The sequence below is a fragment of the Eleginops maclovinus genome, chromosome 20 (genome assembly GCF_036324505.1).
Source record: "Eleginops maclovinus isolate JMC-PN-2008 ecotype Puerto Natales chromosome 20, JC_Emac_rtc_rv5, whole genome shotgun sequence".
Taxonomy (NCBI): domain Eukaryota; kingdom Metazoa; phylum Chordata; class Actinopteri; order Perciformes; family Eleginopidae; genus Eleginops; species Eleginops maclovinus.
This window is the reverse complement of record NC_086368.1, coordinates 10,092,267-10,156,991: the sequence shown is the minus strand read 5'-3', so window position 1 is coordinate 10,156,991 and position 64,725 is coordinate 10,092,267. Positions and strand designations below refer to the sequence as shown.

At 41.3% G+C, this 64,725-nt stretch overlaps 2 protein-coding genes and 1 long non-coding RNA gene across 5 annotated transcripts in view; 1 reads left to right on the top strand and 2 right to left on the bottom strand.

Moving 5' to 3' along the window:
• The window catches only part of tspan2a (tetraspanin 2a), an 11,224-nt gene extending 1,001 nt beyond the window's left edge, over positions 1 to 10,223 (bottom strand). For 2 of the 3 annotated variants that reach the window (XM_063909770.1, XM_063909771.1), the window contains exons 1-7: positions 9,994 to 10,223; positions 7,013 to 7,115; positions 1,746 to 1,843; positions 1,270 to 1,344; positions 1,099 to 1,191; positions 940 to 1,008; positions 134 to 217 (exon numbers count right to left, since the gene is read on the bottom strand). In XM_063909770.1, coding sequence (XP_063765840.1) covers positions 134 to 217; positions 940 to 1,008; positions 1,099 to 1,191; positions 1,270 to 1,344; positions 1,746 to 1,843; positions 7,013 to 7,115; positions 9,994 to 10,062 — 591 coding nt within the window. In that variant the 5' untranslated portion in view covers positions 10,063 to 10,223. The remainder of the gene's footprint in view (positions 1 to 133; positions 218 to 939; positions 1,009 to 1,098; positions 1,192 to 1,269; positions 1,345 to 1,745; positions 1,844 to 7,012; positions 7,116 to 9,993) is intronic. The other variant, XM_063909772.1, reaches the window with a different exon arrangement.
• A 20,080-nt stretch (positions 10,224 to 30,303) lies between these two features.
• On the bottom strand, positions 30,304 to 63,700 carry ngfb (nerve growth factor b (beta polypeptide)). Its single transcript, XM_063911560.1, has 3 exons — positions 63,600 to 63,700; positions 34,917 to 35,066; positions 30,304 to 32,649 (listed from the first exon to the last, which is right to left on the bottom strand). Exon 3 carries the CDS (start codon positions 32,636 to 32,638, stop codon positions 32,051 to 32,053), a length of 588 nt encoding a protein of 195 aa, XP_063767630.1. The 5' UTR covers positions 32,639 to 32,649; positions 34,917 to 35,066; positions 63,600 to 63,700; the 3' UTR covers positions 30,304 to 32,050.
• Positions 32,073 to 33,938, top strand: LOC134883266 (uncharacterized). Its single transcript, XR_010168254.1, has 3 exons — positions 32,073 to 32,254; positions 32,352 to 32,691; positions 33,735 to 33,938. It is a non-coding gene; the product is annotated as an uncharacterized LOC134883266 (long non-coding RNA).
• Positions 63,701 to 64,725: the final 1,025 nt, after the last annotated feature.

Here is a 64,725-nt window from a genome sequence, read left to right as displayed (position 1 = left end):
AATTATGGATCTTCGTGTAAAGTTGCACAACCCAGTATAGCCATCAAATTGCCGGTGAGGGAAAATTGATAGAAGTTATTGTATACTGGGGAAATGATTGATAAAGTTATATTCAATGATTTGCAAGTCTCACCATTACTCCTGCTATCCCAATCCCAATGTATCCAATAATATGCAGCTTTTCATTGAAGAAGTCTGTTATTGCAGTGAGACAGTCCTAAAGATGGGAATAAACACATATTTTTACTTATAGGCAGTGGTGTAGAGTAACTAAGTAGATTTACTCAAGTACTGTACTTAAGTACAATTTTGAGGTACTTGTACTTGAGTATTTCAATTGTGTGCTAATCTGTACTTCTACTCCACTACAATTCAGAGGTAAATCGTGTACTTTTACTCCACTACATTTATTTGATACTTTTAGTTACTTTACAGATTTGGATTAATGATGCGAAATATAATCAACACTTAAATCAGACTTTAGTTTCACCTGGAGTAAATCCACAAGCTACTCTGCAGTATATAAAGTCATTACAACTAGCTGCACCTTTACCAGCTTTGATGACACTTTAATGCACCAATAATTATAATCAAAACATATCATATATATTATTCTGAAATCGACAATCGAAATCTGCACAATGAATATTTTTACTTTTTGCACTTTAAGTATATTTTGATGCTAACACTTTTGTACTTTTACTTGAATAACATTTTATTGCAGGACTTTTACTTGTAACAGAGTATTCCTACACTCTGGTACTCCTACTTTTACTCAATACAAGATCTGAGAACTTTTTCCACCTCTGCTTATAGGTACCAAACACAAGCCTGCTGTGGATCATTTTACATCTGTGATCCATGACTGCAGATGGTTTGATCTAAATCAGTGCTATACTGCCCCCCTGTGGGTCTAAAGTCTTATAGCAGGCGGGTTACCTGGGTGTTCTCGGCCTCTGCACACAATGCGATAGACGTGTCGGATGTGGAGCCTCCACAACAGTTTAGCTGTGAATAAAAAACAACATTTGAAAAAATGGTGACGCTGTTATGGTTTACTGACACTCAATCATATGAAGGAGGAGGGGTCTTACTCACAGTTTGGTGGTAAATTACTGCGATTGCGGTGTCATTTGGATTGGAGATGTCAGCAATTGAGCTGCTGTAAAACTTTTGGACTTCTTCAACAATCTAAAGAAAAGATCAGTTGTTACATTTTTAAAATATGCTACAATCGGATTATTATAATGAATCATTTAAGTGTTGTACCTGTTCCTTATTTATGAATCCAAACACACCAGCGGCGATCTCTGCTCCAAAGATTATCAGAAGGCAAGCGAAGAACTGTAGAGCAGAAGGCTCATTAATGTCTTATACTCATTTTGCATCACTTCATTTTATAGATCAATCTTTTCCCTGTGATTTCCTAGATAATTACAAGAAATTTAGTATGTTATTAGCAGACACATTTTCTATTGTTTTCACCTAATGTGCACTCATTTAAAAACTCTTGCTTACCCTGGCAATAATTAGGATGAATTAAACCAATCACCATGCAAATTAAAGTCTGTTTGGCCTATAATTGGAACCAAATTACACATAGATTTTTCCATGGAACTTCATAGAAATAACAAGGAAATGTAGTAATTAGAGACCATTATAAGTTACAAATTAGAGGGATTGATTCACATTGAGTTCATGTTTAATATACCAGAATAGGAACACTTTAAAGCACACAAACTCACCGATGCAAGATGACACTGAGACTCTCGTACAGCCCCAAAACAACCGAAGAACCCTACGATCATCATCAGGCCTCCTGCACCAAGAAGGATGTACACGGCTGAGGAGAGGAAAAGTAGATACAGTGGGGCAAAAAAGTATTTAGTCAGCCACCAATTGTGCAAGTTCTCCCATTTAAAAGGATGAGAGAGGCCTGTACTTTTTATCATAGGTATACCTCAACTATGAGAGACAAAATGAGAAAACAAAATCCAGAAAATCACATTGAAGGATTTTTAATGAATTTATTTTCAAATGATTGTGGAAAATAAGTATTTGGTCAATAACAAAAGTTCATCTCAATACTTTGTTATATACCCTTTGTTGGCAATGACAGAGGTCAAACGTTTTCTGTAAGTCTTCACAAAGTTTTCACACTGTTGCTGGTATTTTGGCCCATTCCTCCATGCAGATCTCCTCTAAAGCAGTGATGTTTTGGGGCTGTCGCTGGGCAACACGGACTTTCAACTCCCTCCAAAGATTTTCTATGGGGTTGAGATCTGGAGACTGGCTAGGCCACTCCAGGACCTTGAAATGCTTCTTACGAAGCCACTCCTTCGTTGCCCTGGCGGTGTGTTTGGGATCATGGTCATGCTGAAAGACCCAGCCACGCTTCATCTTCAGTGCCCTTGCTGATGGAAGGAGGTTTTCACTCAAAATCTCACGATACATGGCCCCATTCATTCTTTCCTTTACACGGATCAGTCGTCCTGGTCCCTTTGCAGAAAAACAGCCCCAAAGCATGATGTTTCCACCCCCATGCTTCACAGTAGGTATGGTGTTCTTTGGATGCAACTCTGCATTCTTTCTCCTCCAAACACGACGAGCTGAGTTTTTACCAAAAAGTTCTATTTTGGTTTCATCTGACCATATGACATTCTCCCAATCCTCTTCTGGATCATCCAAATACCCTCTAGCAAACTTCAGACGGGCCTGGACATGTACTGGCTTAAGCAGGGGGACACGTCTGGAACTGCAGGATTTAAGTCCCTGGCGGCGTAGTGTGTTACTGATGGTAGCCTCTGTTACTTTGGTCCCAGCTCTCTGCAGGTCATTCACTAGGTCCCCCCGTGTGGTTCTGGGATTTTTGCTCACCGTTCTTGTGATCATTTTGACCCCACGGGGTGAGATCTTGCGTGGAGCCCCAGATGGAGGGAGATTAGCAGTGGTCTTGTATGTCTTCCATTTTCTAATAATTGCTCCCACAGTTGATTTCTTCACACCAAGCTGCTTACCTATTGCAGATTCAGTTTTCCCAGTCTGGTGCAGGTCTACAATTTTGTCTCTGGTCTCCTTTGACAGCTCTTTGGTCTTGGCCATAGTGGAGTTTGGAGTATGACTGTTTGAGGTTGTGGACAGGTGTCTTTTATACTGATAACGAGTTCAAAAATGTGCCATTAATACAGGTAACGAGTGGAGGACAGAGGAGCCTCTTAAAGAAGAAGTTACAGGTCTGTGAGAGCCAGAAATCTTGCTTGTTTGTAGGTGACCAAATACTTATTTTACCGAGGAATTTACCAATTAATTCATTAAAAATCCTACAATGTGATTTTCTGGATTTTTTTTTCTCATTCTGTCTCTCATAGTTGAGGTATACCTATGATGAAAATTACAGGCCTCTCTCATCTTTTTAAATGGGAAAACTTGCACAATTGGTGGCTGACTAAATACTTTTTTGCCCCACTGTAGATTAGTCATTGAAATAAGGAGAAAATAGAAATGTTTATGATAGAGCAGTTTTATATCCTGAAGGACTCAAATCTTATCCCAGTGTGTTCTGTAGCACACTTGCAGTTTGCAGCTTCAACTGCAGTCGGCATCATGATACCAAGTCTTTGTTGTCACATGATTTATAAAAGGACTGTTTGACTTCCAGCAGAAAAGTGTAGGCGGAAACTCTTTGAGAAGCCTGAAAGCTCTGAACCACCTCCCACATTTCAGTGTGATTATGAGCCCACTCCTTCAGTCCAGATACTTGTAAATATTAAAGCTTTGAATCGAGATGAAAAAAGAATCTTTAACACAAACAGAACTAAAATAGTATTTCATTTTTCCTCCTCTGGGTGAATCATAAGTGAGAGATGAGTGCATGTCCTGATCATTGTGTCTAAAAATGAACATAAAAGCTCAACATTTTGGGGGTTTGAAGATGTATAAGAGCATATTGAGGCAGTCGAATAACTGAAAGCTCAGTCTGAAAATGAATACCATCTGCTGTCCCTCTGAGTGTGTTGAGCAAAACAAGACGCTGGACTCTGTGCTGCTTCAGGCGAGCTGCAAATATCTGAAATCGTCATCAATGTCTCAGAGGTGCAGCTAGACTCTCTGCAGTATCACCATTAGAATTAGAATTCAAGCTGATGCAGTCTACTGAGAAACAAAGCTTCTGGTTTTAGACTTTTGATGCTGTTATTTCTAATTACTCAGACATTGTGCATCCATGGTCCTGCAGGGTACAGCAGCACAACAGATGATATCTGTGTGGTAGATAATCTCATTTTTGTGTGTTTGATAGCTGCAGATTTAGACTACATCCCCCAGCCATCCCCGCTCCCCTCGAGCCTGAATGTCGTCACCTCCCGGTCTGGTCTGCTCCTCAGCTCCCAGCCCTCACTACGGAGCCCTTCACACTGTAACTATACACCAGCTCGGTCCCCAGGGTCCACGCTAAGGGTCTTCTCCGTGACATAGACAGCAACCATTGCAGCAATTTAATTAATCCACATGGGGGGGGGGGATTGCAAGCTGTTGTTTTCCTGTGGTTGAACAAAACAGGAGGTGAAAATGAGGTGGATAGCTGAAGGGGGCAGGAAACGAGGGATACACTGCTTTAAAGCGGAGGGTTAGCAATGGAAAATATAATGGGCCAAGCTTCTACTGTACAGTGTACACAGAGCAGACTGCTGCTTTAAACACTTGTAGAGAAACCAGCAGAACGCAGCCTCCTTGTTAAAGCTGGTCGCATGAAGCGAAACGTATTAGTGTTTATATCTCGCAGTCTCTATCTGATTAATGCACATAATGGCTGTTTACATGCAGGTCGCAGAGAGCAACAAGGTGACAGCATGGAAAATGATTCAGCCACAGGGAATGCTTCCACTTTCCCCTTGTTATGTCCCTCTGTTCAGTCTCAGTGCTGGAGGTTGATGTAGGCACCTCTGTTAGACGTATTCTGCAGGATCTCTCAGCAATATAGATAAAGGGATATCTCTGCTATCATCTGCTGCAGTCTACCATTAGAACAAGGGCAGTTCAACACAGACAGGAATTCGTATTCAGAAAAAATACTTTTAATATATATAAATGTAGTGTAGTGGCCGTTTTAATAAACATTTTCCCTAAATACGACTGTGTGCTTAATTGGCTCTTACATGGAGTTTTCCCCCTTTTAGTGTTTATTATACTGTACTGGATTATTATTATTGATGTAGTGATGAGTGAGCAGTTTTTAAAAGTTAACGCTGCGGAAACATTGACATTAATCTAACAGATTGATCAGCACATATTAAAAAGTGATGTTATCTGTGTATGTACAGTCCTATTTGCAAATACCTGTAACTTAAGTTGAGTAAATATTCAAGTATTTCCTGCTGAAATGTGCAAGGAAGATTACTGTTAAGGCACCGATTAAAAATGTGTGACCGCTCTGTGATATTTGCATGTCAAACTCTACCAAGCTGAACGAAAAGGATGTCACCCGCAGTACTTTGCATAAACTGATGAGCAACTGTGGGAACACAAGTGAGTTTTACTTCAGTAATTTCTCGAATAATATCTCGCATGACTGCATCTACGTCCAGTTTATATTGGGTGTTACATATTTACAGTAATATTATTAAGGCTGTATTTGACTCCGCCTTTCCCCTTTTACATTTCCACAGGAAACTTTGTTTTAGTTTTATTTCTTACCAAGTTGTCCTCTATGGTGCAGTATCATGGTCCTAAAGGAGATATCCTCCTGTCACCTGCCCCACCCAACATGCTGCTCCTCTCCTCAGGGAGGCAGCCAGCTCCATGAGAGCAGAGCAGAGCACTGATGAAGTGAAGTCACCATTTTAGGGCATGATCTAAACGGGAGTTACAAGAATAGGCTTCATTCTAATCATCCGCTCCTACGTAGAGGGAGAGAAAGAGAGAAGCCTATTGTGTGCAATACCACACACTGAAGGGTGTTTGTCCACTCTTTATCTTTTAATGTTTTTAGTTTCTTTTAGCTCAATCAAAAGTAACCTGAGTACAAAGTGCTGCATGGGGCTGTTCATTAATCAGTTTGAGGTTCAGGTCCATTTGTCGCTGCCTGAGCATCTCTGATTGATCATTTTGTATTTCTCCAGAGGGAGGAAAATCGAATCAATATCTGTAAAACATGAGCAATTCTCTCCATAACCCATAAAACAGAGCACTACCGCTAATGGTGCATGTCAATAACGGTTTGACATGTGCTCTTTCACTTCCTCTCAGCACCATTATATGTTAGTGAGTGGACACTTTGCAGTGGTGTGGCACATCCGATGATTTGGGCCTAATACGTGAGGATAGGAATGGTGACTTAACCACTTAGAATAGTGAGTTGGGTTGTGAGGAGGAAGTGTTGAAACATCACGATACATTACTGGTAGGATGTGCCTGTTAAGCGTTCATTACCGCTCAACAACACCTGCGGCTCCTGGAAGGTTCTCCAGTTAAAATGGTGGAGGGGAATCCCAGCGGGATGTTTGTGAAACCATTATTACATCATGAAATCTGACTCTGCCCTTTGTTCTCTGAAGCTTGTTCTTGTTCACCTGAATAGTGTTTATTTTATTCCTGAAAATGTGTGTTAATATCTAGGAAATTCTATTTTTGATCATGTTTTACCGACTTACATTTGATACTTTTTATATCAAGAAGTCAATCTATGTTCAATGGCTTGAAAAGGAAAATTATCAGCAACTTTGCGTTTCAATTTTTCAAGACACATCTTCAAATTTGAGTTAAATTGCGGCTAATAACATCCACAATGACTTTAAATTCCTCATAATATTACTTAGCTTCAGTAGCTGCAGCCCATACTTGCATTGTTGACATAAGAATTTGCGCTGCTGAGTTATTAAAATGTCTTCACTTGCTTAAGAAAATCAAGACAAAATAAACTCTTTACTACACTAAAATAAATAAACAACTTGAAGCATGTTATTTTGTTATCTGGCACCATGTGGCTGTAGATGTAGGGTGTGATTGGAGGACGTACCTATGAAGAAGGTGTCAGGGGCTCCGTCACCTGTCAGCAGCTTGACTGTGTTGGGGTCAAACCTGAGCCAGAGTCCCACCGCCAGCACCAGCAGGCCTGACAGCTGAGAAACCATATACAGGTCATAATTACTCACTGTAGCAGGATATTAATAAACAGTGTTTGAACCCCCTTGAAATGTGGACCCTGATTATTTTGCAGATTTAACTGACGTCTCTGGTTTGATGAGATGTTTCTCAGAAATCCCTTAACAGTTAAACATTGAGGCCCCTCTAGTTTTTATCTTTGGGTCTTCTGTTGATTAATATTCTGTATGGGCTGCTCTCATCTTTGTCTCCTCAGTTAAGTGGCTACTGGTGCCCACTGTCCCTTTTTTCTTCTGTTTATTCTGAACAAACTGCTGCCAAAAATGTTAATGCATCAGCTCTTTAGAGAGACTTTAAGACTTGTTTAGACTCTCAAACAGATAACAAGCTGCACGTAAAGCCAGGAAAACGTTTCTTTTGCTATGACATATCTTTAAAAACCTTGTTTATTAAGTTCAATTGAATGTAAATTAAGAAAAGAAATCATGTCTGAAGTTTTTCTCAACACTGCGACATCGTGCCTGAGTGAGTTTGATCAGAAATAAACCAAGCAGGAAAATCTTTACGTGTAAACTGCTAATGTTTCACATTTATACATATGAAGGGTTTTAATACCAAATGTGAATACATTTCTTGAATCCTATGAATAACATGAAAGCACTTTAGCTACAAAATGGGTGTATTGGTGGTTATTTTATATTATAAGTTTGCTTTACAACAATACAGTTGAGTTTTACAACATTATACACAATAAGTCCTGAACAAATCATTTAAATAACTAACAAACCTTAATGTTTCTTGAGCTTCTTCTTACAGAACAGATTAGATATCTGATAATAAATTATCACATCAATCTTTTTATTTTTAACCATGAATCTTATAAAAATAACATATTCTGGGAGGAAAACACACCAACTAGGTAAGAGCAACAATTATTGTAGAAGGAAGACAGCAGATGGACCATCATATTATCAGATCTTAACATCATAGCATCAATGGTCAATCTCCCATGATGCATTTCAGCCACCGGCTGTGCCAGCCTCACAGTGCCTGGTGATGTAACTCACACTGGCATCGGCTGCTTGCTTGGCTCTGCACCCCAAAATTACAGCGTAGTACTGTACGCCTCTTTTGGCCCGGGCCAAAACAGCTCTGCTCTCAGTCCCCAAACTCCGAGACAAAGAGGCCGCTGTGTGTCCGAGACACAAGAGATCGCTTTACAGAGAGTCAATGCAGCCGTCAAGATCCTATAAACTGTATCATTTAGCAGTAAAACCCAAGCATCTATCTACAACGACTGAGTCTGATATGAATATTAAGTCATTTTCAAGAAAAAATGCCAAACATTGCCTAGTTCCAGCATGTCACATGTGAGGATGTGCTGCTTTTATTTGTTGTGTGTGATGGTACAATTAATATGTTAGTTTTGGATACTTTTTTCATGCAAAACTAACAATTTAAATAAATCACCTTTGGCATTCAATACTGTGATGTCATTTGCTTCAGACATTTTCTTGACCAAAAGAATGTTGACTAAACAATTGTTAGTTGCAGCCTATTAATTTATTGGTTATCACTATTCTAATGGACATATTTTAACCCATTGCAAACTAATCTCATGCTCAATTTACACAAAGGAGTCTTTGAACATAATACATGTAGGCAGATCATGCAATCTGAGGTGGCATCATATACAAATAATGTGGCATTGATGTTGAGACTGCAAATAACAAATATTTTCTCGATGAATTGTTTGGTCTAGAAAAAAATTCCATCCCACGTTCCTAAAATCCAAGTTGATTTGTTCAAATGTTTTAGTTTTTTTTTGTCAGTCCAAAGCTACAATTATTCAGTTAAATATGATGTTTAAAAAGGACAATATGTCCATATTTGACAGGCTGAAAACTACTTTTACTGCCATTTGTATGTCATTCACATAATCGATGTGTCCATTAATGGTTGCAGATCCACTATATTGGTTTGCAACCTGGGGGTCAGGACCTCCAACGGGATACAGAACAATTCTGTGGCTGCCTACTTTAAAAAAAAAAACAACAGAAAACAAAGTAATAATCGTTCTTTCACTGTTTAGTGGAAGAGGTTTCATAGCTTCACAATGAATAGTAGTTTTAACTGTGGGAGGGTTGCAAGCTAAAGTTTACCAAGCATATATTCCCATCAGCTACACTGTTAAAAGGACGAACCAACACAATGTCAGATGATAAGTCACTGCACAAAAAATCGAAAGTGTCTCCACAGCAGCTGGAGCCAAAGGTAACCTTATCTGAGCACAATGTTTCATAACAGACACAAAACCTCCATGATGTTCCCAAAACAGATTAACCCTGTCTGCCAAACACTCCCAGCACCATGCCACTGTGTGTATTACAGTACAATACATAGTACATAACGCATGAGAGTTAAAAGGGTTTGTGGTTTACAGATTAATTATTAGAATATTTGAACAGATAGAGAGCACTTTAAGAGCTGTAATGGTTTATGTTTGATGGATTTAAATAAGAAGATGATGGATAGCACAATAAAGCAATTTTTTGAGTATTTAGGGAACCCGTCAGAGTGAGAGGAGTTCGCACAGAGCAGGTGAATGAACTTCCGCAGTTCTCCAGCGTAAAACGAAACCAAGTTAATTCAACAAACATATATAACAAAAGCAACACACAGTCTCATATTCTGCAGTGTTGAACAAGTAAACGCGACATTGAGATGGAGCACTAACAGGTTTTCTGCATGCAAACAAAGCTTAATAATTGTTTGTATCAAATCAAATATAAATCGAACAGAGAAAAATAATAAAAATAGCCACGATGTGCAAAACATTCGGATGAATTTAAAATAGCGATAACGTTGTTTTCATGCGAAGTGATTCGGACTTACCCAGAAGATGAAGTTGAAAATGAACAGCAGATATTTCACGCATTTCATCCCTCCCTGCACTTTGCTCATGATGCCTCCTGATTTGTCGATATTCCCGATTTCTGATCGCTGTTACTCTGTAGAGTCTCTTCCAGCTGGATATCAACCGTGCAATGATGAAGAGCTGCACAGCTACACCATCCTAACAGCAGATCATGCGCACAAAGCTGCACAACCATGCTTGCACCGCCCCTCCCTGTGCATGTGTGTGTGGTACCCAAGGTGGGATTCAGGGACGGGATGGGACCCCCGAGGGAGTCTCCGGGAGGTCCCCCAACACACATGAACAGCCTCGTTTCAGTCTGTAACATCACTGCTTCAGGTTTGGCAACATCAGAATTAAAAGGCATTGCTTTTCAAAATGTCAGTTACAGAAAAATAACTCCAACAAATGCAAGATCTCTTCACATCACATATGAGTGTGTGTGTGTGTGTGTGTGTGTGTGTGTGTGTGTGTGTGTGTGTGTGTGTGTGTGTGTGTGTGTGTGTGTGTGTGTGTGTGTATGTGTATGTGTATGTGTGTGTGTGTGTGTTGTAACATTAGTATTGTTATGTAGTGTTTGTTTCAACACGGACTTGTTAGAGTGTGACACCTATGAACGGTAGCTGGACAGAGTTTGTTATACTAGGTTGTGAACCAGTGACGGATTTAAATAAACAGTGTAAGCAAACTGGAATATGCTTTAATCGTCCATTCTGTGTCGGGTAGAGACAGGGCAGAATGAAACATGGTGGCAGCGGAAACTTAAAGAGGACGGAGCTGAAAAACGGACTTCTACGGTGCAGCTAACTACCTAACGTTAGCGGGCCGGCTAACAAGAAAATCGCGGGAGTTGAAGAGGACGCTCCAGTCAGTCGGCAGTGAAAAATGGAAGGTTTGAAACCTCCACCGACATTATGTTTGGACACCGGCAACATAGCGAAGGCTTGGAAATCATGGAAGGAGGAGTTTACACTATACATGGATCTTTCCATGTGAAACTGTTCTACTACCTGATCGGAGAGACCGGTAGGGAACTTTGTGAAACTTTGATGAGCGATGCACTGGCGTAACACAAGCACTTGGGGCCCCCCTGCAGGTACTTAGACTGGGGCCCCCCACCACCACCTGCCACGGCCTCCTTACTACTAGCCTACTCCTACTTCTCTCTCTTTATATATATATCCTAATATATATATAGGCCTGTGTGTGTGTGTTTTGATTGCATAAAATAGTGAAAAAGATGCTGCAACTCAGCCCCTGACATCCCATGCCCATTTAATCCATAGGCCTATATAGATGTTTTGTTAACCCATTAATATTCTGTACACAGAGTAGGCTATCCAATCCATTTATTACATATAATTCTAACAATGAAACAGTCAGCAACAACAGTCAGCAATAAAAGTAACATTAATGATGATAAACAGAGCATTTACATCTTTGGATACGAGTATATGTGGGCACTCCTCCTAGCGCACCTATGAGCGAAGTCTCTAACCACACCGTTTAAATCTAACTTGCGAGCGCGCCTGTTCTCTATAGAAATGATGGCTAGGCCCCGTAGCCTATCTTGCGACATAGTGCTTCGCAAGTATGTTTTTATCAATTTTAGTTTAGAAAACGACCTCTCTGCTGTTGCAACGGTTACGGGTATGGTCAAGAACAATTTTATAGCTGTGGCAACGTCAGGCAGACTGGACAATATGGAACTGTGTTTCACAAAGAGAGTGCGTGCCAAATCTTGTACCCCACCACGTTCAATTTCTTTTAGAGCGGGTAGTAATGCGCTTCTAAATGACAGGATCTGATCAGGAAAATCAGCAGATAAGTCGTCATTATATTGCGCAGCCAGAGTACTTGCTGATGCATATAACTCACCATCGGATTTCGAGATGAGTTCCTCGGGGCGTAAAAACCCAAACCTTCGTGCCACTTCTCGCATGCTTTCAAACCTGCGACCCACCTGCGCAACGACTATGTCTAAAGTGGCGTAGAAGACCGACACTTTAAAATTCTCCTCTGCATTCGTAAGCCTTTCGTCCTCACACAATTCGTCGAAATAGGTTTTCGTACGCCTGTTGCGTTTCTCGGGAAATACAGGAGAGATACCCCACAATTTGGCCAGGTCTTGGGCAGCTTCTTTGAGGCTGTCATATTCACCTCTGAGTGACGCAAGGCTGTCAGACGCACTTGAGAGATACTGGCTTGCCTGTAGTATGTCCACGTTTTGTTTTTGGAGATGTTGGGAAACAATGTGGACTGACTCAAGAATTTTACCCTGTATGACCGTTTGAAACACAAATTCAAAATTTTCCATGCTGGCTTTGAGACCAGTGGCCTCCGCGCGTTCTTTGGGTTTTTTGGACAGCAGGGATATTTTAGTGAGCGCTTTCATTACGTCTGGGTAACGAAACCGAAGGGCGCGCACCGCATCATTTCTGGATGCCCAACGTGTCGGGCATAGACGTTTAAGAGTTGGCTGCCCTGCCACTTTGAACTGCACTTCCAAAATTTCCCAACGTTTAATGCTTGCGCTGAAGAAGTCATACAGTTTCTCTACTGTATCGTAGTACGCTCTCACCTTTGCCACATTCTGGCACGCATCGTTTAAAACTAGATTTAGATTGTGAGAAGCGCAATGAACGTACATTGCATTTGGTTCCCTATCCGAGATTCTTTTTTGTAAGCCAGAGTAGACCCCGCTCATTGTGGCTGCGCCATCGTATCCCTGTCCTCTGCATTTATTGACCGAGATTCCTTTCATCTCTAACAGCTCGAGAATAATTTTTTCTAAGCCGTGTGCGCTTTGGTCGTGGACTGAATGGAAACCCATGAAACTCTCGTGAATTTGCACGTCTGAGGGCACATCATTGTCATCTTTAGGAATCGTGACATAGCGGAGCACTTGGCTTAGCTGATCCACTTTGGAAATGTCTTGTGTTGTGTCTAATATGACCGAATAAAATTCTGCCTCATGGATTTCTTTCACTATTTCGTCTAAGACAGTTTGTGCCATGATTGAGATCATCTCGTTTTGAATTTTTGGGCTTAAGTATTTGATTTTACTTTTACTTCTGATCAACTTCTCCAACACGGGGTCGTAACGCGCAAGGAGTTCGATGTGGGCCAGAAAGTTTCCATTATTGATTTCTCCTAGTTTCTCGTGGTGCGCACGGAAAGCGGAGTTACAGGACGCAAGGGTTAATGTAACGTCAGCAATCCTTTTTAAAACATCTGACCAAAAACTAACCTCACTTTTGAAATCAGATGAAATCCTTTCGTCGATGGTTACATTTTGCTGCCATGTATCATACACAACACAGGCTGACAAGTGGCAACGGGCATGTTCGTGCTCTCTGATCTTCCGCGAAAGACCTTGCCAGTCATTAATCCCGGTTGTCCATGCCAAATTATGGCCCACAGACGTTCTGTCACCAAACAACCAACAACACTGGCAATACACACGATCCATTTTAGGAGAGTAACACAACCATTTGCGTGATATCTGTGTACCTTTCTTGGACACACGGTTATAGTACTCTTTAGAAAAGCACCTGCCTCTAGCATCCCTCGGATAGGGGCCTTCGTATTTGCATGGCCCCTGCTTTATAATCGATCTCTTAACATCACTGTCAGAGATGTCAACAGGGAAATTAGCCCTGTCACTAGGGTAAGGATCAGAAGGCCTATCAACAGCGCATTCAAGATCAGAAGAAGTCCCACTCCCAACATTCTCGCTGTCCCGGATTTCTTCTTCAGGCCCCGTAATGGTCTCTCCCTCAGTTGAAGAAGAGTCAACGGCACATCCAGAGACATCTTCCTCACCTGCGGCTGCGGTACACGCATCTCTGTCATCAGCAGCCATCTGATGCACGGCATCTCCTCCCTCATCCGATGCACCTGTGATTTCAGCGTCTTTTCAGGCTCTTTATTTAATTGCCACAGGCTATTTACTGCTTTTCAATAATAAAAAACAACAACTTTGATGCTTTGTCTTTATGAAGAAGAGTCAACGGCACAGCCAGAGCCTCACCTGCGGTATGCCTATCTCTGCCATCAGCAGCCACCCGATGCACGGCATCTTCCTCATCCGATGCAGAAGGGCATGCGCCTGTGATTTCAGCGTCTGTCTGATGCGCAGCGATCCCTCCCTCCTCGTCTGCTGCTAACCCTTTGAAGAGTCCGATTGCATTTCAGAACTTATTTTGGGTTCTCACGGCCATGTCACAAATTCTCCGCAAGTTTTTAACACAGACGCCTACGAGGGAGCTGTAGGGGCCTACATGTTAGCTTAAGACATTTCTGGACGGATGGATGAAAATCCAATTCCCTTGCGTTTTAAATGAGAGAAACAATTAGACGTTTTACTTAAGTATTTTTTTCTCTTTGTTTAATTGTCACATGTTATTTACTTCTTTTCAATACAAAACGTAACTTTGATGCTTAGCTTGCATGGAGGCTAGTGGAGGCTAGAGGCTGCCTCAGGCCACTGCCTCGTTTTACTGTAACTGCGCTAGTTTTTTTTTTCCACGACCCTACCTGATTGTGCATCCTGAAGTGGAGAGTTAGGCTGCACTCTCCCAAAAACAGATGAAATTTTGGGCAGTGTGGATGTAAATTCATCTCTTTTCTTTTTGTTTTGTCGCTTTTGAGCACCACTTTTTTCTCTGGTGCGCTTCATTTCTGCGGTGAAATGGCGCGTAATATTAGATCGCATATTTCGTGCATTGAATCATATCGGGAGACGAACACGGGCCCCCCCTAGCGGCCCGGGAAAGCTGTATACAACACAGCTACTGCTTTTACAATGAGCTTACAGCTAAAAAAAAAGAATGGAGAGTATTTGAATAACTTGTACTAGTAGACACAAACGAAGAATAATTAGAAGTGAGAATGAAACAGTGACTCATTTTCACAGTTTTTTTTAACTATACATGTTTATCTATACATTTATCTAAATATGATCAGTTTAGTAAGCGATGAGGCTGATGCATTCAATAGCTAGCTAGTATCAACCTCGAACTCATCAGACTAATATTACCTCAGTCTAAGACAAGTAAATACAAGACAAGCTAGCAAGTTTGCTGGCAAACTAGGCATGAAAAGTGAGATGACGAACGATAAAACATTTTAAAATACGTTTCTTCAGACTTTCATAAACAGAAAACACATCTGATTACCATCGTTGTTACTTGTGCACAAAATAGCTTTCACCCACAGACGCGGGAGCTTGCTTTGGAGGTTGCGAAAGTCACGAAGTGACAGACATTTCCATAAGCGGTAACGCGAAAATTAGCTTTTTTGAACGTCCCATACAGACCAATAATTAAATGTTACATATCTCTGAACATAAAAGTGCCATGGGTTTACAATCCATTCAAATGTCGTTGATCTGGCGATGTCTTACCAATTTAGAGAACGATGAGGCTGTGCTAGTTATAAACCAACACTTCTGCGACATACGAAGACTTTAGCTAGTCAGAGCAAACAGGAGGATACTAATATTACTATTTTGAATAGGTATTTTTTATTTAGACTTTTCTTACATCACTGCCATACAAACGTGATGATTTGTCATCATTGGTGCACAAAAATACGGTCTCATCCTGTGAGAAGAGATGTGTCTGCTCTGATTGCTAGCCACGACGGCATCTGAAACACTGTAATCTTCAGGCGATCAGTCACAGTCAGTAGCGAGGTTTAGCTAAGAAATACTTCAGAAAAGTCAATGACAACACACCCAATTTCCGGGTTTCAAAATAAAAGTAAGTTGTTCATGTATCCACTGGCGCAGTATTATTTCATGTAGTGTCTTTCAAAATTGCGGCCGGCCGCGGCCGCTCTAGTAGAAATCTAACATGCTGTCGGCGGCCGCTTTGGGGTATAGAGGTAGGGGGCCCGTTCTCATATGAGGGGGGCCGGGGCCCCCCCGCCTCGCGGGGGCTGCGGGGGTATACTTTACGCCAGTGGAGCGATGTGACTTCTCCCAGGAGGAAACTCAGTGAACTGATTGGAAAATTTGATGAACATTGCAACCCTAAGGTAAATGAGACAGTAGAAAGGTATCGTTTTTTCATGAGAAATCAAGGACGGGATGAAAACATTGATGTAACTGATCTCAGAGTGTTAGCCATCACATGTAACTTTGGAGACATAAAGGACTCACTTATACGTGATAGAATAGTATGTGGCAACAACAACTCAGGACTGAGAGAGAGATTACTCAGAAAGGGAAAGCTGACATTGGACACGTGTCTACAGTTGTGCAGAGCTACAGAGTTGTCACGTGAAAATAGCAAAACCATTGAAGGAAGCACACTGGAAGAAGTACACATAGTGAAACAGACAGCAAAGGCAAGATAAAAACATGGACACTGTCATGCATGTTCTGTGGGAAGACGCATGAAAGAAACAAGGCCAAATGTCCAGCCTTTGGAAAGCGCTGCAAAAAATGTGGTAAAGAAAATCACTTTGCAGTCAGATGCAAATCCAATACAGAGAAATGGAAAAGAGGAAAACAGGTACACTGTGTGACTGAAGAGGACAGTGATGATTATGAGGACGTCATGACTGTCAATACTACAGAGATACTGACAAAGACTGGCAATGAGACCAGAGATGACGAAGCCAAGAACAGCCAGCTTTTTGCAGGGATGCTAGTAGGCAAAGAGCTTGTGAAGTTTCAAATAGATTGTGGAGCTACCTGTAATGTAATCCCCATAAATCTATTGAATCCAGACACTCAGATGGAACGCACAAAGAAAGTGCTGATTATGTACAACAAAACCAAGCTGCATCCACTTGGAAAATGCAAGGTGAAGGTGAGGAACCCGAGAAACCAGAAACTATACCGGCTGGAGTTTGTGGTAGTGAATGAGGACTGCAAACTGCCACTGCTTGGCAGAAAGACAAGTGAAGCTATGAAACTGATCAAAGTACAATATGAGAACATTCTAGCTATAGGCTAGGTGGCTCAGGATGCCTATGGGAATCAGCCCAGCACCTGAGATTTTCCAGCTGAAGCTGACACAAGTGCTGGAGGGGCTGCCGGGCATATACATCATAGCCGATGATGTATTGATCACAGGTGAAGGTGATACACAAGAGATGGCCAACAAAGACCACGATGCGAAAGTGAGACAGTTTCTAAACAGATGCAGGGAAAAGAACATAAAACTGAACGCAGACAAGTTCAGGCTGAGAAGACAGGAGGTACCATACATCGGACACCTGCTGACAGCCGATGGACTGAAAATTGACCCCGATAAGGTTCGAGCAGTGAGGGACATGCCGAGACCAACAGACGTGAAAGGCGTACAGAGACTTGTTGGCATGGTGAATTATCTCTCTAAATTCTATCAACACCTATCGGACGACTGCGAGATACTGAGACAGCTCACACACAGAGACAATATGTGGGATTGGACAGAGATGCATGACGAAGCGTTCTGCAGGCTAAAGGACAATATAGCCAAAGCACCTGTACTTAAATACTTCAACCCAAATGAGGAACTGACATTGCAGTGTGACGCATCTGAAACGGGGCTAGGAGCAGCACTGACACAAAAAGGGGAGCCTGTAGCTTTCGGGAGCAGAGCACTGACACAGACGGAAAGGGGCTATGCCCAAATCGAAAAGGAATGTTTGGCTATTGTCTTTGGGATGGAAAAATTCCATCAATATACTTATGGCCGAAAAGTGACAGTACAGAGTGACCATAAGCCGTTGGAGAACATTGTCAAGAAGCCGCTGTTGAGCGCACCAAAGAGACTCCAAAGAATGTTGCTCAGGCTTCAGAGATATGACATAGATGTGAACCATGTCCCTGGACGTGACATGTTGCTTGCAGATACCTTGAGCAGAGCATACTTGATGGAGAGCTCCACTACAGGTTCAGTGGAAGCGAAGATTGAGACGATCAACATGGTTGACTACCTACCAATCTCAGAAGAGAGACTAAGCACAATCCGCTCTGCTACCCGAGAAGACAAAACACTACAGACACTAAATAAGACCATTCAAAAGGGATGGTCACCAAATAAGAAAGACACACCAATGGACATCATGCACTACTACTCATTCCAAGAGGAGCTGAGCATTCAGGATGAAATCATTTTCAGAGGAGAGAGAGCTGTCATCCCGGACACACTCCGCAGTGAGATCATCCGCCGTATTCACTCCGCTCACCTGGGGGTGGAGGGATACCTCAGGCGCGCAAGAATATGTGTCTACTGGCCGGGAATGAACGAACATATTAAGACATTCATAGCAAAATGTGACATTTGCAGATCAGTTGATGTAAAACAACAAAAAGAGACATTACATCCACATGAGGTACCAAGTAGACCGTGGGCCAGGGTTGGTACAGATTTGTTCACTTATGACAACAAAGACTACCTAATTACAGTTGATTACTATTCCAACTTTTGGGAAATCGACCACTTACCATATACAAAATCAAGTACTGTGATAAGGAAGCTGAAGGCTCACTTTGCCCGTCAGGGTATTCCAGATGTAGTTGTTTCAGATAACGGGCCACAGTACAATTCCCAAGAGTTCCAGCGTTTCTGTCAGCTGTGGGAGTTTCAGCACAGAACTTCATCTCCTGGATACCCACAAAGCAACGGGAAGGCAGAGTCTGCTGTGAAAACAGCAAAACGACTGATGAGGAAAGCCTAAGCTGCATGAGAGGACCCATACCTGTCAATGTTGGATCACCGCAACACACCAACTGAAGGACTAAAGACAAGCCCAGCTCAGAGACTGCTGTGTAGGAGAACCAGAACCCTACTACCAACAAGGGATAGTCTTCTGCAGCCAGAGGTAAAACAAACAACTCGAGAACTGATTGACAGGCAAAGGAGACAAGCCAAATACTTCAACAGGACAGCCAAGGACATGGATACACTGAAACGGGGAGACCGTGTTAGAATACAGCCTTTTGATCCCCACACAGTCTGGAGAAAGGCTACGGTGGTGAATCCTGTGGACCACAGGTCCTATGCAGTACAGCTGGACACTGGAGGTGTTCTTCGGAGGAATCGACGTCACATAAGACGGGACCCAGCACAGCACCCAGTGTGGCGAACCACACAGTGACTGAAGAAACTCACACAACACCAGAGACTGTTGCAACCCCTGACAGAGTCGTGGGTGACACACAACAGACTGTAACTACCAAATCTGGTCGAGCAGTTGTTAGGCCAGGGTACCTGAAGGACTATGCAGGCTGAACTGTGGTATAAGGACACTGAAAATAATAAAAGGAGAAAAAAAAAAGGAGTAAATGTTGGAAAGCATTGTTAAATGTTATTTGTACAATATTGTTTTGAGATGTCACAGGGAGAAGATTTATTTTCAACATTGATCAGGAACACATTTTTATTTGGTCATGTGTTTATTGTTAGCAGAAGATACAAATAAAGTGACATGGTTTAGGTTTACAGTTAGGTGGTGTTAGTGAAGTAAGACTGTTGAATAATACAGTAGGGCAAAAAAGTATTTAGTCAGCCACCAATTGTGCAAGTTCTCCCATTTAAAAAGATGAGAGAGGCCTGTAATTTTCATCATAGGTATACCTCAACTATGAGAGACAGAATGAGAAAAACAAATCCAGGAAATCACATTGTAGGATTTTTAAAGAATTTATTTCAAATGATTGTGGAAAATAAGTATTTGGTCAATAACAAAAGTTCATCTCAATACTTTGTTATATACCCTTTGTTGGCAATGACAGAGGTCAAACGTTTTCTGTAAGTCTTCACAAGGTTTTCACACACTGTTGCTGGTATTTTGGCCCATTCCTCCATGCAGATCTCCTCTAAAGCAGTGATGTTTTGGGGCTGTCGCTGGGCAACACGGACTTTCAACTCCCTCCAAAGATTTTCTATGGGGTTGAGATCTGGAGACTGGCTAGGCCACTCCAGGACCTTGAAATGCTTCTTACGAAGCCACTCCTTCGTTGCCCTGGCGGTGTGTTTGGGATCATTGTCATGCTGAAAGACCCAGCCACGCTTCATCTTCAGTGCCCTTGCTGATGGAAGGAGGTTTTCACCCAAAATCTCACGATACATGGCCCCATTCATTCTTTCCTTTACACGGATCAGTCGTCCTGGTCCCTTTGCAGAAAAACAGCCCCAAAGCATGATGTTTCCACCCCCATGCTTCACAGTAGGTATGGTGTTCTTTGGATGCAACTCTGCATTCTTTCTCCTCCAAACACGACGATCGAGTCCCAATCCTCTTCTGGATCATCCAAATGCCCTCTAGCAAACTTCAGACGGGCCTGGACATGTACTGGCTTAAGCAGGGGGACACGTCTGGAACTGCAGGATTGAAGTCCCTGGCGGCGTAGTGTGTTACTGATGGTAGCCTCTGTTACTTTGGTCCCAGCTCTCTGCAGGTCATTCACTAGGTCCCCCCGTGTGGTTCTGGGATTTTTGCTCACTGTTCTCGTGATCATTTTGACCCCACGGGGTGAGATCTTGCGTGGAGCCCCAGATCGAGGGAGATTAGCAGTGGTCTTGTATGTCTTCCATTTTCTAATAATTGCTCCCACTGTTGATTTCTTCACACCAAGCTGCTTACCTATTGCAGATTCAGTTTTCCCATCCTGATGCAGGTCTACAATTTTGTCTCTTGTCTCCTTTGACAGCTCTTTGGTCTTGGCCATAGTGGAGTTTGGAGTATGACTGTTTGAGGTTGTGGACAGGTGTCTTTTATACTCATAACGAGTTCAAAAAGGTGCCATTAATACAGGTAACGAGTGGAGGACAGAGGAGCCTCTTAAAGAAGAAGTTACAGGTCTGTGAGAGCCAGAAATCTTGCTTGTTTGTAGGTGACTGTTACGTGCCGGGCAGGCTGTACTTTTGTTTCTTGCCTCCTGCTCTTTTCTCTACTCCCTGTCATTCGCTATAGCTGATCAGCAGCTGATCAGTACCTGCCTGGGCATCTCTGACTGATGACTGATTGGCTCCTCTCACCCTCAGCTGACCAATCAGCACCCAGGACCAGCCATAAAGGAGACAACCAGGAAGCCTTCTCGGGGGGTCTCACTGCTGGGCCTGCTGCTGACTGGAGAGCCTCAATTTGACTGCGCGTTAAAGCATTGTGTATCCTGTGCTATATGTTGTGACTGTGTGTGTGTGGTGGGAAGTGGAGGAGTTAGGTAAGTTTGGGGTACCCTTTACATCTCATCACGTAGATAACATATGTTAGACACACTAGGTTAGCGGATTGTTGCCACCCCTGTATTTTGCTTTGTCCACTTATTAGTAGTTCAGGAAGTGAGGGTTTTTGGTTGAGTTTGTTTCAGAAGATATGTAGGGATAGGCCTGGTTTTTGTTATATTTATTTCTTTTATTTGGCACAATCTCCTTTGTCTCCTCCTCCTCCTCCTCCTCTCCTGAAGAACATTTGTTGTTCATTCTTTAGTTATTAGAAATAAACATTGTCTGTCTACATTTAATCTGACTTGCTCATTAATTGGTTGTCGTGTGTTACTGTCTCCAGGTCCCCTAGACTTTAGTGGGGACGTAACACAAATGGGGGCTCGTCCGGGATCTTTTTCCTGAGCTAAAGACAACCACTATTGAGAAGTCACTGTAGTTGTGACAGTTTGGCTGAGAAAATGGGTTTTGAATTAAAGGATTTCATCAAAAATCCAAGTTTTGATAAGTTGGATTCATGTCGCAAAGATGACTTGTTATGTATTGCAGCTCACTATAACATTTCAGTAGACAGGTATTGTTTAAAAAAAGAGCTAAAAGAGATAGTTCTGCAAAAACTTGAGGAGTTAAAAATACTTGTAAGCCCAGTCTTGTCAACTCAGCCTAGGTCTGATGTGTTTGTTGATGATAGTGAAACCATTGTTGGCGCTTCGTTTTTAGAACAGAAGGGTCAGGCTATCTTAACTACAACTCGAGTTGACAAGGTTAATCTTGAGGCTCTTCCAGCAACGCTTCCTAGGTCTGAGGCTTTCTCTCCGGGTAGCTTAGGTTCAAGTAGGGATGCCAGACTGAAGGTTCGTCTTGCCCGTCTTCAGCTGGAGGTCCAGGAGAAGGAAGTGGCACGTAGAGCAGACTATGAACACAAACTGCAGATTTGCAAGTTAGAGATAGAAGCTGAGAAGGAGATCGCGTTGAAGTGGCTTGAAATCGAAGCCCTGAGAATCTCTTCAGAGAAGACCTTGTCACAGACACTTGAGAGGTCAATACCTTCGCTCACAGACCCTCATACTAAACGTTTTGACGTTAGCAAACATATTGCTTTGGTACAAATTTTTAGAGAGTCAGAGGTTGACTCATATTTTTGTGCTTTTGAGAGAATTGCAACTGCACTAATTTGGCCTAAAGACATGTGGCCAATCCTACTTCAGTGCAAATTAGTCGGTAAAGCTCAGGAAGTGGTATCGTCACTCTCTTTGGAAGAAAGCTTGCAGTACGAGGTGCTTAAAGAGTCAATCTTGCGTGCTTATGAGCTTGTGCCGGAGGCCTACAGGCAAAAATTCAGAAACCACAAAAAGTCTGCTACGCAGACATTTGTTGAGTTTGCGCGAGAAAAGGGTGTTCTCTTTGATAAATGGTGTGCAGCAAGTGAAGTGAAGGATCGTTTTGAGTCTCTTCGTCAATTGCTTCTCTTAGAAGATTTTAAGAACTCTTTGCCCGAAAGGTTGGTAATATTCTTAAATGAGCAGAAGGTCACTTCACTGTCTAGGGCAGCGGTCTTGGCGGATGAATTTGAACTCACTCACAAAAGTGTGTTTTCTTCTTCCTTACTCCCAGACAAGGCTGCAGTGTCACAAACTGTGAGACCTGATCTTGGCCCCACTCCGTTTGAAAAGTCTAGAGGACCACCATCACCTCCTCGGGGGCCTCGTGAGTGTTACTACTGCCATAAAACAGGTCACCTTATTTCAGAGTGTCTTACCTTGAAGCGCAAACAGCAACCTTCACTACGTTTACAAACGCCAAAAGGCATGGGGCTCATTAAAGAAGTGTCACTATCGGACATTGAAAGATCACAGGAGGATGATGTACCTGATCCCTGTTTCAAACCATTTATTTCAAAGGGCTTTGTTTCTTTAACAGGGGATCCTGGAGACCAGCTGCCAGTGCAGGTACTTAGGGACACAGGAGGTTCTCAGTCTATCATCAGAGAAGGCATCTTACCGTTAACGTCCAGCTCATCATGTTGTTCAAGTGCTGTTGTTCAAGGTGTAGGCATAACACTAGTGGCGGCCCCTTTGCACAATGTTTATATTTCCACAACTCTTGTAAAAGGGTTCTTTAAAGTAGCCGTTCTCCCTGCCTTGCCCATCAAAGGGGTGGATTTCATTCTTAGTAATGACTTGGCAGGGGGCAAAGTTAGGCCAGTACCGGAGGTCATTCATTCTCCTGATTTAAGTTTAGACGCAGGTAAAACAGCTGAAGTACTTCCTGAGATCTTTCCTGCGTGTGTGGTTACAAGGGCCCAGTCAAAAAAATATGGAGATTACTTGTCTAACTCTTTTCTTGCTACAGGGCAGTTTCCTCATGTCACGACTGAGTCGGACAAGCTGCCAGAGGAGGCCCGGTCTGCTGGTGCTGGATCATCCCGTAACTGCACAGAACTTGTACAACTGCCTGCCTCTAGGGAAGAATTCTTGGCAGCCCAGCTAAGTGATAAAACACTTTCCAAATGTCTCTCTTCTGTTACCAGTGAGGAAGACGCCAAGTCAAAGAAGAGGGCCTACATTATCGAGGATGGCCTATTGATGCGTCGTTGGGTTAGTGAGACCTGTGAAGAGTCAGACTCCTGTGCAATTTATCAGGTTGTTGTGCCAACAGCCTATCGTTCTCAAGTGATGTCCTTGGCTCATGATCATCTGTGGTCAGGTCACATGGGGGTAACAAAAACTTATGACAGAGTCTTAAAACATTTCTTTTGGCCAGGACTCAAGTCAGATGTTGTTCTTCATTGTGGATCATGTCATGTATGCCAGGTTGCTGGTAAGCCGAATCAAGTGATTCACCCTGCTCCCCTCATCCCCATTCCAGTAATGGGGGAGCCATTTGAAAGAGTGATTGTGGATTGTGTGGGACCTTTGCCAAAAACTAAAACTGGAAATCAGTTTCTCTTAACTGTCATGTGTGCTTCCACTAGGTTCCCAGAAGCCATTCCACTACGGAAAATCACTGCTCCAGTCGTCACCAGGGCACTTTTGAAGTTTTTTTCCCTCTTTGGTCTACCCAAGGTGGTTCAAACGGATCAAGGAACCAACTTTATGTCTAAAGTGTTCGCCCGGGTACTTGACACCTTAGGTATCAAGCATGTGACATCCAGCCCGTATCATCCTGAAAGTCAGGGGGCACTAGAGAGATTTCACCAGACCATGAAATGCATGCTAAGAAAACATTGCCATGAGTCTCATAGAGATTGGGATGATGGTGTTCCTTTGGTGTTATTCGCTGCCCGGGAGGCTGTTCAGGAGTCTCTAGGTTTTAGTCCTGCTGAGTTAGTGTTTGGACATGAGGTCAGAGGACCATTAAGGGTTCTTAAAGAGCATCTGATCATGCCAAAGAATAAAGTTTGCAGTATCCCGGAGTATGTTGCCAAACTTAAGGAGCATCTAAATCGGGCCTGTTCCTTGGCTAGGGAAGCTCTGGCTTCTGCCCAGGGGAAAATGAAGAAACGCTACGACCAGAAGGCAGTAGCGCGCTTGTTTCAGCCAGGAGACAAAGTATTGGTTCTATTGCCTGTAACTGGTTCTGCTCTGTCTACTAAATTCTCTGGTCCTTATGTTGTAGATACAAAGCTCGGTGAAACAAATTACGTCATTCAAACACCTGACCGCAGACGTCCTACCAGAGTGTGTCATGTCAACATGCTAAAGAGGTACCGCTCCCGGATGACCAAAATGAGTCTTCCAAAGCTCACCAGGTGGGGACGTTAGTCTCTCCTATGGCTTCAATTTCTAAGGTGAGCTCAAATGAGGATAAAGATGAGTTGGTGATGCGCAATGCAACACCACAGGGGGCAAGACTAAGCAATGCTGAGGTATTGTTGGATTTGCCCCACTACTTGTCTCATCTCCCTGATAATCAGGGAGATGATATTAAGTCCCTGATATTTGACTTTGAATGTCTTTTCAATAACACTCCCTCACAAACTTCTGTCATAGTTCATGATGTTGTGTTGACCAACCCTTTGCCCATCAAACAGCGTGCGTATAGGGTTAACCCAGTTAAGAGGGAAGTTATGAAAAAGGAAGTTGAGTATCTCCTTCAAAATGGGTTTGCAAGGCCTAGCTCTAGTCCCTGGAGTTCACCTTGTCTGCTGGACACAAAGGCAGATGGAAGTCCCAGATTCTGCACTGACTTTTGCAAAGTCAATGCTGTCACTGTCCCCGATGCACACCCGTTACCGCTCATTGATGACTGCATTGATGAGATTGGTCCCGCAAAATTTGTCAGTAAGTTGGACATGTTAAAGGGATACTGGCAAGTTCCTTTAACACAGCGTGCTTCTGATATATCAGCTTTTGTAACCCCTGACGGTTTCTTTCAGTACACTGTGATGTCTTTTGGGATGTGTAATGCCCCTGCCACCTTTCAGAGGCTGGTAAATCTTGTTTTGGGACATGTTCCACAGTGTAAGGCATATCTGGATGACATTGTGGTCTATTCTAATGACTGGCCTAGCCACATGAGTACCTTAAGTGAAGTATTTAAATGCTTGTCGGCTGCATCCCTAACACTAAACCTTGCCAAATGTGAGTTTGGAAAAGGTACCGTCCTCTACCTTGGTCAACAGGTTGGCCAAGGGCAGGTGTGCCCTGCTGATGCAAAGATCAGGGCAATTGCCTCCCTGCCGGTGCCATCCACCAGGAGGGAACTTCGCCGCTTCCTGGGAATGGCAGGGTACTATCGCCATTTTTGCAGAAACTTCTCCTCGGTGGCAGCCCCACTGACTACGTTGATCAGTCCCTCCAAACCTTTTGTATGGTCTGGGGAGTGCCAACACTCATTTGAAAGCCTTAAGGGTATTCTGTGTTGCTCTCCTGTTCTTTCTGCACCTGACTTTTCGATACCCTTCAAGCTTGAGGTCGATGCCAGTGGAGTTGGAGCAGGGGCCGTTCTTCTGCAACCAGATGCACTGGGCATCGAACATCCCGTGAGTTACTTCTCCCGGAAGTTTAACAAACATCAAGTTAAGTACTCCACCATTGAGAAGGAAGCTTTAGCCCTATTGTTTGCCTTGCAGCACTTTGAGGTCTATGTTGGCTCCAGTGTCAAACCTATTCAGGTATATACTGACCATAATCCCCTGGTTTTTCTTGCAAGAATGTACAATCACAATCAACGCCTTATGCGTTGGTCATTGATTGTTGGGAACTACAACCTTGAAATAAGCCATAAAAAGGGAGCCGATAATATTCTATCTCGTGCTATGTAAAGGTTATTGTCAGGTCCAAACATACTGTTTGGATAATATGTGTGGGGGTGTTACGTGCCGGGCAGGCTGTACTTTTGTTTCTTGCCTCCTGCTCTTTTCTCTACTCCCTGTCATTCGCTACAGCTAATCAGCAGCTGATCAGTACCTGCCTGGGCATCTCTGACTGATGACTGATTGGCTCCTCTCACCCTCAGCTGACCAATCAGCACCCAGGACCAGCCATAAAGGAGACAACCAGGAAGCCTTCTCTGGGGGTCTCACTGCTGGGCCTGCTGCTGACTGGAGAGCCTCAATTTGACTGCGCGTTAAAGCATTGTGACAATTGTGTATCCTGTGCTATATGTTGTGACTGTGTGTGTGTGGTGGGAGGTGGAGGAGTTAGGTAAGTTTGGGGTACCCTTTACATCTCATCACGTAGATAACATATGTTAGACACACTAGGTTAGCGGATTGTTGCCACCCCTGTATTTTGCTTTGTCCAATTATTAGTAGTTCAGGAAGTGAGGGTTTTTGGTTGAGTTTGTTTCAGAAGATATGTAGGGATAGGCCTGGTTTTTGTTATATTTATTTCTTTTTTTGGCACAATCTCCTTTGTCTCCTCCTCCTCCTCCTCCTCTCCTGAAGAACATTTGTTGTTCATTCTTTAGTTATTAGAAATAAACATTGTCTGTCTACATTTAATCTGACTTGCTCATTAATTGGTTGTCGTGTGTTACTGTCTCCAGGTCCCCTAGACTTTAGTGGGGACGTAACAGTGACCAAATACTTATTTTACTGAGGAATTTACCAATTAATTCATTAAAAATCCTACAATGTGATTTTCTGGATTTTTTTTTCTCATTTTGTCTCTCATAGTTGAAGTGATAAAATAAATAAATGATAAAAAATTACAGGCCTCTCATCTTTTTAAATGGGAGAACTTGCACAATTGGTGGCTGACTAAATACTTTTTTGCCCCACTGTACATCACACTACAAAAGGAAAAGAAAAAGGATGTAACAATAGTATTGTTATGTAGTGTTCGTTTCACCACGGACTTGTTAGAGTGTGACACCTATGAACGGTAGCTGGACAGAGTTTGTTATACTAGGTTGTGAACCAGTGACGGATTTAAATAAACAGTGTAAGCAAACTGGAATATGCTTTAATCGTCCATTCTGTGTCGGGTAGAGACAGGGCAGAATGAAACGTGTGTGTGTGTATAAAGTAAACACCAAATTACATAACAAACTATGTGGGCAGGATATAGGAAACTGGTAGAGAAACTACCATCTGTTTGCAGATTTTATTTCTTGTGCCACTTTCTGGTCAAAGAGAAATACGTTAACTGTTCAGTGTGCTGAGGAGCATCATGAGTTGCTGCAACTCTGACTCCATGACATTTACATTAGAAGTTGGATTAGAGTTTATCAGCACTTTTAAACCTGAGGATCTTAGACCTACTGTATTTTTCGCCTGACGTGACATCACTGTTTATTATGGAAATATGGGAGCATGTGTAAAGTATGCACCTTATGGCCCGCTGACCTGAGATAAGTCACTGACTGGCACATTTAAGAAAAAAGCTATAGCAGCTTAACAGCTGTATAAGTCATTTCATTCTTATTGTTTAAAAAACAAACAAAAACAGTTCATTAATAATATTGTCTGTGTCGAATTTCAAAAAAAAAAAAGTCTTTATCTCGAGGCTGATGGCATGGCCCTCTGGATTTAATGAATGATCTTAATTTATATGGCACTGTTTGTGTACAGAATGCAGCACAAGATGCTTCATAATTCAGCAACAAAAACAAACGTTTAATTGAGCAGAACACAGGCAAGGAATTGCATTAGATATTTATGTTGAAATTGTGATGGTGAGAGTGTTTTCATACCTGTTCCTGTGTTAATATGCAAATTGTTGTTATAAAGGTGAAATATGAAGCTGTTCTGTATTTTCTGTTCAGGCCGGAGGGGGTCAGCTCGGCTTCCCTCGCTCTGACAGAACAGCATCTCATGTTTGCCTTTGATTGTTGCACTGATGTGGGAGCGAAACAGCGACCCCCTGTTCCTCTGCCAGATCAGAATCAGAGCGGATCATGAGACACAACACTGCCTACCTCCTCTTTATTTATCAGGAGACAGCCACAATAATATCAAAGGCTTATTTAAATAAATAAATAGATAGATAGATAGATAGATAGATAGATAGATAGATAGATAGATAGATAGATAGAATTAACCTCATCAATGTTATATCAGTTTTGTCATTGAATCACAGTGGATGTACACCCAAACAAAAACCATATCCTCTGGGAACAATGGAGTCAAATTATCATTATCCCTCCCTCCTTGTCCTCCCCCTCCTCTGTGCTGGATATGTAAATCTGGTTTAAAATGTAACCTGATCTCTACAAGGTGCAAGGGTCAAGAGGTGATGAAGCAGAAACTGTACACTTTTATGAGGACAGGTCTTGCTAGTTAGTTAATAAAAAGAACTGCGCAACTGTGATGGACCATTATGAAACGCAGGGCCCGTGAATGAATAACTTAAAATGATTGGTAGTTTGTATCCACATCTGAAAACTACGATCATATGTTTGCATCTGTACCTCTCAAAATAGAATATGTATAAGTTACTAGAGGGACAGGCTGAATTATTATGGAATTACACGTTTAGCCACATCAAGGTCTCCATCTAGTGGTCCGACAGAGGAGCAAAACTAATTATTTAATGTCCTGTTATGTTGTTGTGGTTTGGAGTGATAGATAAATTTACCCTGCAGAAGAAAAATAAGTTAAAACTTGCTTTACTTTTACTAGCCGCAACTGTGGCAGTGGAAAAGAAATTCCACAGGGAACTGGAAGATCACTGTTTCAAGTCCCCTAAAGACAAAGTGCTACCGAGGTGTCCCCAAGCAAGGCACCGCTCACTACACTGCTTCCTGGGCGCCATACATAACGACAGCCCACTTCCCCTAAAACTGGAATGGATGAAATGCAGAATGTAAATGTCCCCTCTGTGGGACATTTTAGGGTATTCCATTCTATTAAAGTGATGAACATATTTGGGAACCTATAAGAATAATGCGATCACATACAAGTACCTTGACTTTAGGTACTTTTGGGTACAACAATGTTGGAAGCCATTTTAAAGTCTCTTACTTAACTTTTAGTTGTCTGACCAGAAGTATTACATTTATGATGTTAATATCCGATCCATTGTTGTGAGGTTCATGAGACATATTAGACATGTTCCACCCTCTGACCTCTAGAGGGCAGTGTTGCATTTGTTTTGTATCAGTTCTCTGAAGTAAACAATTCAGCAGTTGTCTTTGAAAAATGGTATTGACAGTTGGTAGGAAGACTTTTTAACTTGTGAGACTTATGTTTAAAGTGTAGTTTTCTAGATAAAAACCTAAGCAGACTCTTAGTTTCTGTTTCCCCTTTACCTTGAAGATCTAGTGTCACCAGAGAAATCTTAAATGTCAGCTGTGATACAAAAATGGTGCTTTAAGCCTGAAATACATTATTACTGACTGTACTTAAAAAAACAAAACAATGTGTAGTTCGCTGACAACACTTAAATATCAAAGCCAAAACAGAAATGGTTAGCCATGATATTATTACTTAGAGTTAGCCGTCTTATTTATGTTTATGTATTTTCCTATTGTTTCATTTCAACGAAGAATAAAGAGCAGTGGAAAACCATAAAGCTAAGCCAAAACACCAAATTAGTGGCTGTAAAATATGGGTTTTCTCTTTATTTTTCTGTCAAGGCCAACAATTTAATTTTCTTTTTAAGGTTTCTCAGGTCCTCAGTCTCTGAGGAACAATATATTTTATACATAAACAACAAACTTCAACACAGTGCATGAATGTAAGTGTTTAATAAATAACAACAAACAACAACATTTTAACAAAAAGTTTGCTTATATCAGACCTGGGTCAAACTGTATTTCTAAAAAGTGTGGGTTACTTCAGTCCACTTACAGTGAGTGTGGTGTGCTATAGGAACATATAATGGGTGGAGAAAATAAAACACTATAATCAGCATGATTGTGTTGATGTGTTTAAACTGAGCTGCGGTATAAGATAGGTTTAAACCTGTGATGCCTTTAAAATAGTTTCATACAGTCTATGGTAGTTTGTTAAACACCAATTATGTGTCTTCACAAGCTGCAGTTGAAAATGCACCAGGGTCTATTTCAACCAAAGACTGTGTACAGTATATATATGAAACACAGTGAATGCTTTTAACCCAGTTTCATTGTCTTGAAGTTGTCACCTGAATGCCACTAGAGGTCATCATATCAGGCTTGAATTAAATCTGCTGCAGAAGTTGAATGGAGGTTAAAGGTCATGTGGAAGTAAAACATGATAAAGTACACTTTAATAGGGTTACAGTGATATTTTAAATGTAGTTCTTCTGCAGTGGGTCATAATGGACATATGGACCGCTGAAACTTATTTTAAGATCACAATTTTAAATCATCCGTAGCTTATTAGTTTTAAGAAGTTTAGCTGTCGTTCAGCTTAACCTTTGCCTGTGTTTATCTAGGGTGACCAGACGTCCTCTTTTGCCCGGACATATCCTCTTTTTATGTCCTGTCCGGAGCGTCTGGGGGGGTTTTATAAATTCATGAAAACGTCCGGTTTTCACAGTTTTTCATGGGACCATTAAGCGTGTACTTAAATTGAATGGCGCTTTGCACAGAAGTCTTCTGTACTTAGACTTCTGTGCAACAATCGCAAGTGTCCTCTTTTTCGCCACCTCAAATCTGGTCACCCTAGTTTATCAAACTGCTAAAAGTACAAATTTGCAGTGTGAGAAGGACTGTAGCTGGATGTCATTGTGATATGAAGCCATGGCTTGGCTTTGGCTGTAATCATTATTGAAAAAGACAAAAGTTAATACATACTATTTAAATGCTCTGAATTTAGGACAGGCACACATTCTTATACTGTTTTATACAAAAAGAGTCCGAATTGATGCAGCAGAACCAAAAATATCGTCTTGTTTATTCCATGCATCAAAACCTGGTGCCTACATTACCCACAATGCAACAGTCATGCAGCATGTGGTTGTAGGATAAACACAGGTGTAATTGATTAGGTAATTATGGTCCAGTTCATTCCAAAAAATGTCTGCTGTGAACAGGGACTGGCAGATATGAGGAGCGGGACGCAGAGGTTTTGTAAGCTCACTTGTTTCTAATACACCGTAAAGTGTTTAGACCCAAAAAAGTGTCAAGAACCGATTAAGGCCACAAAGGCTTCATAAAGCTTTTACCACATGTGCAGTATTAAAGAGTTTGATGTGTAAAATTGGTGGAGTTCCTTGAGGTGTAATTCTGCAAAGTTCAACAAAACAGCTGTGTTTTATAACTCTGTGAGCTGTTATAACCTGCAGCAAAGACAGTATGATACTAAGTGTCACAGCATCTTTGGTAATGTATCAGCTACAAACTATACTTTTTGACCCAGGGCTGGTGTAAATACATGCAGTCCTGATACTTTGACATATACTAATAACTTAATATGTTTAGAGGATGAGAACCTTTGGTGATGAGTATGTCTGTGTTTTTAACTGAGAGTGTGTGAGGTGTGAATGGAAAGTCTTTACTGCCGCCATGACTTACGGCTCAGCACACACACACAGGCCACGTTGATCCGTATGAGCCTCCAGGCCACCAGGTTCTTAAAGGAAGTCAGGGCTCGGACAAAAGTGTGTGAGTTGGTGCAGTAGGAGTTCCAGTGTCTGGCATCGATCCCCAAACAGCCGGAGCTGCCTGAGCGCTCGCTGTGGCACGTCGTCTCAAAGAAGTACTGCTTCTTGTTCACATTGTTGATGTTCACGTCCGGCAGCACTGTCACCTCGTTGCCTGAGATGTCTGTGGCTTTGGTCTTGTTTCCCACCCAGTGACTGATGCTATCGCACACTGAGTAGACTCCTCTGTGCTGAGGCTGCCCTGCTCGCCTGCGGGCCCTCCTTCCGCCCCCCTGTGACCCCGCCGGATCTGCATCAGGCGGCTGGTCGCTGAAGAGCACCCTGGGTGAGAGGTAGCGGCGCTTGGTGAACAGCTTTGGGTCCACTGTGGGGATGGTGTTGGAGTTGTTGTCTGGACCCTGCTGCTGTGCTGCTCCTATGATGGCGGCCACAGCCTGGGCACTGAAGAGGAGGAACAGGACCAGCATGGACGACCTCATGGGCACACGACCTGTCAGCAAGCAAAGAAAACACTGTTACTGCAGATATATAGGTACTGGTGTGTTGTGTGACTTAAACATTCATGGATTGATTACCTAATAGGCCTAACAGGCACTGGCCCAGAAGCCCAAATGGCCTTCACCTTTAAAATGTCATCAAAGAGGCACACACCAAGCAGAAGAATGATCACATAGAAACCAGAAAGAGTCAACAAACTAATCCAAAGAGACTTAAATTTACTGTCAACCACAGTACAGAATGACTCAAAATGACTACTAAAAGGTGATAAACAATTATAAAGTGTATCTTGCTTAAATGAGAGGTGGTGGGGCCTTTTGCATTTCTGTGGGACCAATGTCTGAAAGGCCGCCCATGCAAACACTGCTGTAACAAAATACTCTGTTTCTGGGTAATCCATTTCCTTTTTACCGAGACCAACTCCTGGTTGCCGTTTTATGTTTTTGACAAGTAGCTGTCTTGTATTTAGGCAAGGTGCAGAGCAGAGGATTTGAAGCTGGATTAAAGCTCCAAAGACTTGTAAGGCATTGATGTGTTATGTGTGGATACTCCCCATTTTTCCTTCAGTGTCAAGGCACAACATGTTGAACCTCTTTAAAGTGGAAAACACACCTTGCCTAATACTCAGGGTCTGATACTTATCGTCGCATAGCAACAGTTTTAAAGCACATAATTCTGTTTCTGACATAGTTTTTACATGAGATTCACAAGAATTTCTCATCCCCAGGGGATAATCTCATGTTACAGCAGCATTTCTAGTGTAATGCTTAATAGTGAAAAGATCTACCTAATAACAACCACAGAGAGCACATTGAACTCCATAGAAATATGGAGGGTGAAGGATATCTGCTACACTTTTACAGTATGGTGTTTTTGACAGCAGCAGGCTAATGCCTCATATCACACACACTAAATGGACTTTTCTTTTTCACAGGAGATTTGTAAAGGTTTTTTATGCTATTCCTTTCAAATCTATGGTTTATTTTATGGATGTGTGTTTCTTGTGTCCTGTATTCGACATATTATCCATTATTTTATGGATGAGTATTAAGCTTTTATCTTCTTTCTTTTTCACAGTTGGCTCTCAAAGACATCCACGATCTGAACTGAGAGAGTTTGATGTAATCTTCAACTTATTCACAGACATGAGAAAGGACTTAATGATTATCTCTGGGCAAGCAGGAAGAATAAGTGTCATTCTCCAGGAACAGTACTGAATTTCCTTTTTAAGAACAGGAAATGGATCTTGTTTATGTAAGTTATCCATGGAAATCGGTGTACATGACCCACAGGAATCTGAGACAATGTTGTGACATCCCATCAGTTTCTGTTTCCATCACTGTGGCTCCTCACCACAACATCTGTCTTCTCTGGCCTGTGTAAATCTACAGGCTACATGCTGCGTTTAACACAATACAGCAGGCGTGTTAACACCTGCGATGCCTCTGCAGCATGCTCAGTCAGGAAGCTTTATTATACGCTCCGTTTGCCTCAGGTGTCAGAGTGAGTGCTTGTGGATTCAAATGTTGGCACAACACATCAAAAGAAGAATCATAGTACACCATGTGAGAGATGATCACACCAATACATTGGGAAACATTTGGACAGACAATAATGTATCGATGTTAGGATGATTAGTATAAATGATGTAAACAGACAACTCGTGCAGGGGACACTGTTTACTGTCTTTTTACATTGTGCCAATTTTGAAGGTTTTTTTACAGCAGGAAACATTCATCCATTCTCTAGATTTGATACTTAAGTTAGAGATATAACTAAAATAAAACCATGAATTTTCACCTCTGGGGAGGGCTCCAAAGTGTTTTGTTTATTTTTACTCGGTTTGCTGCTTGTTTTAATTGCTGCCAACTTCCCATTATTTTATTCCTACCTTATGTTTTAATAATTTATTGCTTTTATTTGCTTCCCTAGAGATTAAAAACAGATCACACCACCAGCTTGAAAAAAGATAAAAAAGTTCAGAAGGATAATCACTGTATAAAATGATGATCCTTTTAACAATGGAACGTGAGTTTAATATCTACTGCATTTGTTTTCCTATTTCACAGCTGAATCTCTTTTAACTGAACTAAAAACTTGGCTGGGAGAAGGTAAAGTGTATTTTTTGGTGACACACTTAGGAAAAATGAAGAATACAGCGTGTGTTTGATGTTGTGTTTGTAACACAAGCTGTTGTATCAACTGATGAGGGGTTTCTTTACGTTTCATTGTGTTGCCAAGTACTCTCCATCTCTGTACCTTTTCAGTGTCTCCACGTGAACTGTAGCACCTCGGCGGTCTCTAGAGGACGTGATCAGGGCTCGTTGTGTTCTGGGCTCCTGCATCAGGCCTGGCTGTGGCCCCCATCCAGCTCCACACCGCTGCCTCCTCTGCCTCTGCTCTGTACCCCTGATGAGAGACAAGCAGGGAAAGTGTCTCACCCTGCTCATAAACCCACTGTAAACACATAGTTTGTGAGGACCATACTGGAAACAAAGTTAATATGTTATTCCCGCTTCCCAGATACTCACATACTGTACATACCGAAATAAAAAAGACCTGCATAATGTAAAAAGTGGAAACATGCAGAGGTGGAATGTAACAGTACATTTACTCAAGTACTAGTTTGGCATACTTGTATGGGGCGCCGTTTGTAAAGCGATTAGTTGTAGATATAGTACTGTACTAAAAGAAATGTCTAAAATAATTGTACATGTATTGTATGTACAGAGAATAATGTATCACATATAATGTCAGTATTTATCTCCAAAATGAAGCATAAAATAGAAAGACTAAAGTAAAGTAAGTATATGGGGCGCAGGTTTGTAAAGCAGCTCACGCAGCAACATTTTGTCACATTTAGCTTCAAACAATGTTTAAAAAACTGGTGGGAATTTTTGAGAGTCACTTTTTTGCACATTTACAACAATATTTGTCAACTTAGAGATATTTTAAATATTGAAATCCAAATGTTAAATGTTAAATCTAAATGCTAAATGTAAATCTAAATGTTAAATCTAAATTTAAATGTTACATTTAAATGTTAAATCTAAATGTTTCGGGTGAAACTAAATATTTAGCTAATATGCAAATTCAAATGCCGGTAACAGCAAGTACCAAAATAAAAGCTCGAGGAGGTCAGAGTGTGTTTATAGTGGCAAATAACGAATAAAACTCACCTTATCTGGGGAAATTGACTGTTGGACATGGACTATCGTGATAATAACTACCTAAAATAACAAACACGGTTGGAGAAACTTTATTTGAAGAGTACTGTGAGTTTTTAGTGTCACTTTTATGAAGGGTGCCGGACTTATGACCTGTAGCCACTACAGCCAGCCACAAGGGGGCTCACTCACCATGACTGATCTGTCATCCTACACCCGCGCTCCTCCACCCGGTACACTGTACTGTCGGCCGTGGTCGCGCCGCAAACATGACTGAATCTTTAGCTGAGAACATCGGCAGAGCCGTTCTGGCGGCAAAACAGAATATGTCGACAGCGACGGCAACCGCCACAGGGCCACCACAGGCCACCTCGGTAAGTATGCTTTCCAAATCACGTATCATTGGATGCTTGTCAAGGCTAACTTAACTAAACTAGCTAACGGTAGCCAGTAGAGATTTGCTACTAGCGCCAATGCACTTTATGTGTAGCACATATGTTTCTATAAACAGTAAAACTCACACCGGTAAGTGACGCCGTGGGACGAACTCATGAGCTGAAAAACAATGTGTGTAAATGTGAGTTAAAGATTTCGTGAAGATGTTCTGAGCAGCAAAGCATAAATTATATCATTTAGCGTCACAGCTAACGGAGGTCCGGGCTTTCCCACACATAGACCATTGTGTGGCGCGGCGCCACAGAATCACCATCGAGCGCCACGAATAGATCCCTAATTAGTTTTGTTTTTTTCAACGCGATAATTTGCAATCTCTAATAATCGCGATCGGAGGGCTGAAATCACGCTAGCAACCCCCCCCCCCCCCCGGCCTTTACTCACAAGATAAAACCGTTCTCTGCTCGGCTAGAGAGAGAGTTAATGCTGATGGAGGACAGAGGCAGTCACAATGAAAGACATTTCATTTAATGTTAATAAGGTACCAGTGTGCGTACTGTAAAAAAGCATAAAATGTATCTCTTTGTTTCTACATTTTCCTGCTTTTTTGTCCTTTGACAATCACATCCGTCTATGGCACCATGAACAACCAATGTCCACCTAATCAACTTGTGATTTCCGTCTACATGCCATATGAAATGTGGATGTGCGACAGAGTATACTCGCCGAACTATTGCTGTTCTTCTCCTGGCTAAATTATCGCGTTGAAAAAAACAAAACAAATTAGGAATCTATTCGTGGTGCTCGATGGTGATTCTGTGGCGCCGCGCCACACAATGGTCTATGTGTGGGAAAGCCCGGACCTCCGTTAGCTAAATGATATAATTTATGCTTTGCTGCTCAGAACATCTTCACGAAATCTTTAACTCACATTTACACACATTGTTTTTCAGCTCATGAGTTCGTCCCACGGTGTCACTTACCGGTGTGAGTTTTACTGTTTATAGAAACATGTGCTACTGTTCTGGCTCTGCCAGCAGTTATTTTAGACTAAACGATGTGGAGACTTTTATTTTGATACTCGATGCACTGTAGCTACAGGAAGTAGGCAGAAAGCCAGAAGAAGAAATAGTAGACAGCATGGTTAAGAGCAGCACGGACGTTTATTATGCTTTTCCTGCGTAATTGTTCCTAGGCATTCTCTGTAAGTACATGTTGTTATGACATTTGTGCCTAAAACTAATTACATTAAGAATAATGCCTTATAATTTCCAGCCAGAGTTTTACAGTTTATTTGCCCTGCTAGCTTTGAATAGCCTTGTATTGATCGCATCTGTCTGAGCCATTTATGTGTAACTCATATTGCCATATATTTACTGGTGTATGTACTGTGTGTATTTCAGTTTCACAATTTCCCATATAAAGAGTCATCTTCACCCTCGGTGTCCGGATCTCATTGTGGGAAGGTGTTTAGCTAGTTGGATAGCAGAATAAGGACATTCTGTGAGGCCATCATAGTGAAAAGAGAGACCTTCGAAGAGCTACTGATGACTGCATTGTCGTGCCGGAAGCCTGAACCAGTACAACAACTGCCACGTCACCAGTAAGGATTGAGGTAAAAAACATCCATAGCAGCCATGGACAGAAAAAGTGCATCAGTTAGATCTGCAGACTCTCATATGAGTAGAGCTTCATGTACAGTAGCACTGGCAGCAGCCACAGCACGTGCTAAAGCCCAAGCCGCACACACAAGAGCTGCCTATTCATGTGAAGAGATTGAATTAAAGATGGAAAAAGCCCGTCTAGAGGCAACACTCATCGCCTTAGAAAGGGAAAGAGAGGCAGAAGCCGCCACGGCGGAAGCTGTAGTAATGGAGGCTGTGGCCGTATACTTTGAAGATGAGTGCCGCAGTCGTGGACCAGAGTTATCGCCCAGGCAAAGTGCGGAACAGCGCACTGAGGATTATGTAGAGAGACACAGCCATCTCAGTGGCAGCTATCGTTCACCCGTAGATTTATGCTCACAGGACGAGCAAATGCCCCACAATCATAGCACATATGTATCCGTATGTGGAGATAAGGAAAGTAACACCCCAGCTCCTGACGACCACCACCTCGCAGATGGTGTCCCCCATGCGGACGAGGGTCGTGCGGGCAGACACAATTGCACTGAGCTCCTGGGTAGTCAGCCACAGCATACAGCCTTACCTGCTCACGCATCCCGGCACGCTGACCACGACCCACTCAGGCCAGGCTTACCTGCGCACGCATCCCGGCACACTGAGAACAACCCACTCAGACCAGGCTTACTTCCTCATACATCCAGGTGCGCTGATCGCAGCCCTCTCAGGTCAGGCTTACCTCCTCACACTTCTAGGTGCGCTGACCACAACCCACTGAGGTCAGGTTTACCTGCACACACATACAGGCATGCTGACCACAACCCACTCAGGTCAGGCTTACCTGCACACACATCGAGGTACGCTGACCACAGCCCCCTCAGGCCAGGCGTAATGGCTTACACACCCAGGTATAATGACCACAGCCCCACCAGACCCTGGGCTCCTCACCGCTCCAGTGACACAGCTACATTTGACTTGGCGAGGTACCTAGCACGAAGTCAGCTGGTGTCATCAGGACTCACCAGGTTTGATGATAAGCCAGAAAATTACTTATCCTGGAAAGGCTCATTCGTGAACACCATTGAAAGCCTAGACCTCAGAGCAGGAGAAGAGACAGATCTGCTAATAAGATGGCTAGGCCCAGAATCTGCAGAGCAAGCACGCCGCATTAGATCAGTGAACGTGAGAGATCAAGCAGCAGGGTTATGGCTCGTATGGGAGAGGTTAGAAGAGATGTATGGCTCGCCCGAAGCTATAGAGGGTGCACTTTTCAGGAAACTCGAACAATTTCCTAAAATATCCCACAAGGAGCCCCATAAACTCAGAGAGCTATCTGATTTGCTATTGGAGATTGAGTCTGCAAAGCGTGAGGGATACTTACCTGGCCTATCATATCTCGACACAGCAAGGGGTATAAACCCAATAGTGGAGAAACTGCCATATGGGCTGCAGGACAAGTGGGTAATGGAAGGCTCACGATACAAACAAGAATTTAGGGTTCCCTATCCTCCATTCCAATTCTTTCTAGAGTTCGTGCGCAAGCAGGCAAAGGCACGCAACGACCCAAGCTTTAGTTTTTCTCTCTGTAGTGCTGCAAACAGGACAGATAAGTTTAGTGAAACTCACAACAGCAGCCGCAGAACAGTCTCTGTGCACAAAACTGACATTGCCCACTCTAACCCCATTGTTGCGGCTTCCAAACACAAACCTTTTAGCCGCTGAGAGTCTATGAGGTTTGGGTCCTCAGGTACGTAGATTTATGACGCGCCACAGTAGACCATGACAAAGACACGCTGAGATCCAAATATGCTTAGGTGCATTTATTGAAAGCACAGAGCTATCACAGCGCAGCAAGGATGGATAAAATGAATGAATGAGTAGCGGTAGCGGTCAACAAAAATTACGGCTACTCCCAACCCTGACTCTCTCTCTCTCTCTCTCTCTCATCTGCGTCACCGGTGAGTGCCCACCTTTACGCACACACACTTCCGCACGCACACACGCCCACTCCCAGGTGAACCACCCCCTCTGCAACACACACACACTCTAACACACCGTGCTGCTCATCTTCAGCCTATATGTCTCTTACACACCAGCCCCTAATTATTAGGTCTCACATAATAATTCACATTTCAAAACACAATAGGAGACATAATAAATCATCATATCAATTTCAACGATAATGCAAAAATCTCTAATAAATTGCTCAAGTCCATGAAAAGTCATTACAACGAATATTCCTTCTTCTGGTCGTCATGACCGATTAGTGCAAAGTCCATCTGACGTCCGAAAACACAAAGTCCATATAGAGGTCAGCAACGTCCTCATGCTGCCTCCTCCTTCTGTTGCAACTGCCACCAAACAATCGTCCACATAAAAGCAGTGCTGCAGCTTGTCCACTGTCTCCTCCTTATGCTCATGTCCAAAATCCTCTGCACATTTCCTGAGGGAAAAGTTGGCGCAGCTAGGGGAGGATGTAGCTCCGAAAAGATGTACCTTCATCCTGTATTCACATGGTGCTTGGTTCAAGTCTCCTTGTGACCACCAGAGGAATCGCAGCAGATCAGCATCATCTGGGGGCACTTGCACCTGGTGAAACATAGCTTCTATGTCAGCCATAATGACCACAGGTTCCCTCCTGAACCTGGTCACAACTCCAATCAGTGAGCTGGTTAGATCGGGCCCTTGCAACAGCTCTTCATTCAGAGATTGTCCTTTGTAACTGGCACCACAATCAAAAACAACTCTGAGCTTTCCCTTTGTCGGGTGGTAGACACCATGGTGCGGTATGTACCAGACCCTGCCATCACTTCTTTCCAGCTCTGCATCAGGAACCTTTTCAGCATAACCTTTACCAAGTAGATCGTTAATAAAGGTGTTATACTCCCTGTAAAACACTGGATCCCTCTGGAGCCTCCTCTTCAGATGGTTTTGACGCTGTTCCACCACTTTCCTGTTATTTGGCATGCTGACGTTTGGATTTTTCAAAGGCAGGGCGACCTGGTAGTGACCATTGACATGTTTGGCTGACTTTGTGACCATGTCCATGAACCTCAGGTCTTCCCTGGACAGACCCACTTGTTCCTCCACAGCAGATTCTGGAAAGTCCATCTTAAATTGCTGTTGCCACAGTTCATCCAGATTTACAATGGACACACGGTTCACAGTTACTGGCTGCTCACAGTAATTGGCCTCTCCACCGTTTCCTGTCAGTGGTCCATTTACCGTCCAGCCCAGTGCCGTCCTTATAGCGTAGGGTCCATTGTGCTCACTGCGGATAACTTCCAGCGGTTCCATGGCTCGTGGAACATTCGTTCCAATCAGCAACTCAATTCCAGCCTCAATCTGTGGTAAGGAGATGTGTTTTAAATATGGCCACCTTGTCAGATCCTTATTTGTGGGTATGTTTGCTTTGTGGACTGGCATTGACAACTGAGTATACGCTTTTGGCAACTCAATGAAGCTGTCATCTTCAAGTGCTGCCACCTCCAGCTCTGGCACAATGTAGCTACTGACCACCTTCTCCTGCCCCATGGTCCTGAGAAGAATGTTGGCTCTCTTCCCAGACAAATTGAGCTTCTGCTTCAGACTCTCAGTACAGAACACCGCAGTACTTCCCTGGTCCAAAAAGGCGTATGTGAGAATGATTTTATTGCCCTTATTCGCCTTCACTTGAATCGGCACGATAGGAAGCTTGCAATCCATCTCACCAGCCCCTGTAAGCCCACTGGAAACCAAGGTGTCGTCCACTGTAACCTGGATGCTTCTCTCAGCTGGTTCTGCCGTTGCCACACTATCCTTATGGAGCACAGTTGGATGTCTTAGGCCACACTTCGAGCAGGAAATCTTCCTTTGGCAATTTTTGCTTATGTGTCCTATACACAGGCAGCGAAAACAAGCACCATTTTCCTTCAGGAAGTCAATTTTCTCTTTGTGTGCCATTTTTTCCAACCGCGCACACACATCCAATGTGTGTCCTCCGGTGCAGCAGGGACAGATCTTCTTGGCTGGTGGTTTTATGTATGTAGCTTTCACAGGTTGAGCTGTTCTCTCCACACGATTCACTGTGGTAGCGAAGCTGGTTCCTCTGATGCTGGAGCGAGGGGGAGGTTTGTGATTCATTTGTTTAGTTGTTATAACAGTGTCCTGAATGTTTCCAAACACAGGGTCTGTCAAGATTTTTACCTGTTTTTCAACAAAGTTGGCAATATCCACAAACCTTGCTCTCCTATTGTACCTTTCCTGCAGGTCACATGCGTCGCACCTCCAGCGGTCTCGGAGTTTGTACGGCAGTTTTTTAATGATTTCCACCATGTTTGTGGGTGTGTCCAGATCACTTAAATACTGCACATCCTCCAAAGCGTTGCAGCATCCACGCAGAAAGAGGCCGTACTCCTGGAGGGCTTTCACATCTTCTGTTTTAATAGTGGGCCATGACAAAGCTCTCTCCATGTATGCTGCTGCCACCTTTTGCTCATTGCCATAGTGCTCTTTCAATAGAGCCTTCGCCTTCACATATCCTCTGCTCGACTCAATGTGCTGACAGCTCCTCACTAGTCCCTTTGCATGCCCTTTGGTGTATTGTTCAAGGAAGTAGAGTCTGTCACAGTTGTTACTGGTGTTTCGCTCAACTCCATTTTCAAATGCTTTAATAAACGAATGGTATTTGAGTGGGTTACCATCGAAAATGGGAATTTCCCTTTTTGGGAGTGCTGAGAGGCATTGTTGTTGCATCAAGAGTGTTGAAATTTCATTTTGTTTTCTCATTATGTCCAGCACACTGTCATTTTGTGATGCATCAGTTTGTGTAACATTGGTCACAGGATCTTCAGGAGTGGTTAGATAACGTTGGAGCAGGTAAGAAGGACCTGGGAGATGTTTTATGTCAGGTAAGTGAGTGACTTTAGGCTTCACAACTGTCTGTGTGGTTTCAATTGCGTTGGATTTTAGTTTAACTGGCAGTGATGGGACAAATTCCATAACATTGATGTTAAGTTGTTGTTTTGAGCATGTCTTTTCATAGTATAAGTTCATCCCATCTGAAACCTTTGACTTTGATTTACTGCCAACACTGCTTTGTGATTTTATAACACTTAGTTTTGCCATTTCCTCAGCGATTTCATTCTCCAGTAAAAGCTGTTCTCTTCTTTTGCGTAGCTTTAACTCCTCTTCATCCAATGCATGTTTTTCCTTTAATGCCTTTTGTTTTGTTGCCAAAATTGCAAGATTTGTTTCCGTTTTTAAGCGAGCAGATGAGCGTGAAGCCAAGGATGAGGAATGATGTGAGCGTGATTTCTTGGTTGCATTTGAGATGCTGTCACAGGGCTGTAGTTCATCCTGAGGATCTTGTCCAGTGGAAACAGGTACTGGAGGGTCAGCAACAGACAAATCCTTACTTTTTTCGACAGGAATTTGTTCTGCATAATTTATTTCCTTTGTTGGTTGCTCAGAAGTATTTGTCTGTAGTGGTAATTCATTTGAGTTTTCATGCGGATTTTCCTTTATCCATTTTTCCACTTGTTCCTTGAATGCATCACTGTAATCCATAATGCTAGAAAACCACTCCTTTTGTTTTTTATGTTCATCATCAGGAAGAAGTTGCAATACTTCGTTGTGCAGGTCAGTGGCCTTTTTACACAGTGCATTCAAGTTATTCAGTTGTGAGGGGATTTCAGTTACATTTTCTTTTGATTTCATGTGCGCTTTTATTTGCGGAATAAGCTCTTTGATTTTATTAACGGCACTTTTGCGCTCATGCTGCAACCGTTCGATTTTATTTTCCATTGCTTTGGCCGTCAGTTTGATTTCCCTCTTTTCACGTTCCATGTTTGAACATTCAGCATCAGCGTTTATTTGACTCATTTTCGTTAGATTGTATTTTTGTATGAAGCAACACAATCACATTTCATTCAAGAGCGTATTCAAATCCATCCATAGACATTGCATTTAAATGTATTGACAGAGCGGATTCGATCCAAGCATTTCAACAAGCAGTAGGTCTTTAGACAACATCAGCCGCCACATGCCACAAAGTCCCGACATCACAATCCATTAAAGCACGGAGAATATGCGCCACCATCAATGCGCCAATGCAACCAGCGTATCCATTTAATACATTGTCCTCATTTGACTCAATGCATTCCAATCGAAGCGGATTCCTTAATCCACAAACATTAACAGGTTCAGGCCTACCTGTTCCCAGGTAAATGTTTGGCGTGGTGTGGCACTTAGCTGTGGCTCCTTTGTTCTCGGGCTAGTCGGTGCGGGACGACTTGGTTCTTTGATGCGGCTTGATGATTTTCATTAAACGCCTGTTTTTTGTTGACAAATGTTGCGGCTTCCAAACACAAACCTTTTAGCCGCTGAGAGTCTATGAGGTTTGGGTCCTCAGGTATGTAGATTTATGACGCGCCACAGTAGACCATGACAAAGACACGCTGAGATCCAAATATGCTTAGGTGCATTTATTGAAAGCACAGAGCTATCACAGCGCAGCAAGGATGGATAAAATGAATGAATGAGTAGCGGTAGCGGTCAACAAAAATTACGGCTACTCCCAACCCTGACTCTCTCTCTCTCTCTCTCTCTCATCTGCGTCACCGGTGAGTGCCCACCTTTACGCACACACACTTCCGCACGCACACACGCCCACTCCCAGGTGAACCACCCCCTCTGCAACACACACACACACTCTAACACACCGTGCTGCTCATCTTCAGCCTATATGTCTCTTACACCCATGCTCACTGTCGAAGACCCAGAGAAGCAATGCCCTGTGCATCAAAAACCACACTCCCTGCAAAGGTGCCGCGGCTTCAGAGAAAAGCTAATGGATGAACGAATGAAAATATTAAAGGAGAATAACATTTGTTTTAAGTGCTGTGCGTCAAATAAGCATATGGCCCGAGACTGTGAGGCAGCAATCAAATGCACTGAGTGTTATAGCCATAGACACCCAACAGCGATGCACCCAGGCCCAGCTCCATGGGTCTCCAAGACCTCACCACCCCCATCAGAGAATGGCGGGGAGAGCTATGAAGCGCCAGAAACTGCAGTGGTTTCCAAATGCACGGAGGTATGCGGGGAAGGCTTCAATGGCAAGTCTTGCTCCAAGATATGCCTTGTGACGGTCTACCCAGCAGACAGCCGCAACAAGGGCAAGAGGATGTACGCCATGCTAGACGACCAGAGCAACAGGTCGCTGGCGCGCTCAGAGTTTTTTGACATCTTCAGTATGAGTGGGCCCACATACCCTTACACTCTGAAAACCTGCTCTGGTGTAGGTGAGGCGTCCGGTCGGCGAGCTACAGGGTTCGTCATTGAACCTGCGGATGGCGACATCAGCCTAACCCTACCCACGCTTCTGGAGTGCAATATGATCCCTAACAACAGAGAAGAAATACCAACTCCAGCCGCCGCACACAGCCACTCCCACCTAAGAGCTATCGCCAGTGAAATACCACAGATCGACATGAGTGCTGAGATCCTGCTACTGCTGGGCAGGGACAGGCTGAGAGTGCACAAGGTGCGTAAACAGATCAATGGACCACATGACGCACCTTACGCACAGAGGCTAGACTTAGGGTGGGTGATAGTCGGCGATGTGTGCCTGGGCAGCACACATCGGCTTCCTGAGGTCACTAGTATGAAAACGTACATCCTTGAAAACGGCAGACCAAGCTGCCTGCCCCCTTGTAAGAACCACTTGAAGGTAAAGGAGAGACTCTTCTTCCCTGATCAGCCCCAGCCTGTCAGCCAAGTGACACACAGTGACAACCTGGGCGTATCAGTTTTCCAGCAAACCAGGAACGATCACAAGTTAGCGCCATCAATGGAAGATCTCCTGTTCCTTGAGACAATGGAGAATGAAGTCTTTCAGGATTCAGCGAACAGTTGGGTGGCTCCGCTACCTTTCCGCCAGCCGCGGATGAGTCTACCTAACAACCGCCGATATGCCCTGAGGCGTTTCTTCGCGCTGCGTGGCCCAGCCAAACAGTTGCGCTCAGATTGTGGGACAAGCTTCGTTGGTGCATGCCGAGAAATGGGCATCAGCACCACAGAGCGGGGCAAGGTCCAGAATTTCCTGCAAGAAGAAAGATGTTCATGGACCTTTAACCCACCCCATTCATCCCATATGGGTGGAGTGTGGGAACGGATGATCGGCGTTGCACGGCGCATACTGGACAGCATGCTGCTGCGTGCTGGACAAGCACATCTTACACATGAGACACTCACTACCTTCCTGGCCGAGGTCACAGCCATAATTAATGCCCGTCCTTTGATACCAGTCTCATCGGACCCTGAGCATCCCTACATTTTGTCACCCTCCATCCTGCTGACCCAGAAATCAGGCACATCCCTTCCACCTTTAGGCAGCTGCAGTCCAAGGGAGATCTTAAAGAACCAGTGGAAACGCGTTCAACTGCTGGCCGACGAGTTCTGGAACAGATGGCGTAAGGAGTATCTTGCTACTCTGCAGTCCCGGCAGAAGTGGCAACACAAGAGACCAGATCTCAAGCCAGGAGACGTAGTCCTTCTCAAGGAGAAACAGGCCCGAAGGAATGAGTGGCCTATGGGGGTCGTTGTTAAGACTGTTCCAAGTCAAGATGGTCTCATAAGAAAGGCTGAAGTCAAGGTTGTTCAGCAAGGGAAAACAAAGAACTATTACAGACCTATTACAGAACTAGTGTTCCTTCTATCCCCAGAGTAATGTGTCATTTTTATGTGTTATGGTATCTCTAAAGATACCAGACGGGGAGTGTTCTGGCTCTGCCAGCAGTTATTTTAGACTAAACGATGTGGAGACTTTTATTTTGATACTCGATGCACTGTAGCTACAGGAAGTAGGCAGAAAGCCAGAAGAAGAAATAGTAGACAGCATGGTTAAGAGCAGCACGGACGTTTATTATGCTTTTCCTGTAGTTGTTCCTAGGCATTCTCTGTAAGTACATGTTGTTATGACATTTGTGCCTAAAACTAATTACATTAAGAATAATGCCTTATAATTTCCAGCCAGAGTTTTACAGTTTATTTGCCCTGCTAGCTTTGAATAGCCTTGTATTGATCGCATCTGTCTGAGCCATTTATGTGTAACTCATATTGCCATATATTTACTGGTGTATGTACTGTGTGTATTTCAGTTTCACAATTTCCCATATAAAGAGTCATCTTCACCCTCGGTGTCCGGATCTCATTGTGGGAAGGTGTTTAGCTAGTTGGATAGCAGAATAAGGACATTCTGTGAGGCCATCATAGCTACACATAAAGAGCATTGGCGCTAGTAGCAAATCTCTACTGGCTACCGTTAGCTAGTTTAGTTAAGTTAGCCTTGACAAGCATCCAATGATACGTGATTTGGAAAGCATACTTACCGAGGTGGCCCTGTGGCGGTTGCCGTCGCTGTCGACATATTGCCGCCAGAACGGCTCTGCCGATGTTCTCAGCTAAAGATTCAGTCATGTTTGCGGCGCGACCACGGCCGACAGTACAGTGTATCGGGTGGAGGAGCGCGGGTGTAGGATGACAGATCAGTCATGGTGAGTGAGCCCCCTTGTGGCTGGCTGTAGTGGCTACAGGTCATAATTCCGGCACCCTTCATAAAAGTGACACTAAAAACTCACAGTACTCTTCAAATAAAGTTTCTCCAACCGTGTTTGTTATTTTAGGTAGTTATTATCACGATAGTCCATGTCCAAGAGTCAATTTCCCCAGATAAGGTGGGTTTTATTCGTTATTTGCCACTATAAACACTCTGACCTCCTCGAGCTTTTATTTTGGTACTTCCTGTTACCGGCATTTGAATTTGCATATTAGCTAAATATTTAGATTCACCCGAAACATTTAGATTGAACATTTAGATTTAGATTTAACATTTAATTAGATTTCACATTTAGATTTAGCATTTAGATTTAAATATTTAAAATATCTCTAAGTTGACAAATATTGTTGTAAATGTGCAAAAAAGTGACTCAAAAATTCCCACCAGTTTTTTAAACATTGTTTGAAGCTAAATGTGACAAAATGTTGCTGCGTGAGCTGCTTTACAAACGGCGCCCCATATACTTGTACTTTACTTTAGTCTTTCTATTTTATGCTTCATTTTGGAGATAAATACTGACATTATATGTGATACATTATTCTCTGTACATACAATACATGTACAAATATTTTAGACATTTCTTTTAGTACAGTACTATATCTACAACTAATCTCTCCAATGTTTAACAATAATTTGGTAAAGAAACATTGACAAACTACAACATTTAAATAGTATGACGTTTATATTTTGGTGATTAAAAAATATATACTAAAGCAATGTTAAAAGAGCCATTCTGCATATTTACTTTTAATACTTTAGGGTACATTAACTAATAATACTCTTTACTTTTACTTCAGTAACTTTTTCAATTTGTAAAATGTATTGTAATATAACTTTTAATGAAGCAAGGGATCTAAGTAGTTTATTTAGGGTATTTTATATTACTGCTGGAAATTCTGTCAGCATTCCTTAAAACATCAGTTTTTGAAAGACTTGTTTAAACACTTGAGATATATAGCAATATGTTTAACAAGCAAATATTTTTTAGGAAAAAGAGGAAACCAGATCATTGAGGAATTTTGTGTATGAAGACTCATATACAAACCAGATGAGCTGTCAACACTGCATAACATTTTTGAAATATTGATATAGCTGTTTATAGTCTGTTTTCCATCAGGCATGATTTCCTACATCCAGATTTCTTTAATAAAGATGTTTGCAGTGATGAAACACAGACACCCATTTACCGAAGATAACCAATCACTGAAAACCAGAAGCCTTAATTATGTTTTGTCATTTAGTTTTTATCTTTATGTCACCGTGCCTAAGTGTGCTTGATTTAAGTGTCACAGCAGGCTGAGTGTGTTATGTTCCACCTTACTTAGTGTCAATCACCTGACACACACAGAAACAAAAGCCTAGAAATAACCCAGGAAAACATCCTTTTATGTTCTTTAAATGAGGATAGCGTGGCAAGTAGCTAACTTTAAGCATGACTGAAGAACTAAGACAACTGTTCGCTTGCAAGATGACAGGGATGTAAGCTATTCATAAACAGCAGTAAAAGGCCTGTAAATTTAGAAGAGTACTCCTGTAAAGAATTTATGCCAGCACAGAAAGTGTTCTTGCTTTACAGCACCACAACAACGCTGGTCTCTGGCTGTCATGCCATTTTAATCTGTGACTTTTCAGTCCACGACGGGCTGTTTGGCAAAGGAGACACCTTGTTCCTATGATTCTGAGTCTGTCTCCTATCTCTAATTGTGTAACTAATTTTAGCTCATAGTGCAAATTAATTAACTACTGGACTACCCAAATGCTGTAGGAGTTAAACCTGACCTTCACAAGATGCCTCCTCCCAGGTTCATTATTCACCTCTGACCCTAATAAAGTAGTTTAAACACACTATATGTTTTAAATTTAAAAAAATGTTGGCCAAGCAGATCATGATCTCCAAACAAACAGAATACAGCAATTTCATGTAAAAACAAATCTGTTTCTCAAAAAGAATTTGGTCGATGATTTGCTCAGCTTGTTTCTTGTGAATGGAGAATTTTGAGTAGTCATGGAGATACATTTATTGACATCTGAGGTCAGAGGCAATTTAAGGTCATCTCTTCCTGAGGTCTTAACAGTGAGCTGAGCTGGATCACAGTCCCCTGGCTGAGGCTGCTGCGCCTCACAGTTACACAATGGAGGGACAAAGTTAAAGATGTTTACTACATGGAAAACATAACCACAACAGTACTATTAAGAACAGATGTATTCCTGAATAAATGGTCCCCAATTTTTACATGTCTTTATATTGAAATGATCCAAGAGAATTTGTGTAGCCCTCTTTTCTCAAATTTAAATAGGATATTGATCTTTCGTTGTTGCTTCATTTTTGTAGACAACCGTTGACATTCACACATGTTTTATCAGATTAATAGCCTCACTTCAAAACACTCATTTTGGAATTGCCTTCCTTGGCATGAATTGAAAAAAATCTCTAAACTATATGACTTCAGTGTTAGTAAGTCTAGCTAAGAATTTAATTTAAAAAAGAAAGAAAGTAAAAAGTGTGATTGCTTCCCATGTGAGGTTAAGGAAGAGATAATAATTTGTTTAAGTAAAAGAGACATGTTTTCAGGGTTATCTCACCTTATCTTTTTCACAATAACATGCTATGTAAATCATGTCCAACAAACACATTGAATATAAGCAACATAATACAGAACCTTAAATCTGTGTTTATTTAGTTGATTACAGTTCGATGAATTATAATTACCTGACAAGCAAAGTAATGCTACAAGCTGAGCCATAAAACTATTTGAGATTTAATATGAAATACCAGAAACTTAAATTAACTTTATTACAGCAGCAGAGAAAAACAATCTATTTTAATGTATAATGTGTCATTTGGCTAACCTCAGAACAGAGAGTATAATGAGTTTTCTGAAAATGACAAGATGTAAATAAATGCCTCATGTTATTATTTAAAATCGGAAACATTATTATTCAATTTATCATGCAAAAAAGCAATCATGTTAACAGAAAACAAATGTCCCAGTAATTTGGGCCCAGATTTGTTGCCGTCGACACACAGCAGTTACTCTGTGGTTAAGGAACATGCAGTCAGCAGTCTGGCCCTGCCATGAAGGAGAATGGCAACATTCATTCCAGCTACTAGGTGGGCTACAAATATGCACATAACACTGCCGTACAACATTAGTGTGCACTGGGGCATCTCACATCGCACTACGCATTGAGCCTTGAAGCAGATGGGCTACAGCAGTACCACCTGATGACTGCACACAGGAAAAATGTTGCTCAGTCAGATAATGGTGATGCTGCAGTGAAGGATGTTGCACACCTTACAGTACAAAAGGAAAATACTCTATTGTTAGATCAAGTCTGACATTGTTCTTGATTCACAGCAGGTCCATTTGCAACATCAACAAGGACAAATATTAAGGCAAGGAAGCAGACATTTACAACTCTGTATTTAACTTTAGGATTGACCTGGTTCACAAAAGAGGGGTTAAATCTAACTTAAATCGTGGGACACTATCTTAGATTAGATTACAATTCATATTCGCAGTTCAGGACACAGTTGGGGTCAGAGACGATATTATTGGCCAGCCTCAACATGTTATTATGGTAAGCTGATTCATAGAGTTCCTCAAAAGTTTGACCTTCAATATTTAAGCTGATTTTCAATTGGTGGAGCCTGATAGGCCTCTCTGTTTAAACTTTGTTTAGGTTTGACTTTCACTTCCTGAAAACGCCTGTCACTCAGCCCTCACCCAATAAAACAGCTTTAGGATCATGTTAGACAGGGTTCTTGCAGCACAATGTGCCAATGATAACAATGTGGGAAATGCTCTTAAACCAGAATGAAAAAGATCCCTATGGAATATTAATAAAACCTCATTAAAATCCGCTTGACTGTTACGAAGTTGTGCTCTCAACTTTTATTTGTGGCTGCTAGAAGTGCAATAACCCTATTTCACACTGCTGCAAAAACACATTATACCCAAGACCTAATTCCATTCATCAAGTGTGGTTTATCTGTTTTATTATTCATGCTCATATCCTCCCTCTATTTGTGATTGTGTCATAATACACTGTGCTAATTGTTTATTTATTGTGTAGGCTATAATGGACCTTTTTATTTATTTAACATTCTCATTCTTGTAGTGTGAATAATACATAATATACATAATATTTAAGGTTTTTAGGTCAACATGTACGATGTGTGGGATCAATTAAGTTTTATTTATTTATCAAATATGATCAATTGAGTTACATTTCCAGTAATGCATGTTTGTTTTTTAAGAAAATGTCTGTTTGGTTAAATTACAAGAAGATTCTTCTCAATTATAAAAGAAAAGTTCATCCTTTAACTTATTAAAGACATTCACATTCAAAATTAATACATCTGTAGATATGTGACGTTCAGTGCACAGACATGCTATGAAAATTGTAAATTGAAAAGTAACTAAAGCGTACAAACCAATATAGGCTTAGTGGAGTTGAAAGATTGTAAAAATATTGCCACTGAGATAATAAATATACGGGGTTTCATAAAGTATTTCCACTTAAGTTAAGTACAACTTCTATACATTTGTACTTATGCACATTACTTCAGTAAATGTAAGCCTCTTAGTTTCACCCATAAACTGTACAGTACATCAACGGTTCCCTGTGCTGTTAGATTTACTTCAAGATTTTTGTAGAGCCTACAGTCTCACTTTATCTCCTCTGCTGAGGGTCATGTGTTTTGTAGTAAGCCTTAAACTAAGCTATCTGGTAAAGCTACTAAACTGACAAAAGTCAGAATTTGTCAGAAACAAAAGTTAAAATAAGAAACAAACTGATAGCCATATAAAATGCAGCATTTGGAAGTCATATAGAGTCCTGCGGTCATAGCTATGGTTTACACACTTTACAACTTTACATTGAACGCACCCATATCGAGCAATAGTGGGTTAATGTAATGTCACACTCCTAGCTGATCAATCTTTAACAATTTAACATTAAAAACTACAAATTGCGTTTTATGTGCATTTTAGAACAGTTGGCTAGTCCAGCTGCCACCATGCCGTTTCGCTTTTAGAGGATATAGTTTGTGTGGTATTCAGGGACTCATCAACTATCGTCATTAAAAGTGACTTAAGGTATGGGAAACAAACATTTTAGACCTCATGGGTAACTATCTCTCCTTTGCCTACGATCACTGCTTCTTCGTAAAGCTAAGTAACCTGCTGCTGATGTGTTGTTTAATTTGCGTGTTTGGAAATAAGAATAACTTTGAGGCCTCATGGCCTGCTCGCTGGTTTAGGTGGTTTGGGAGTTTTCTGGCTGCTAATATCTGATTTGTAATGTTAGTGTTTTTGTTAGTCATGTAGGCTATTTCAATGCTACGAATAATGTTAAAGTAGGCCTCGGGCTGAATCAGTTTTGGCGAATATTCCACCATTGCGTGTTGATTGTATGTATGATTTTACTGACTTAATAATAGCTATGTGACATCTGACTTAATATTCTTCACTTAATTTTTCATTGTTTGCAGCATAGTCTAGTGCCTGAACTCTGCTGTTATGCATCTGGTGAATGTACTCTTTAAACAGCCCACATTTTAACCATATAAAAAAAACACAGGTGTAAATAATTACATTAATGATGCTCTGTTGCATTCAAGTGCCCCAGTAAGCCATGCCACTCAATGCATGCACAATACCTGCAGCCATGGTGCTATTAGGCTGTCTGTTGCTACAGCATATTATACTGTCTGGATTGCAAATGGTCTGTTACTGGGTTTAAATCCACCTATATCTCTGGATTAGTTGGAGGTGTTGCTGTTTTTATGGGTGATGGCTGAGGCCTGGCCCTAATGTGGAAGGAGCTCACTAAAACGTTCAATCCCCTCTTAGGTTGAGTTCCCAGAATGGTCCTGTGGAGTTCATATCATTTTCTCATAAAAGCTGCTGCCTGCTTCTGTATCCAACAGGGTTTTGGGGATAAAGCTGAGCATTAGTTCTGCTCTGTCTTTGCTATGCTGAGCTTGGCGTATGTTTGTAGCATGTGATGACATCAGAAGTTAGAGACTACATTTCTTCTCCTAAGTCTTTCTTCACATAATAAATCCAGCTTTTAACCAAACACATGAAAACATACACACTCTCGCAAAACACTGATCAATCATACCCACTTTACGGTAGAGCAGGAACATTTACAGAAAATGAAATTCTATGAATTAGCTACCTTTTTGTTTTCTGTTTGTTCTGTTCTGTATTTGTGTTTTGCACTGTTCTATCTACTTGTGCTCTCTGCAATTTTAATCTGCATTTTCTTTTTTAACAATTTTTAAATGAACCATTAGCAACACAAATGTATACACTACAGTATATTTTCACCTGCACATGTTTTAATTGTACAGTCTGTTTGTCTTATTTTATCTTGTATGTAGGTATTTTTCTTATTCCTGTAACTTATGTCCACCATTACATTTATTGCACCAGTTTATGCCTTTTGCCCGTGTTGGGTTTGTTGCATGTTGCATAAGACTTGAGATTTGAATTGTTAATAGAGGAAATAATTGGGAGATAATCAATGCAATAAAAACACAAGTTGTAGCCCAACTTTGCAATATTGTGGTCTTTATATGCCATATCTTCCCTTCCCTTCCTACTCTTCTACTCAAATCTCTTATTTTGTGAAGGTAGCTTTCGTGTTCTGCTGCTGCACTGCTCCTCTGCTGAGACTCTGCTGCTGTTGCTTCAGTTATGTTGTTATTTCAGCTTCACCCCAGCATCCACCTGTAAAATCCTGCAGGAGGGAGTTTGTTATTCTCACCTCCCTCCCGATCCTGCTGGGCCTGTTGTTCTAAAGTCGTGTTTGCTCATGGAATGTGATTATTATGTTAACATTACTTGTTGCAGAATAGTTGCAGAATATCAATCAATGTAAATTTACTTCACAATCCAGATACAAATTGTTTATATGTTCATTGAAGTCCTTAATTCCATTTCTTTGTTTTAACAGATACTTGGCTGCACATCATTTTAATCCTTTTATTTTAATTTTATTATCCTGTGTGAACCACACTGTCCTGTTTTTCACTCTTATTCTTTTGCTGCTTAAACCACTGAATTTCCCCACGGGGATTAACAAAGGTACATCTTATCTTATCTTAGTTTTAGGCTTGTTTAGGTTCAGGTTGTGAATTAACCAAATCAGTTATGTGGTCTGTTTGCCCCTAATAAAGAGACCACCCACAGCTGCTGACCTACATCTTATTAACTCTAATGGAGTCGTTTTAATGAGCCCCTCTGGGATGACTGACAAGCAGCCACACAATTCAGTCTGCAGACTAGAACAATCCACCCCCCTCTGAAAACAAAACATGGCAGTGGCTTCATTCTTATGGTAAAAGTCACACAGCCCAGCAGGTAACCTGATCCCCCCTGGCTGGCTCTTGTTCAGAGAGCAAGGGAGGTGCAGGTGACTTTATCTGAAAGCCACCAATGGGCTTTGAGTGACATGCTGCTCATTACGCTGCCACGGTCATTCATGCAAAACTGCAAAGCTTTGTGCTGAATTCAAGCCCTCAAACTCAGAGGTTTCTGGGATGACATCCACAGTAAAATAAAGAAATACTAGCATGATAGAAAATAATGTGTAAAGTATTTTTTCTTTGCTTCCAAAACAGTCTTTCACGCAAGTCTGACAACAAATGAAGTGACGTTTTCAGTTTTAACCAAAATGTTGGTCCAAAGAGTATCACTTTGAAAACTGAAACTTCCTTAACTTTGATTTCAAACAACAATCAATTTTGACTATCATTTAATCTGTTCCAATGTAGCCAAAACTACGCACAACATAGTGATTATAATTGTATCATTTTTTATGCCAAGGAATATAAAATATGAGTCCGTCATGCAAACATGTTTGCCTGTAATTGCTACTGTAAACATTGTCCATTATATTTAAGGCCAATCTATATGAAATACATTTAGTAGATTGCTTTTGAGAAATGCAGTATAATTTAAATAGGAAAAAAGCAAATTGGGTGCAATTTCATTGATGAAATGATTTAGACAAATATTTATTTGCACAACAGAACTGCTATTTTCAATATTTTCTACAATGTCAAATATCAAATATCGTGTGACCTTTTCCCCCCTACAAGTTAAACACTGCATAATGTTATGTGTGTGTGCCTTTTTAGCCGTCATCTGAATTTCAACAACGTTTTAGAAATCGTCTTGACATGAGGATAAGTTTCAAATGTTTGCACTCCCTGCCAATCATATCTGAAAAGAAGCTTGAAACTTTTAAATATTTTTCCTCTTTATGACTAAATTGCTAGTCTTTACCAGTTTGCTGCATGCGTGCCACTATAATTACACTTTAGTTGCTTTAACTTTCAGCCTCTGCTATTTTTAGTGTGTTCTTTTTCTTGAGCCACTCAAATCTTAGTTGACCCATTCGAATCCATCAATTAAGCATGCACGCAGCTCTGTGGTGATTTCGTAGATACACAGGGGCAGCAAGTCGTTACATGAAGTGTGTTTTGAGTCCAAGGTAAATAGACCATAATTTTGTTGCAAAGGCAACTGTACAGTATATTCCTTCCTGAGGCAAATTTTTGTATGAGTCATGTATAAAAACGGGAAACGTAAAGAGACATGGAAAAAGAAGTGGGCAGTGTTATTAGAAAGATAGACAAGGCTATGTTCTGCTTTAAGTGGAGGAAGGATTGCATACAATCCCTATCTGCTGAAATACTTCTCTTATGTGGTCTAGCACAAAAAGGTGAAAGAGTTTCTGTCCTTGTTCTCTCGATGGTACTCCCCGTGGCTCTATGGAGAAAAGCTGTTCTCTCTGAATGCAGATCTTGCATCAGACAGACCTCAGTGTATTCAAAGCTGGGTATCGTCGAGAAGGACTCAATCACGTCAGCACAGCATCTGGAAGTGATAGCTGTCAGTTTTTTCAAGACAGTAACACTATTAATTTGTGTTAAAGGAAACTGCAATGTGTCAATGAACCCTAATGGTTTGTGTTAAGTCTTATCTGTAAAAAGGCATATTTTATCTAGAAAATTCTGGGAAATGTATGCGAAAGAATACAAAATGAATGAAGAGAATTTATAAGAAAACGAAACAGACTGCAGTTATAGTTTCAGGGTGAGGTCGATATGTCAGTCAACATCCATTTTTGTGGTCCCCAGTGAGCACAGGATCACGTACTGTATGTATGTATGTATGTATGTATGTATGTATGTATGTATGTATGTATGTATGTATGTATGTATGTATGTATGTATGTATGTATGTATGTATGTATGTATGTATGTATGTATGTATGTATGGCTATTTTTTCAATTTGAAGAAATAACTTGGTGAGGGATTTTTTCCAGTGTTTTCTTTTCTTTAGATGAAATGACTAAAAACACACTTTTAAAGCCAATTTTTTTTCCACAGACCTTTTCATTGCGTTGCATCACAACAGTTTTCTTATCTCACACATGATTACACGTGTGCTTCAACACAAATGGGAACATTTTAAAGACGACCTGCCCCAGCTTGTCCTTTTTTAGTTTTAGGGAAGTGAAATCGCTTATTTTGTCCTTTGGCAACTAGTCAAAGGAAACATGCTAAGAGGTATAATAGCATGCAATTGAAGCCCATCATTTCCTTTTCCCCCCCAGAATGCAGTCCTGTTGCATCTCGTTGAGGCAATTTTCTATTTCACTGTTATCAGACAAGTATGTGGGAAACTGTTTCCAACGAAGTATGACCCACGGTTGAGAAATGGGGCCTCTGCTGGCAGTCGGTTGTGATTTAAGGCAGATGTGTGAAAGTTTGCCTGGCGCTGAGACCTGAAGATCACATCAGGTCCAGACTGAGACCGAATTGAGTGAAGCCAAAGAGACAGATCAGGAAGGGTCCGCAAATACTTTTCATCTAAAGCTTTAAGTGATGCACCAGAGAGAACTTCTTGGAGTAGACACTTTGATTGCAACATCTGGATGACAATACTAGCCTACTGTTTATATTTTCTGCCATAGGATACACAATCTGCAGGAATAATAATGTTGCTTTTCATTGAATATTTTTAAGCTAAGCAGTTCCCACAAGAGAACCTGCTTCCTGTTGACTATTCGGCTTATACATCACTTCGCATGCAACAAAATCTATTCATCTTAATGACGTCAAATATAAGTGAAAACAGCTAGAGGAAGAATGCGCCGTAAAGTGGGTTCCTTTACAGTGCCCAAACCGAACAACGTGAATAACAATTGCTGCCGATGACTGAAGAAACCACATGAGAATGGTAAACGGCAGATATAACAAGAACCGTTTCATTACTCGGTGGTGGCTCTGTTTGGTCTCGCTGTGCTGAGGAAACACAGCTGACCCCAGTCTTTATACACAGCGTGAGTAAACACAACAAGCTCAGCTCCACACACTCCAAATGAGTTAAATCAAATTCAATGACAAAAATGATACAAGGGGTCATCGTGAGGGTTTTTGAACAGTGCAGCGGAAGTTTATGATCAAAATCCAGCCCAGTTATGATTTGAACAGCCTCGTGACCTGGCGCTGACGTTCTCCTAGCACTGATTTTAGTTTTTGTTACAGGATTATGGCCAATTAAATCTTAGGAGGACATAACGACGCCAGATCAGATATGGCTTTCAATGCTTGGACATGATAGCTGCTTTGATTAGGAAAACAATTTGGCTACACTTTTACATCCTCCTGAGTCCACTCTTGCCTGATGTTAATTCTTATTGCTGTCATATTAGGACTCATGCAGATCCTTTAAAAATGGGGTGCCAGACACATCTTTTGACACTTCAGGGCTTTTGCTGATTTTTCACACAGTTCTTCTATTCTGCTGTGGAACTGCAGGAGAGGTCTCATATTGACACCTCCTTGTTTGTTGCTGTTTGTGTGTGTTGGCAGTTCTTCTGAGGAGCACCAGTTCAAACTAGCAAAGCATGTTGGTTTGAATACATAATGCTCAAAATATTGTTGGTATAAGAACAATCCAGCTGTCTTTTGTAAAATATTTAGTTGTGGTCTTCTCTGTCCTTTTTATAAAACAAAATACTATTGTTTTCATTTTCAACAAAAGGCTAATGTAACATTTTTAAAGTACACACTACAAGTTAAAAGTATCACATTTAGGCTTTTAGGACTTTCTCCTTAGCTGAAAATTGCAATTATTTTCAATTGGTCAAAAAGTCTTCCCCATTTCCCTTTCTGGCATTTGTTCCCATCTTTGCTTTGAAATTTAATGGAAAACTCTTTCCAAATTGATTGTGTAAAGTCTGGGTTCACTGAGCGTGTCATACATCTGCACCTTTTATGACCAATTAAACAGCTTCTCACATAAACGCTGACACCTTTGTGGCTCCTTTTTACTGCAGCTTTTGTTTTCCTTACTGTAATTTTCCGTAACCCCATATTATGGTTACACCTTCAAATAAATTCTCCTCTGTTATGGAAGGTAAATAAGGTGAAGCCACAGAAGCGGGGCTGTGTTTGTAGAAATGCACATGTGGTGCTGTGACTGACGTTTGCTCTTTCAAGTATATTTGACAGTTTGTGTCCTGTCACTTTCAGTGGTCTCTGCTTTGGCTCATTTGTTCTTAGAGGCTCAAATCTAAAATAAGTTTCCTTTACAAAATTGTTATATAATCTAGCTTCATGAGGAAATTAAACACTTGAAAGAAGAGTCAACATACATTGATTTGTCATAGCAGTCTGAAGATGGTGAAATAGGACTGGGCAATAATTCAGTATCATGATTTATGTCTTTTAAGGGAATGTTGGGATATTGTGATAATTGTGTTGTCCTATTGATGATAAAGCACAAGTGCATGCATATTAACATGGCTGGAAAAATACACGTTTTCTCTTTTATATGACTAAAGATGTATGTTTGTTTTGCACTGAATTTATTTTAATGAGGAAAATAATCATGTCAACATTTCTATTGACACAGAAATCAATAGGCTTACCATGTTTTCAATTAACATCCCCTATTTATTTATTTATGGAATTACCGAATTACATGCGATATCGTGAAATATCCATTGTGATCAAGATACAAAATGTCATATCCTATCCGAGGATTTTGCCCATATAAACAGCACCACTGTGAATATCAGTTCTGGGATTTTGGGAACACTTGTATACAAAAGAAAGGAAGTCATCAATCAAATAAACATTAGCCATTTTTACTGTTACTTACTCATCTCATAATAACAGTGGGTTACAAGGTTGAGTTGTAGTTGGCGTGCTGGATGATGATTGTGATTCACGGTGTGTGTGTGTGGCCTAATTGTAACTCACTCTCACACGATAAGCTACTCCTGCTCTAGAGGCACTTCATTGGAGAGTAAATGCAACTCAACCACAGGCACAGGCTTGTTATAATTCTCATTTTTATCCCCACAGATTTTCACATTTACACAGTTATGTTATTTTTAATCGGCTCTCTCTCTTGAGTTGCGCTAACATTTTAAACATGGACGGATATTTTATATAATTGTCATCTTTGGTATCAGAGAGGTGATCCCCTTGAGTCATAAAGACTTGTTTTTCAGCACAAGATTTTTGTACAGTAGCTTTAGTTTATTTTCATGCGTTGTAAATGGGTACCATACTCCATGAACCCTGCCTGAGGCCGCAGGAGATGATGGGACATGTCTGCACAGAAGGATGGATGCTGATGGAATTATATATGACGGCTGGCTAATCGGGTTTGATGCTGGTGAAGGGAGGAATAACACAAGCCCTCTGTAATTATGGCAATTACAGCCCTGCTCTATTGGGAGACAGGATAGGAGAAACATTATCAAATTATTCATCGTTTAAACATTGATTGATTTGAATAGGGTTCGCAGTTGAATTGTCATTATGGGTTGCACAATGAAATGCAGTGGAGTTTAACCTGAAAATGTGAAATGGTATATTTTTTTACTCATTCTTTACATAAATATTTATTCCATTGTACTCCTCAGCTGCTCAGCATAAAACTCTGTCAGGAAAAGTGTTTGACTTTAATAATATGTATTAGCTGCCGTGTAACCTCAGGACTGACAGGGAGTGAGATATTTTTACGCTAACTAAGTTGTACATCCCTGATTTAGGAGCCTTACGGTTCTCTGTTGCTGACATACTTTACAATGGAAAGACACATGCTGGCCAACAGCTGAATTTCAGTCATGGCTTTGCTGCCAACATTGAAATATGAACTTAATTGAACTTTAACCCCCTATATTCCGTCATCCAATAGAAATCTTGCATTGACTGGAAGAGGAAAAGTAGCATTGTATTCATCCCGTTGGTTAAGTCTACATTATAAAACTCATCAGACTGAAATTAAGGTTGTCATAATTCACAATTTACACTAACTTTTCATCTTGTGTGTTTAGTTTAAAGCCGAGATATAAAAGCTTCCATTGAGGTGCTGCTGAGCAAATGTTGACTATGGTCACTAGGTTAGGAATGAAAAAAACGCAAAAATAACAGGTGCAAGATGTAGATTAAAATCATTTTCTTAGAAAAAACGACACTGCACTGGTAAAGACCCCCTTTTTATTGAGGTCTGTATTTTTAAAACAACAACGAAAAGTTACACACCAAATCTATCGCTTGAAAAAAGTAGTGATATCTCTAATAATTGCAAGAAAGGGCTCATCATTACATCTTTACCAAAGCAAATTGCTTGACCAATGGAAAGACAGGCAGTCCAGTGCAGACGGATGTGTCTCTGCAGGAACAGCTAGGTTTGTTTTTAAGCAGAAAGCTGTAACACCTAGTTTCTAGTTAGATGGCCTATACTGCATCTGTAAGCAGAGCCCAAGCCTGCTCTGTTCATCCACCTGTGGAACAGATTGTTCCGTGATGAGGAATGCTTGTCTGCAGAAAATCTCCACTGTAGTAAAATGTTGCTTTGCATACCAGTGGGTAGAAATGTGGCGTTCTGTTCTTTTTCTACTTAACGTGACAACATCCTTCAGAGGGAGTCCAATACTGAATACATAAAATATGTCACATTTTTTCAAAAGGAACAGATCTAAAAAATGGTGGAATAATTGCAACGTGTGGTCTTGAATTAAATTATATTGCAGCCAAAGAAGAAAAAGTTAAACAAACTCCACATTTTTAACTATGAAATTGGCGTAAACTTAGCAAATAACTTTTGAAAGATGTTTTATTTTTTATATCATTATTTTGCAGACATTCGCTAGTTTCATCATGTTAAATTTGACTATGCTCTTTTCCCGTCTCATTGTCAATTACATACCTTTGGATAATGACACGTTGGGTGTACGAACAAGCATTTTGACCAACTCAAATTTGGCTCTGGGTAATTATATTTTACAATCCACCTTTTGTGTTCCTTTTTAACATTTTGAGGACTAAACAATTGGTCATGTAATTTAAAAGACACATTTTTAAACTAAAATACAAAGAATCAAGGAAATTCCTTGACAGAGTTTATTTGTCTAACCTTTTAAGATGTATAGGACATGTCAGATAAGGATGCATGATGGGAACACCTTCCAAAGTCCCATCAACTTAATAAGCACCTGAGTTTGGGAGGTATTTTATAACTCAATGTTCAGTAATCAGCATAACTCATAGTCATGACACACAGCAGCATGCATGTAGATACATGTGCTTCAGGGGAGTCATGATCCATGAATCAATGTAGTGAAATATACAACAAATTGATTAAAACCCTCAAAAATCACATACTTTGCATAGTGTTGTGGATATCATATATCACCGGGCATCTCGTACAAGCAGGCTTCATACATATATGATTTATTTAAAGTTGTGTTCAGAAGTAAAGGGAGCAGTATTCGAAGTTAGTACGCTTTTTTATATACTTTTTGCATTTAATTACAAGCAGCAGAAAAAAACAATCCTACCAAATACCATTGAAAGAATAAAAGAGTCGCGTAACGTTTACTCAACTTTTTATCAATGGCAAGTTTAACCACAACTGCCAGCATGGGCCTTCTATGTGCCCAACTTCTCATATAAAAAAAGAAGAAAAACAGCCAGTTCACTTTGAAGGCAGCACCAGCACCAACCACAGAACAAGTGACCGCAAGTTCAGAGATGCCTCAAAAGTCCAGATGATATTTGGCCTTGAAATGAAGCCAATACGGACAGATTTAAAATGAACTTAAAATGAGCAATTCAGAGATAAATAATAAAACGATTTGTTTTCTTATTGCCTTTTTTTAATTGAGCTTTGCGCCCATCATCCTAACTTCAGCTCCCCCCTCTGTTTCATCACTCTGACTTCATCACTCTCTTTGTTGCTGTAAACTGACCACTGCCTCTTTTGTCTGAGCCAGAGAAGCCTCCCTATTGATCGTCCAGTTTGTTTTTCCTGCCTCTTGATAACAGCCATATGGTTTAGTTTATAAATGAGTTGCTCTGTTCCCATATTTACTATGCAGCACAAATTCTTCCATTGTACTTGGAAACTGTTAAACACAACAAACTTCTAGTAATTTTCCTCTAGAGTTCATGAATACAGATTACCTGTCCGAAATACATATATTTAAGGTGTGTTAGAATTATCCATAATGACAAATGTACAGTATAAAAAAGTACTCAACAAAATAGCATAGCAAGTCTTCTCGAGTATAATCACCAGGTATTATGTCAAGAATGCAATAATTAGTTTTTAAGTCTGCTGCTCACAAAACTACCCTGCAGCTATAGATCCTTGTTTCCAACCCAACATGCAACACAAATACGAAAACTGTGCAGGAATGCTTTGAGAATATCACGTAGCCCAAGGAAACGAGTATGGGTTTGATCACTGCTATTGTAACTTGATGAGCCCGAGGCTAAGCTTCAACAGTTTCTGAGGGGATGGAGGAGATGATCAGCTCCCTGTTGGGTCTGATCTCCAACCTTAAACCCTCTTTAGAGGTCGAAAAACACAACTTTCTGATAGATCCTCTGCATGTTTACTACCTTTTTTAAAACATAACAGAAAAAGTGTCCAAGTGCTGCAAAAGTTTACCTTTTACAAGGGTTTTATCAATCAATACAATTCCTTTCAATTGTTTGTATAAAAGTGTAATTTGTTATCTAATGCAAACCATGTAAAATGTGTTGCTTTGCAGTTTATAGAGTAGTACATTTCTGTAGATGCATGCATTGATAGTGAAATAGTCCTCTACCTCTGCAGAAGCTCTCTCTTCTCTCCACTGATGTTAGACTCCTGAGGATCACTGACATATATCCCAGTTTGTGTCCAATTTCACAAGATGCCAGGGAAGGGAAATCAACAGTATTCTTGGTCAATTATCTCCAACAGTCCTTTCTGAGTCTTGCACTTGTTTGAAAATTGTTCTGAAAGTAAGTGAGAAGCGTCCCAGAGGCTGCAGGCACTGCTTGCAGAGAGCTGCAGGTCCTAGAGCCTGCCTCTCTAAGGGCCCCTCAACAAGGAACATAAATCACTCCAGAGTAAAACATCTCAAACAACATTGGAAGAGTTGCCATGAAATCTGGAATTCAGTGGTGCCCAGAATATGAATCCAAACATGAATTCTTTAACGCTAGCTCTTACTCAACAAGATTTATTGGCACACCTTTTGTACACACATTTATTGTTCCCAGAAGATGAAACCTACTTATGTTGGTGAGCTCTTCAGAACACTATTTTTTTTGTTTTAAATTCAATACCACGATGCCCTGTTCCCCTACTATTCATATTTCTATGATTACACTGAAAATTGAAACGGTTACTTTAATCAAATGTATTTTGTTAATAGATTTCACATAACTGTATTAGATTAGTAGAACGCCATTCTATATAACGTTTAAATAAATATATTGTGTTCAACTTAATATTGCTGCTTTCAACCAACAAACTATAGTTATGTGAAATCTGTTGACATAATGAATTAATTAGTCAATATAAAAAATCAGTGCAGTAGCCCTTTCTAAACAGCTTGCTCATACAAATTGTAAAACATATTTATCCACAGCTGTTTTCCTTTTGTTGTTACGTAACTAGAATAAATATTACGTACATATTTGGCACAGTAAATAGGGATCCATCTAATCAATGCGAAATGTCTATCTACTTATAGAGGAGCCATATTCTGATTATGTAACATATATTTAAAATCCCAGAAAAGCTTACATTTTTCCTGAAAGCTTTGTTATCTCTAGTATTTAGCCATTTTAATATGGATTTCCTCTTGTCAAAAGCAGCAGCAGATGTTTCACATGCAGCAGATGTTTCACATGGGAAAGATGTTTATGAGATCACCTTCTTTGAGCACGACTACACAGATCAGA

What these genes read in the sequence shown, in the direction of transcription:
- ngfb (XM_063911560.1), bottom strand. Translation starts at nt 32,638, where the DNA reads ATGAGGTCGTCCATGCTGGTCCTGTTCCTCCTCTTCAGTGCCCAGGCT.